Genomic DNA, 52,131 nt, shown 5'->3' with positions numbered 1-52,131 from the left:
AATAAAAGCTTGCCTTAATCAACACACCCCTAAACAAGGAAATAAGTGTCGCTCCTCCTATCTGAATATGCAAATTTATACTAGCGCCTACTGATTTATTTATTTATTTACAAGCAGGTTAATAATCACATGACACATTTATATACTCTCCGTAATTGAGTTCACCTGCTTGGGGTGAAGCTGCCTTATCAGTTTACTGATTTTGTAAGCAAACAGTTTAGTTTTGCTGTTCTGATAGGGAAGTGGGTCCACGCCTGTTTTTAATTCCCATACCTTTCCTGAGAAGTTGCTGATGGAGTTCTCTGTGAAAGAGCTTCCCCAGTCCTTAGTACAGTTCCACTCAGAACAGTGAAACCCATCAAAGGGAACTGAACCCATAAAATAAGCATAATGATATAGTAAGGATCCCTCTAGGGACGCGAGTGGTGCTGTGGGTTAAACCACAGAGCCTAGGACTTGACAATCAGAAGGTCGGCGGTTCGACTCCCCACAATGGGGTGAGCTCCCGTTGCTCAGTCCCTGCTCCTGCCAACCTAGCAGTTCAAAAGCACGTCAAAGTGCAAGGAGATAAATAGGTATCGCTCCAACGGGAAGGTAAACGGCATTTCCATGTACTGCTCTGGTTCACCAGAAGCGGCTTAGTCATGCTGGCCACATGACCCGCAAGCTGTACGCCAGCTCCCTCGGCCAATAAAGCGAGATGAGCGCCGCAACCCCAAAGTTGGTCATGACTGGACCTAATGGTCAGGGGCCCTTTTATCTTTACCTTAACCCTCCTATAATTTGCCAAAACTATACATTCCCTTACTCCTAATCAAAGCCACCCTCCCCCTCTTCTTACACCTTACCAAACTCCATAGATCTCACCCACCCTGGTACCTTTTTCCTCACCTTTGCTGTTGCTGCAATGATCCAGCAACTCTGAAAGCCCAGATTGCTGTTACACTGTGGTCCATCTGTTGGCAGCCATAGAAATTGCAGCATGACGACACTCTTACATAGTTATTCTATGTACGGCGTTTCCATGCACTCTAGCACTCGTCACGGTGTCCCGTCATGCCAGAAGCAGTTCAGTCATGCTGGCCACATGACCCAGAAAGCTGTCTGTGAACAAACACCAGCTCCCTTGGTCTGAAAGCGAGATGAGCACCGCACCCCATAGTCTCCTTTGACTGAACTTAACTCTCCAGGGCTCCTTTACCTTTACTTTACTCTATGTAAGGTAGGAGATTTGTTTAGGTAAATTCACCAGCATGTTATTTATAGTAACACTATTAATTAAGCTTCATGCCAAAGGGATCCTTTGGCTTCTGGGTCATGTGCAAGCATGACTAAGCTGCTTCTGGTGAACCAGAGCAGTGCACGGAAACGCCGTTTACCTATTTATCTACTTGCACTTTGATGTCCTTTCGAACTGCTAGGTTGGCAGGAGCTGGGACCGAGCAATGGGAGCTCACCCCGTCGCAGGGATTCGAACCACCGAGCTTCTGTTCGGCAAGCTCTAGGCTCTGTGGTTTATCCCACAGAGCCACCTCCGTCCCTATAGAAGGGTTAGCAATTTGTAAAGGGAGGAGGTGGGTGGCTTTTTGCAAGGAGTGAGCAGAGGGGTGGGTGTTTAATTCTCCCCAAGGAGTTTAACATGTTGTCCATGGTTCTCCCCCTCCCCATTTTATTCTCACAACAAACCATTGAAGTAGGTTAGGATTTGACTGGCCCAAGGTCAGCCAGCGAGCTTCATGGCTGAGTAAAGATGTCAACCAGGGTCTCTCAGGCCCTAGTCCAACTCTCTGGCTGCTAATCTTTTGCAAGTCAACAGGATTTAGGTTCTCTAAATAAAACCTTCATCTGAACACAGGAGCAAAGTTAGTCTCCAGAAAGGCATGTATGGTGGATAAAAACATCTCAAAATACAGACGCGCTTTCACAAGATTGAATATCGGCTTTTCTTGAGGGTCGATTTCAAAAAATTCCACTGGAAAAACTTTTCCACTGAAAAGTTATGTCCATGTGGAGATGGCAGTATTGAGTCAGTGGCTCATGTGCTTCTGGCTTGCACTCTTTATAAAGATTTGAGGAGTGAGGTCATTTTGTTGTTGTTTTTTAGTCGTTTAGTCCTGTCCAACTCTTCGTGACCCCATGGACCAGAGCACGCCAGGCACTTTTGTCTTCCACTGCGTCCCGCAGTTTGGGCAAACTCATGCTGGTAGCTTCGAGAACACTATCCAATCATCTCGTCCTCTGTCGTCCCCTTCTCCTTGTGCCCTCCATCTTTCCCAACATCAGGGTCTTTTCCAGGGACTCTTCTCTTCTGATGAGGTGGCCAAAGTATTGGAGCCTCAGCTTCAGGATCTGTTCTTCCAGTGAGCACTCAGGGCTGATTTCCTTAAGAATGGATCGGTTTGATCTTCTTGCAGTCCATGGGACTCTCAAGAGTCTCCTCCAGCACCATAATTCAAAAGCATCAATTATTCAGCGATCAGCCTTCTTTGTGGTCCAGCTCTCACTTCCATACATCACTACTGGGAAAACCATAGCTTTAACTATACAGACCTTTGTGGGCAAGGTGATGTCATTACCCCTCTGTTATTGTCCATCCCGGGTCGCTCAACCATTGCTACTGTGTCCTTTCTTCTAGCACAGTGGTTCTCAAGCTGTGGGTCCCCAGATGTTGTTGGACTACAACTCCCATCATGCCTAAGCTCTGGTCTTGCTAGCTAGGGATGATGGGAGTTGTAGTTCAACAACATCTGGGGATCTACAGCTTGAGAAAGGCTGTGAGCAGATCAAGATGACCAGGTGACAGGAAAAATTGCAAGGTTTTTAGCAGGGGCAATTAGAATAAGATCTGTTATTTGATTATTGTTGTAAACCTCCCAATGTATTTTGTATAGTTAAGTTTTTAACTCTATCTTCAGTACATTTCATTTCATTTCATTTCATTTCATTATGATGGCTAGAGGCTAATGCAAATAAAGATTTTTCTGAGCTGGATAAAAACATGAAAGCCTTGATAATTGTATCTTAGCATCCTAACAAAAACATACATAGCAGCCTTCTGTTAAGTCGTGCTGTTGACTCCTTACACGACCAGTTATTCTAATTCCAACTGGCAGCAGAACTACAAGATCTCAGGGAAAGCTTTTTCCTTGTCATATTACCCAAGAACCACTTAACTGGAGATGAGGGATGGGGAAATCTTCAGTTTTGGCATCTCAGTTTCCCCTTACCCCAGTCTTCAATGAAGTATTCCGTTTCACCCGTCAGTTTGCGAAAAGGCATTTTCGAAAGTCCTCATGAAATGTATTCTACTAAGTGCATTGATTGCAAGCATTTTTCTCAAATACAAAGCATTTTGTATGTTGTTTTCATGAGCACATGCATTTTTATGCACACTCTACCCTAATATATGCATTTTCGCTCCCATTACCTGGCCAGAGAACTGCACTGCAAAATTCAAAGAAATACGGATTTCAAACACTGGCTGCATTTTGTTTTGCATATTGGTTCAGGAAGTGTGTTCTGGTAGGTTTGCCTTTAAATGTGAACTGAACTGAATTTCTTCCCCATCAGTATTTGGGCAGAAATCCTAACCCCATTTACTTGGGAGTAAGTCCTTTTTTTAATAATATTTTTTATTAATTTTCAATTTTTTTGACAATATTATAACATTGTATCACCTTTTACAAATTTTTAGCTCTGCCGAGCTTTTGACTTCCCTCCGTTCCGCCATCTGGTTTTTATAAAACACATCTTAGAACCACACATTTATATTGTCTAACTTCTACATTTAACTTGAATGATTTAAAACTTAAAGCACAACCAGAAAGTTTCTTCTTTTAAACATTGTGAACTTTACCGCAGTCCGACTAGTGTCTTTATATGTTTACAATGATTATCTATATATTCAATAAATTTACTCCATTCTCCCTGGAACACTTAGTCACTCTGTTTTCGGATTTCCCCCGTCAGCTTTGTCAATTCTGCATAGTCCATCATCTTCGTCTGCCATTCCTCTACTGTCGGTAATTCTTGCCATTTCCATTTTGGGGCTAATAAAGTTCTAGCTGCCGTAGTAGCATACATAAACAGTTTCTGGTCAGCTTATGATATTTCCACTTGGGAGTAAGTCCTGTTGAATTCAATAGAGGGTCAATACTAGAGGAAAACCTCAGCCTCCAGGATGACCTTTGCATGAAAAGGCACATGCAATTGATTGCAAAGATCCAAATTGCTCCTTTTGATATGCTTGCTAAGTATTGGCAAAGCTAAGGCAGGTTGGCCCCTCCTCAAATACAACAATCCCATTCAGGAAGCTGTATGTGTAAATAAATGTGACTCAATCATTCTACACCATGAGAAGGTTGATAACCTGAATTTGTCTCAAAATGGGAGATTTTCAAAGGATATTTGAAATATAAATATAGTGGTTTAAACTCTGTTGCAGCATTTGAGGAACTTCAGTAATAGTTGCAAGTTAGCCATAAGAGTTAAGATATATTAAGAAAAAGTTAAATGATGATAAAAAGTGTGTATTGGCAATAAGTAATAAGAAATTGAAATAAGGAATACACGGGAGGTCAGGTCTATAATGTTAAGACCAACTTGTGTTTTATTGTTTGTTAAGAAAATTTTGTGTTTATTGTTATTCCTGTGTGTAATTCTGTATCTGTGTTTTCTCTTTTTTTCTTTTTCTTTCTATATCATTAAAAGAGAGAGAGAGAGAGAGAAAGAAAGAAAGAAAGAAAGAAAGAGAGAGAGAGAGAGAGAGAGAGAGAGAGAGAGAGAGAGAGAGAAGGATGATAACCTGCTCCACTCCAGCCCAAGGTGTTTATTAAGGCATGCCAAGATGTAAGTGGGCTGTTATTGTAGGGTAAAGGGCATTGCAATCCTATGATGTAGTGATGTACTCTAATTCCCCGCAGCAAATATACAAACCACAGGCTTATATAAAACAGCTCAATAGAGGTAAGGCGGAAACAGGTCCTTCATTTACAGCAGTCTTACGAATGAAGCTCAACTTTGATTTCTTTTTACTGTGGGAAAATTCCCTGCTGTATTAATAGCTTTCCCTTTTATAGATCCCTCATGCTTAACAAATTGAAAGGCACACTATTAATAGCGATTGCCATGGAAATGGAGGCACCTCTGGGACACAGCGTGAGTTGCACTTGGCGGCAGACAGAAGAAGTACCACACAAATGTTTGTGCAACAGAGTTTGGGCACAAACTTTGTGAATGTTTCTCATGTGATGACTACAATTATCATGCGATAGCCTGCTTTGATCATTAAAAAAACCCTCTAAGAAATGATGGCTCTTGATATACAATAGCTACTTTAGATTTTTCATTATAGTATTTTGATCTGATGTATCCAGTGAGACAAAGGTTTTGTGAATGCATCATTATGCTTAGCTTAAATGAAACTATTCTAATGGTTGCTATTATCTCTGTCTATCTATGTATCTATGTATCTATTTTTTATTAAATTTTCTATTTTACAATTTAAAGTACTCATTTTTATATCCTTAAAATAACAGTGACTTACCCTTCTTCTCTTTCCATGGTTCATTTTACATACTATAGATCCCTGCATGTTTTACTGCTGCAATTTGAATGTGGGTTTGATTGGCTATACTTTATTGTAGGAGCATCTCCACCTCCATCGTTCAGCCCAGGCACTGAGGTCCAGCTCCGAGGGCTTTCTGGTGGTTCCCTCACTGTGAGAAATGAGATTATAGAGAACTAGACAGAGGGCCTTCTAGGTAGTGGCACCTTCCCTGTGGAACACCCTCCCTTCCCTTCAGGTGTCAAAGAAATAAACAGCTATCTGACTTTTAGAAGACATCAGAAGGCAGCCCTGGTTAGGGAAGCTTGTAATATTTGATGAATTACTGTATTTTAATATTTTGCTGGAAGCCACCCAGATGGGCGGGGAATAAATTATTGTTGTTGTTGTTGTTATTATTTTATTTTACATAGTTAGTCCCTCTGAACTATCTTGTGGGAGGAAGGTTGGGCTCTAAATGTAACAAAACACATCACTAACTAACTAATCAAGACAAGGGCCCGTGGGAGAAGAGAGCACCGTCCTCTAAAACCAGATTTAACGAGAAGGGCTTGTTCTTTGGATCATAACATAAGTTTTTATGTTATTTCAATATCTAACTCAATTAGTTGACATTTAGAAGAAGAAGAAACCTTCTATAATTGTTATAATTCTGCCTTTAAATCTGTAGAACAACCAGATCAGTTCAAGCAAAAAAGCAGATTTATTATGCATTATGTATCCTGGATGCCTTCCTTCTGTTTCATAGTTGATTGAAAATGCAATGTTAATGCCTGTGGCAAACCAATGGATTTTTTTTTTTTAACAAGCATTACTGCCGTGTAACAAATATACATCTGAAGGGCTAGAGTTGATGCAGGAATAAAAGGCCCATGCAAACTTCACTGGCAAAGCATGCATTTTAAATAAAGCCTCAGTGAAGAGTAACAGAGACAGTCTCCATTCTCATTCTGAGTAATGTCTGCCTTTATTCAGCAGAACAGCCCACGAGGAAAGTAACAGACAAAGACATACCAGATGAAAAACATCACACTAACAAAATCCTTGTATGCAGGGCAAAAAATCTTATAATTGCCGACTGATGATATTTGCCTCTGAAAGTATGTGGGGAAAACAGTGGGAATGGGTATGGGGTTTTTTGTTTTGTTTTTAAAAAGGAAAAAAAAAGTGTGAAAGAGAAAATATACAAAATAATGAGTGGGTGATGATGCTGTGCTTTGAAAGTTTTATTCAAATCAAAATATCAGTGCTGTGGTTTGGGTTGTGGAGCCTCATCGGTTTCCCCGACTCAGCTCTGAAATGCTTAATCCAGTATCAAACAGCAAACACCGCTTGGCGCTGATCCTCCTAAACCCAGACTAAGACCTTTGCCAACATTTCTTGATGAGGAGTGAAATTTGCCCGCACGTTCAAGATGGAATATGGCCCACGCTTATGATGTCAGAATGAGTCTTCCACTTTGGGTTCAGGCAGACTGAAGAAGTTAGTCAACCTATGCATCTTTTCATGTTTATTTTTTAACCAATATGATAAAAATGGGCACCTTACTACCAAAACATCATGCTGGTATTAATTAAAAGCCTATTGAACTCAATTGAAAGACATCAATGGGCCTCAATTAACTAATGTGTTTGTTTATGTAGAGATTACAATCCTACTCAACACATGTCTTTGCACTAGTTACAGTGCATAAATAGCTGCAGTTTAAAATCACAATGCACATGGACTTCAGTCCAAGCCCACTGATTATATATATATATATATATATATACACATACATACATACATATACATATATATATATATACTTTATTGTCACTTGTACAACTTGTATACAGTGAGATTACATGAGCACCCCCCACTCAGCTCTCTTAGTCTTAATTCCCCTAATTTACTGACGCACACCCACCACACCCGAAGGTCCCTTGCCCTTTTGCTACCTTTTCATTCAGCAGCCTAACAGCCCATGGATAGAAGCTGTTCTTTGCCCTGTTGGTGCGACTAATCATGCTTCTATATCTTCTGCCTGAGGGCAGGAGATCAAGAAAGTGCCGGCCAGGGTGTGAATCATCCCTGAGAATTTTCCTCACTCTCCTGAGGCAACGTTCTTCTGCTATTTCATCCAGCGGATTCATGGGACAGCCCATAATATCTTGTGCTGTATTCACCACTCTCTGTAGGCACTTCCTATCAGTTGATGTCAAACCAGCGTACCACACCGTGATGCAGTATGAAGGACACTTTCTATTGTTGACCGGTAGAAGATCATCAAATGTTGATTGACATTGTTCTTCCACAATACTCCTAGGAGATGGTGTCTCTGTTAGGCTTTCTTAACCACCTGGGTTGTATTTATTTTCCAAGTAAGGTCTTCACTGAGATAAACACCTAGGAATTTAAAGGAAGAGACTCTCTCCACACACCCCTCCCCGATGTACAGTGGGGCTAGTTCTCCTCTCTTCCTCCAAAAGTCCAACACCATCTCCTTTGTCTTGCTGATATTAAGGTGCAAGTTGTTCCCTAGGCACCATGTAGATATTTTTTGGACCTCCCCTCTATATGCTGATTCATATGCAGCTGTTATTAAACCTATTATGGTGGTGTCATCTGCAAACTTAATAATTGCAGTAGACGGGTCAGAAGATACACAATTGTAGGTATACAATGTATACTATATAGGCCATTACATGCAATAGCATGTGTCAACTTGTGTGAAGTTGAGCTTAAGAGCCTGATACATACTTTCTTTCAGAGCATGAGATAGCTTCTAAAGAAGGAGCAGAAGAGCAGTAGGAGAAGGAAGATAATGAGAGAGAAACATAACTATACAATAATATGCACCAGATGTACATTTAACAACAGGAGAAGAGCCTGCTGGTTCAGGCTACTGGCCCATCTAGTACAACATCCTATTTTCACAGTGGCCAACCAGCTCATGGGTAGCCTGCAAGCAGGAGTGGAGCCCAAGAGCAATCTCCCCTCCTATAGTTCCCAGCCACTGGTATTCAGAAGTCTGCAGCCATAGTGGCCTAGAAAAGCCAGAACAGACATATCAACTTCTCCAACCTAACCTTGAAAAGAGGCCCACAAGGCAGCACCATGGAGAGCTCCAACAAAGCAAGTTGTTCTGACAGTGTCCACTACCCTCTAACTCTCGGGGTGTTCAACTGCCAAGTCTCCTCCTTTCCTCTGCCCATATTGCCCCTTTCAGTGATAGAGGAGCTGGTGGCCTCTTCTCACACACTGCTGCTGCTGCCCTCCACAGTGAGACAAAGAGAGATTATTCCCACCTACCTCTGGGTGACTGTGTACACAACATACGCTGCAGCTGTGGAGAGGGAGGAGGTTGAATTTGCCAGCCAGCAAATGAAGTGAACTATGTGTCTACCCTACTGTTGCTGCTTGCCTGAAAAGGAGACAGTGGCCATTGTGACCTCATGATGATGACACCTGCCTGAAGGAGTGTCATGGCAACCTGTTTCATGTAATATCTTGCCTGATGAAGCATCATGAAGAACTTGAAAGCTTGCCACATTTTTGTGACGTTTTGATTGGTCCTAGGTATTGCCCAACTAGCCGATGGACAACAAACATGGATTCTGTGATGTGTTATGGTGGCTAAGAGACTTATAGAATAGATAAGTCCTGCTAGAATAGAAGGACAAACTTTCTCCATGTTTCAGCCAGCGGTTTGAAGAGCTCACTTCCTGCTTTACATTTGAATGCATGGCATATAACCATCCATTTCATTTAGAAACCTATTTTGACTGCTTAATTTAATGTATATGTTTCAAACAGAGTTAATGGGGTATTTTTAGTTTCAATGTCAGCTGGCAATAGATTGTTTCAATCACTGTTGTTTGTTTGTTTAGTTATTTTCTGTTACAAATGCAAATAAAAAACTGAAAGGGAGGAAGTATTGCCCAACTAAGAGTTGCAGTTATTCTTATAACAGGGAACAATCTAAATTCAAAATTAAGATGAAATTTAAACATTTAGAACAAAAATCTAAACTAATGGTAAATAAGAGCTGAAATACCAAATGTAAATTTTGCAAAAACTAACAGCTGTAAATATTATTAATGTGAAATGCATAAATTATCAAGGATCAGTTCAAGCTGATCTGGATCAGTGAGATGATTTCTGTACTGAAAATAAATAGTTTACTTCTTAAAGTGAGTTGCTTCTTGAGCCAAAAGAGGGTTAAGTTTTCATTTGCTGTCTACAGCAAGAATATAGATTTTCAATAAAAACCATTCTATTAAACATCAGATCTGTAAGATACAGAATATTCTGCTTTTGCTCAAATTTAATATATTTTATGAGATCTATGGAAGGAAAACTCAGTTTCCTTTTATATGGAAGAAATGATGGATCGCTGTGATAAAATGCATCAGGCAAGGAAAAATGTAGATAAAGGGCTATAGCTCAGTGGTAGAACATTTGATTTGTATGCAGAAAAACCCAGGTTCCATCCTCAGGTAACACTTTGAATGTTCCTTGGCTGAAAGTGGGCCTTCCCAAGGCTGCAGGTTGCTACCACATAGCTCATCATTGTGTGGCAGAGCCAATCTGACACTCCCTCCATGCTGGCCTTGCCCCATCACCTCTCCCTCTCAGTAGGCAACAGAGATGTTCAGGACTGGGAAGTCAGGAGAGCACAGCATCCCCACACCTGTGTAGCACCATTGGTCACTACTGAATGTAGACAATATTGAGCTAGGTAGACTAATGTCCTAATAGTAGAAGGCAACTTCCTAAGTTCTTATGAAAATCTGCCACAGCATTTCGTCATACTATTTTCTCATGGTTTGATCCTCCAGGCCCCATTGAAATCACTCAATATCTTCCAACTTTGACTTGGAAGCACTTCAGCAAGGATAGTGATATGTGACATGGCATCAAAGCGCAGAAGCCAGCTTCTGAGGTGAGTAAATTTGTTCCCTAAATATCATTTTGTGCCTCATGTTGCTGAATATATTGAAAATGTAAACAGATGTTGGGGAACTCGTCTAGCTTCTTTGGCTTTGGAAAGAGCAAATGGAATTATTTCTATATATTTTTTCATGCAGTTCATGTTTTTTGTTTTTTGGATGAAGTTAAAGTGAACCAAATTAATTTTGCCACAATGCTTTAGGCTCTCTTATGTGATGCCACCAACTGAGAGCAGATTGAAACATTAAGGGTGAAGGTGAAGGATTTTAAAGAACTAGTACGATGGTGGAAAGGAGTTTCCCTCCCTCTTCTTGGGAGTTGAGTTTTCTAAACTCAGGCCACCCATAAAACAAGCCATATGATTTTGTTATCATTGGAAGCTGACTGTCAGAAGCACAGCTAATATGTTCTGTGGTATCTGGATGCCTCTACATTGCACGATAAGAGTATTACGCAGCAACAAAAAACTTTGACACACTATCCGTAAGAACTAGTTCAGATTTAGGATCCCACAGAACACTCCCTTCCTTACCCACCCTCTGTGGCACTCAGATAAGGGCTACTCAAGGCTTTCAAAATAGGGTTTGAGATTCTGTATAAGTTTAACCTAAACTTCAAAAAATGTGATCCAACAAGTGCTGTAAATCCATTTTTTGCTGTAAATCCCATTCCACCACCAAAATCATTGGGATTAAAAATGCTTAAATTGGACTGAATTTCACCACTACGTAAAAATATCAGAGACACAAGTGGCACTGTGGTCTAAACCACTGAGCCTCTTTGGGCTATACCTGCTATACCTGGTATAGAATGTAAGCAGCCCAATTACTTGTGGGACAACTTTCTGACAGCAAATAACACCTGCACTGGCCAGCCTAGGATCAAGGTTTGCAACGTGGGTGGCACTGTGGTCTAAACCACTGAGCCTCTTGGGCTTGCCAGTCAGAAGTTTGGCATTGCTCTGTCTCAGTTCCTGCCTACCTAGCAGTTCGAAAGCACACCAGTGCAAGTAGATAAATAGGTATCACTGTGGCAGGAAGGTAAATGGCATTTCTGTGAGCTCTGGCTTCCATCATGGTGTTCCGTTGCGCCAGAAGCGGTTTAGCCATGTTGGCCACATGACCTGGAAAACTGTCTGTGGACGAACGCCGGCTCCCTCGGCCTGAAATCGAGATGAGTGCCTCAACCCCATAGTCGCCTTTGACTGGACTTAACGGTCCAGGGGTTATTTACCTTTACCTTTATCGGGGGATGATGACTAGGAAGTTTCTCCCTTTCCTTCTGTTACATCCCGATAATCTTGGACATAGTTCCCGCTCTGGCAGAAAAACCTTTATCTGGCCTGTCCTACTTCAGAACCAAAGTAGTGCACCCCAAAGTTCTTCCTTTTAAGTGAATGGATGCCTTCATTCCTTTGGGGAAAAGTAAAACCCTGTAGTTGGGAACAACATAGTGCCAGATGAAGTCCAATCTTGTCCTCTGCTCCTAACTCTGGGTGGGACAGTCTTTGCTTATAGAGGAGGAGTTGCACCCATACAACATCTTTGCAGTTCACAAATCCTCTTTCTACACACATTACTGCCACCACAATAAACCTTTGCCTTATACAGTGGTACCTCGGGTTAAGAACTTAATTCGTTCTGGAGGTCCATTCTTAACCTGAAACTGTTCTTAACCTGAGGTACCGTTTTAGCTAATGGGGCTTCCTGCTGCTGTTACGCTGCCGCCACGCAATTTCTATTCTCATCCTGAAGCAAAGTTCTTAACCCAAGGTACTGTTTCTAGGTTAGAGGAGTCTGTAACCTGAAGCATCTGTAACCTGAGGCGTCTGTAACCCAAGGTACTGCTGTAATTTAAGAATAATCCAATCGTCTTCTTTTTCACTAAACATTGGGAAGGAGGAGACATTGAGGTGACATGGTAGCTGCAGTATCTTCAAATATCTAAAGGGCTGTCATGTGGAATATGTTTTCTGCTGCTCTGGAGGGTAGGACCTGTACCAATGAATTCAAGTCACAAGAAAGGAGATTCGGACTAAACTTCAGGAAGAAGCTTCTGACAGTAAGAGCTGTTCAGCAGTGGAATGGACTCACTCGGGAGGTTATGGACTTTCCTTCAAATGGATGGATGGCCATCTGCCATGGATGCTTTAGCTGATATTCCTGCATTGCAGGGAGTCGAGGCAGATGACCCTCATGGTCCCTTCCAACTCTACAGTCATGTGGTTCTATAATTGGGGGAGCCAGTTGGCTGAGTGTACACCTGTCCAGCGACATGGAGTGGGTTGTCAGCACCCGGGGCAAGGCAAGTAATTTGTGCCCCTAACCCCTAACCTGCCGCCGCTGCCAGCTTCTTCTTGCTGCTGCCTGGGCTGGTCGGGTGTGGTTCTCTCCCGCGCTCAGCGCTGAGCTGGGCGGCCGCTGCACTGTCCCTCCCCCAGATAGTCCCTCCCTCGCTCTCTCTCCGCTCTGCACCACAACGCACGCCTGGCACCCTCCCCCTCCACAGTGGGCGGCGACCCGGCAGCTCGGATCGGATTCGCACAGCCAGAACTGCAGTGAGAGAGAGTGAGTGAGCCAGGTAGGGGCAGAGAGCTGCGAGTGCGAGCGCCCCCCCCCAAATGTTGCGCCTGGTGCGGCTGGCCCCCCCCTGCATCCCCACGCTACGCCACTGCACCTGTCAGTTGGGGCCTGATAGCTGCTCTCTTGACACTGGCCTTGCTGCCGCTTTCCCAAATGGGGATACAGCAGGGTGGCAGCGAGGGTGGGGCTGTGCAGACACACCAACGGAGCTAATCTTTACCATCACCCTGCCTCTTCCAGGTAAACTGCTGCAACACTTTTACTTAGGCAGACATCAGTAGTGGATCACATGATGGGGTGGACCCACAGAGCCATCCCATCGCATGAGCCACTACTGATGCCTGTGTCATGAATTAGCAACTGTTGCTCATATCTTGGGGGGGTTATCCTCGTGTCTTCCCTTCATGGCCTAGGACCCTTGTACCTACGGGACTGCCTCTCCCGGTATGCCCCACTGAGAGCCTCAAGGTCCATAAATAGCAACACCCTAGTGGTCCCTGGCCCTAACTAAGTTAGCTTAGCCTCAACAAGAGCCAGGGCCTTTTCAACACTGGCTCTGGCCTGGTGGAGCGCTCTGTCTCATGAGACCAGGGCCCTGCAGGATCTGATTTCTTTCTGCAGGACCTGTAAGACAGAGTTGTTCCACCTGGCCTTTGGCTTGGAGCCAATTTGATTACCTCAGACTCTTTCTTTTTTTTTCTTTTCCTTTCTCCTCCTGCGATGAGGCTGCATTTTAATATTTTAATGTTTCAATATTTTAATGTATTTTAATTTTGTTTTTTAAGTTGTATTCATTCAACTTGTTTTGATTATTGCTTGTTAGCCACCCTGAGCCCGGCCTTGGCTGGGGAGAGTGGGGTATAAATAAAAAATATTATTATTATTATTCCCTTGTTCTGGAAATGTGTGTAAAGAAGCAGCAGGGAAATAACTGCAGAAGAGCTTTTTTCTCCTGCACAAAAGTGGATTTGGACATCAGAATGAGATGTCTCTAGGAAAGTCTGGGAAGATTCTTCGCCATCCGTGATTAATCTATGCTACACCAGTCTGCATGATGACCCCTTTTAGATGTTCCCATTGGCTGATTCCCAGAGTTCCAGACATGCCACAAAGTTTTGGCTGGCCAGGAGATTCCAAGCATCGCCAGACTTCTTGATTTTAGCTACGTTCAAGATGAAAGTTGGATTTCCCCTCTCCCCTTTAAAAGTTGGTGGCATAACCCAATGAATATATTGCATTTTCAGCTGCATGTTTTGAAAACTAAAAGGACAAGAAAACAGTGTGGGAAAAATCAGGCTACAGGATGACAAGAGGGGAGAAAAACAAACACCCTCTATAGTTCCCATAGCTGAACAGAGCATGTTGTTAGGGTAACTCATAGGCCAGTGCCTCTGAGGGATCCAATCACTGTTTGGCACAATTAGATTCTGATTCATGCTTTCTTAACTCATACACGTGCCAACGAGGGATGAGAACATTCCATGGGAACTTTATGACCAGTCTCCTCCTTATCAGCTTTGAACCAGCTGCCAGACTTGAAGGTTGTTCGATAGATAATTGAATTCTCCACATCACACATTAATTTCTAGATCCCGTCTTTTCCATCCATGGGCTAAGATTCAAGGCCCAATGCAGAGTAGCATTTTCCTATCCACGCCCGCCCTTCCTGTCTCTGAACTTCCTTCCTTAAGATTTACCCAGAGATCATTGTGCTAAGTGAATTCCCTGTCCTCAGCTTGTAAACCTCACCCCCTTGGAACTTGTTCACAAGCTTTGCTCTGACACTAGGGATTTTTTAAATCAATGCTTCCCTACATGCAAGGTCTGCAACAAAAAGTTGTGTTGTATTCCCAGTCTCTCTTTCTCTCTTACAGGAGTGCTCTCTAGAGGAGAGTTATGGTCCTACTCAGGTAGCCTCAGGAGGAAGGAAGGGGGAAAGGCTATCACCAACAACATATCACCAGGTGATTGACAGGAGGGTTGTCCCATCCACCTGTCAAAGTTGGCCCATGGAGGTGGGAGGAGGTGGCAACCAAGCAGGATCAAACTCCTTGCCCATCAGATCATGGGTTGGGAGTCCAGTTCTGCTGTTGGCAGGGAACAGCTGCATAATCAGTTGTGTCCTTACGTAGCCCCACACCTGATGCCATATAAGACATGCAAGGTGGGTGCAGCCCCAGATTAGACATCTTTGTAAAACACTCTCCCCTAATATATTTTGCATGCTATTTTCATAAATATATGCATAATATTTAGTATGTATTTTTTCACTAATATTGGGATTTTTTATGCATACTAGACCCCAGTGTAGGTAGAACTCATCTTACACGCATAAAGCTACAATCACATAAGCGAATAAGTGTAACATGCAAGTTACTTTTATATGTGTTTACTTTTACAGTGGTACCTCGGGTTACATATGCTTCAGGTTACAGACGCTTCAGGTTACAGACTCCGCTAACCTAGAAATACTGCTTCAGGTTAAGAACTTTGCTTCAGCATGAGAACAGAAATCGTGCTCTGGCGGCGCGGCAGCAGCGGGAGGCCCCATTAGCTAAAGTGGTGCTTCAAGTTAAGAACAGTTTCAGGTTAAGTACGGACCTCCGGAATGAATTAAGTACTTAACCTGAGGTACCACTGTACATAGTACTTGGTGTCAATATTATTATCTTTAGAGAGGAGCAAAAATCAGTGGAAATCCACCCATGTGCTTCCACTAAAAGTGGGTTGTGGATTAGGCTGAAAATGTGTTAGTGCTGAAGCTGCCTTTTACTGAGTCATCATTGCTTACCCAGTCCATTGGTGGTTCTTCAAGGTCACAAACATGAGATCTTCTGCAGCTCATTGAAATTCTTGTAACTGGACATGCCAAGGATAGAACCTGAAACCTTATTCATACAAAGGCCCATACGAACTTATCCAGATCATATGATCATCATCTGAGGCCCTTCATCGTGTGCCTCCTCCATTAAAAAAAGTATACTTACAAAAAAGGAGAAGGGGAGATGATGTGGAATGCTCTCTAGAGTTAAATACAGTGATCCATCCAGTCCTACATGCTGTCTCCAGTAATGACAAGAGAATCAGATGTTTCAGAAGATAGGCAGCTAGAGGATGCTTCATTCCCACACTGATCAAAGCTCATACCCGCTTTGCCACACTAGTTATACCAAGGTTGGAAGCCACACAGAACATAGGCACCATTTTTCATAGCAAGTTATTTGTGTGATATGGCTTCCACCTGTTCATGGCGAGTTTTAACCACACCAAAGAAACTCTCTGAAAAAGTTGAGTGGTTATTTGTGGCCACACTCTGGGTTGTATTCATAGAATCATGGCACCAACCTTTACTCAGAGAAGACCCACTTAAAGTAAAGCCAATATCTCTTGAATTAGTTGAATACAGCCCCATGTGCCTGGAACAGCCACCAACTCTACCTAATGAAAAACCCACATACCTTTCTGTCTGATGGACCCTTGGTGACTGCCATTCTTGTTTTCACTTGGAGGCAGCTAGAATAATGCAATGTACTTCATCACTTTACCAACAAAGGTCCACATAGTTAAAGCCATGGTTTTCCCAGTAGTGATGTATGGAAGTGAGAGCTGGACCATAAAGAAGGCTGATCGCCGAAGAATTGCTGCTTTTGAATTATGGTGCTGGAGGAGACTCTTGAGAGTCCCATGGACTGCAAGAAGATCAAACCTATCCATTCTGAAGGAAATCAGCCCTGAGTGCTCACTGGAAGGACAGGTCGTGAAGCTAAGGCTCCAATACTTTGGCCACCTCATGAGAAGAGAAGACTCCCTGGAAAAGACCCTGATGTTGGGAAAGATGGAGGGCAGAAGGAGAAGGGGGCGACAGAGGATGAGATGGTTGGACAGTGTTCTTGAACCTACAAACATGAGTCTGACCAAACTGCGGGAGGCAGTGGAAGACAGGAGTGCCTGGCGTGCTCTGGTCCATGGGGTCACGAAGAATCGGACACGACTAAATGACTAAACAACAACAACTTCATGTAAAACTTCATGTAAACTGCTTGGAATTGCCAGCCACTGCAGAATGTATTGTACAGTCACTATGCAGGTGATTTTAGAAGAGCAATACACAAGAAGACCTTGCTATGTGCACATTGATCTAAGCTAGAATCCTAATGCCTATGCACAAGCCTGGTAGATATTGCCTGCTAAGCAGTCTATGGGGGTATAATATCTCTACTTGTAGTTGGTCAAAACGACTGTGCTGCAGTTTGACACTGAAAATGCCAGGTATTTCACTCTTAATACAGCTACTGGTTTGTGCCAACTCTCTTTTCAAATACTGACAAAGGAAGGTTATGTCTAAGTATGCAAATCCTCCTAAATGTACAATGAGAAACAGCAAACCGATACAGATATCTTGCAGTCTACGGAGCTGACCTGATGATATGATGTCAATCCAGCAGATCAGCGGTGGAAATGGAAATTGACTTTAGTTTTCCAGACACTCCATTACTGTCCATTCCTTATAAAGCCAGCAAGAACACGGGTGATGCTGTGGTCTAAACCACAGAGCCTAGGGCCTGACAATCAGAAGGTTGGCGGTTTGAATCCCCACGACGGGGTGAGCTCCCATTGCTCAGTCCCAGCTCCTGCCCACCTAGCAGTTTGAAAGCACATCAAAATGCAAGTAAATAAATAGGTACCGCTCTGGCGGGAAGGTAAACAGCATTTCTGTGTGCTGCTCTGGTTCGGCAGAAGTGGCTTAGTCCTGCTGGCCACATGACCCGGAAGCTGTCTGTGGGCAAACGCTGGCTCCCTTGGCCTATAGAGCAAGATGAGTGCGCAAACCCAGAGTCTTCTGTGACTGGACCTAATGGTCAGGGGTACCTTTACCTTTACCTTTCACCTTATAAAGCCACAGTACTCTTCTGTAGGGCTCTCATGCTAACAGTCTCTATAATGTCTGGTATAAGCAAATCTCTGGAACATCAGAAGCCTTTGATATGAAAGACATGCTAACATATCTCCCTTAATTTCCTTATTGTTTTCAATATTGTGTGTTCTAAGAAATGGAGAGGATTTGAGTTTATTTAACTTGTACAAATAGATTATCCTGAGATATTTATTTAAACCTTTGGGGTTTATAATCAGCAATGTCCACCGCAATTTGGGCAATGTTGACTGTTGGCAACTCCCTATGGTTCTTTACTCCAAATCTCCATTAGGCCACAGAGGCACAAATCAAGTAATTTAATGAAACTTGCAGTTCTTGACTAAACTTTTTTGAGAAGTCTTTGCTTAAAACTTGTCTTGCATTGTGAATTTAGGAAATGGAAAAGCCCCCTAAACGTAATCACAGCTAGAGTAGCCTTCTTCAAGCCCAGTTGTTCTTGGACTCTAGTTCCCATCAGCCCCAAGCATCATGGCCAGTGGTTGGCAATGACAGGAGCTGGAGTGCAAAACCATCTGGACCGCACCAGATTGGGGGAAACTGAGCAAATCTGTTGGTTAGTTTGGAAGGAAACATAGATTTAATTCATCATTGAATCTCTGCAGATTAGTTTATCTCGCCTCCATGCAAGATTTCTGTGTGGCTAAAATGTAATTGTGAGCTCCTGAAAAGAAGCAAGTGACACTTAATTGAACATAAAGGTAAAGGTAAAGGGACCCCTGACCATTAGGTTCAGTCGTGACCGACTCTGGGGTTGCGGCGCTCATCTCGCTTTATTGGCCAAGGGAGCCGGCGTACAGCTTCTGGGTCATGTGGCCAGCATGATGAAGCCGCTTCTGGCGAACCAGAGCAGCGCACGGAAACGCCTTTTACCTTCCCACTGGAGCGGTACCTATTTATCTACTTGCACTTTGACGTGCTTTTGAACTGCTAGGTTGGCAATGGACATTGTGAGGTTTTGGCAGTATCACTGAGTTCCATCGAGTGGCTTGATATTTCTCCTAGCAGTCTATGGACCCAAGCAGGTAAGTCAAGGAATGACAACACTGTGTTGCAGAAAAAGGGCTAGGATTGGTAATAGGTTGGCAATTGGTTATAGGCTGGCAATAGGTTCAGGACAAATCAGGGCAGGGTTCACGCAATGTATAATTGCATTATGTGTTTTCTCCCCAATGAAATTGTGATGAACAGTGGTGTAGATGGCCTTATTTTTATTCAATTGCACTGCCCTTTTAATCTCACGTTTCTTCTTCCATGAAATTCAAGATGCTATACATGTGATTCCCCGCTGGTCACTCATATAGGCACTGACCAGACCCAGACCAGCTTCAGCAAGCATGGTGGCCTTCTAACCAGAGAAATTCATGGATGAGAAAAGGTCTGTCAATGACTATCAGCAGAGCCAGCCCAATATATTCTGACATCTGAGGCAAACTGCAAAATGGTGCCTCCCTCCCCACCAGGGAAAAAGGTGTGAGTGAAGATCTACATTGAGAATGGGGGTGGGGGATCTACACCGGGATCTGCTGCTCCTATGGATCCTGCCTCCTGAGGTGATCACTTCAACTGGCCTCATGGGTGGACCACCCCTGGCTATCAGGGATGCCTATCTATTTGTGGTCTTAGTCACTTTACACCAGACGTTATCAGCAAATTGGATTCTTTTCAGTGTAAGTATGGATCAAGATAATGATTTTTATCTCCTACTGCAGATGTTACATTTGCATAGTAAGCTTTGTACAATGATATTATCACCAAGTAACTCTCTGTTCTTATCTTGGAGCTTTGCCTATAAATGGCACAGTCATGCTGGGCCTCTTACATTTCAGATAGATCATTAGGCCCCACCATTTCCAATCCCCACTCCAGACCTTTGACATGTATGTTGTTGTCTAGTCATTCAGTCGTGTCCGACTCTTCGTGACCCCATGGACCAGAGCACGCCAGCCACTCCTGTCTTCCACTGCCTCCTGCAGTTTGGTCAAACTCATGCTGGTAGCTTCGAGAACACTGTCCAACCATCTCATCCTCTGTCGTCCCCTTCTCCTTGTGCCCTCAATCCTTCCCAGCATCAGGGTCTTTTCCAGGGAGTCTTCTCTTCTCATGAGGTGGCCAAAGTATTGGAGCCTCAGCTTCAGGATCTGTCCTTCCAGTGAGCACTCAGGGCTGATTTCCTTCAGAATGGATAGGTTTGATTTTCTTGCAGTCCATGGGACTCTCAAGAGTCTCCTCCAGCACCATAATTCAAAAGCATCAATTCTTCGGCCGTCAGCCTTCTTTATGGTCCAGCTTTCACTTCCACACATCACTACTGGGAAAACCATAGCTTTATCTGCCAATTGAGGATTATGAAGCTGATGAAGTGGGTTTCAGTCTATGAAAGTTATGCCACAAAAAAGTTATTAGTCATTAGGAAGTCAAAGATTCTTTGACTTCTATTTTTGCAGCAGACTTAATGCAGTTACCTTTCTGGGATGTGTCAGGTGCTTTGAGCACTTTAGAAGAGAGTTAAAATTTAAGCACAGGACGTTGGGAAAGTGATTCGAAAGAGCTAATTGGAGAGAAGGGGATTTCCAAAGATGACGATGCTTCTGGAAAAAACTGTTCAGGACCAGCTTAAACAAATATGGCATCAAGCCTTGTTGATGGGAGCCAAGGAACACAGGGCCATTTCTGGGCTGTCAAATGTCATGACACAAAGATTCATGAGAAAATGCCTTCTAGCTCCCGGGAAATCTCCCTGTCAGAGCACACCCTCCTAGTTCGACACATCTGCTATACTTCGTGCAGGAATTTGTTGGGCACAAAACATAGATGGATTTCTTGGGAATGAGCAAGAGACTTCATATAAAAGCTTTTTGTTGGGGGGGGGGAAGGAAGCAAGAAGAACCATACTATTTTTATTTTTGCATATTTCTGAAGCATTCTAAAAAGGGTGATAGATAAACCACACATCATATCACATCCTCCTCAAAATGACTGAGAAATGTGGAGAAAGAGAATCTATTAGAACAGAGAGATGTGCTTTGTACAGGTGAAGTTTTAGCATTAGTTTAGCAGAAAACCAACATTTGTCAAGGATCTTTATGGTGGAAGAAGGTAGCAGAGCTTTCATTTTATGCAGTAGGCTGAAATGAGTCCTCGTCTTTCTAAAAGCCCATCCCTACGAGGGGTCAAATTACTGTAATATCAAATAATGTTTGCAGACATTTCAAGTGGTGCTGGCAGAGATAGGAATCAATTACAGAATGTTGAATTTTAATGTTGTTGATATGAGTTCATCTTAATGGGGGGGTATATCTCACAGAAGACCAGGAAACAGAAGGGGCAGACTGAGCAGTGCTGTAAAACTGTGAAGACAGGAACTACACAACCAGGTGGGAGGTGTCTCAAGAAGTCCAGGAGGAAAATGGGGTTACACCTCCACCCAAAACAGGAGGGGAATAAGTGCTGTTAGTGGGGAAGAGTGCCAAAAGGTAAGGAAGGCTGACTTTCACATACTGATTCAATTTAACCGGCCACTTTTCTCACTGCGGGCTTCCAGTGAACTTATGATTCAGCAACACATGCATATTTAGTCTGCGGGACACTGCCACAAATTATTAATGTGGCAAATAGTTTAAACATCTCTATCCAAAAGACGGTCAGGTTTCTAGTTGGAGCTTAAGATTGTTTGGCACTGAATGTGTAATTCTGCGACAGCTCAAAGCATGTTCACTGCTAACACAGCTCAGATATAGCCGCGGACAGATTTTGGCCTTTTGGTCTGTGGGGTAAAAATGGTTTTAAGGTCTGCAGAAGTAAATAGTAGACGCTAATATGGTGTTCATCCCAGATCTGTCATTGGAAAGGCTCCATCTTCTCACAATCTTAGAGTGCAAACATCTCTGTATATTTGACATCCTTGACATTAAAAGAGTGATCTGGTTTGTTTAATGGCTCCGAAAGCATCCCTGAGTCACTGAAGCTAATAGCCCCCATTTGAATTTGTAGTGCCTGCTCTGAGCAGCACCAAGTGAAAAGTTCCAGATCCAGCTATTTGAAAAACTCCTGGCACTGATGTTTAGATCTTGACCCCCTGACTATATTTTGGTTCACAGTTAGCAGCTAGGTTACCAAAGAGGGTGGCAGTGTTTAGGCATCTCTTCAGCTTCATTCTTCATTCAGGGTCTCCTTTGACAAGATACTCCAACAGGCCTGATGTTTCTCCAAACTGCATTCCTGCACTGAAGAAATATATAGAGGGAGAGCCTTGGCTTAAATGCTTTCTCTGGAGTAGCTTCTGGCAGGAGAGGTCGGTGAGAAGGGCTGTCAACAGGTATCTAACCTCCAAGTAGTGCAAGTTTTACCCCTTACTGGGAGATAGGGGATGAGCCGACAGGCAGCTTAGTGCTGCATGGATGCTTGGACAGGAGTGCCAGATTGACCCCATCAATGCCTGCAACAAGTGGGATGTAATCCATTGGAGCAGTCAAATACAACATTCCTTATTTCCCTAGAGTGGGCATAGGCAGGAGGATGTTAATCCAGTCAGTATAACTTCCTGTTCCACTGGTCTGGAGCATCCTCCCCCTGCATGTGACCAGGGAGATGGGCGCGATCCTGGCTGACTCCATAAAAGAGCCGAGTCACGCAGCCATCTTCTCTCTTGATGCCATGCTGCTCTCCTGCTGCCATTTTGTTCTCTTGATGCTGTTCTCTTAACGTATTTTGCTGTCTGCTTGCTCTCAGCCAGCAGCACATGGGCTCAGTTCCCATAAGGGATGAACTCACAGTATGTTCTGTAACTACTAGCTAAAGCTTGCCTTCAGGGATCATACTGTGAACTGAATGTGAATAAACTTCTTGTTACTTTTAAGGAAAGACTCTTGTGTCTTTATTCTTTTAAGAGGGATAAAAGGGGACACCAGGAATAATCTATTCTAATCAAGCCAGACTGGATTGCTTAACTAAAGAGATTCAAATGAATCTGCAAACTAGCTTCCTGCTGAATTGAGGGGAATCTGCTCTGCTACATGACCCAGTAGCGTGAATAAAGGAAGGATAATATTTAATTAATATATCAGGTGGTACTGTGAGTTAAACCACAGAGCCTAGGACTTGTTGATCAGAAGGTCAGCGGTTCGAATCCCCACGACAGGGTGAGCTCCCGTTGCTCGGTCCCTGATCCTGCCAACCTAGCAGTTTGAAAGCACGTCAAAGTGCAAGTAGATAAATAGGTACCACTCTGGTGGGAAGGTAAACGGCGTTTCTGTGCGCTGCTGTGGTTCGCCAGAAGCGGCTTAGTCATGCTGGCCACATGACCCGGAAGCTGTACGCCGGCTCCCTTGGCCAATAAAGCGAGATGAGCGCCGCAACCCCAGACTTGGCCACAACTGGACCTAATGGTCAGGGGTCCCTTTTCCTTTACCTACTATCCTTAACATTCACACACAACAAAGTGCCAACTTCCTCATTGCCTCGTCCCATCCCTTCTCCTTCCCTGTAAGTGGCCATGACTTTGCTGTCTGGAAGCCAGGTACCCACCACTGCCCGTATTCACTGACTGCTCTGGGTTTCTAGAAAGGATAATCTGCTGTCTTTGGTTTGAGCTTTAAGGGAGTCTGAAACTCTGCCTGGTTGGCATGGAATATAATCCAAGCTGTACCTGAAGAGCTCCATCCAGCTCACAGACTTGGAAGGCAGAGATAGGCGCTTTATCAGGGTAGATTTTGCAAAATGTTCTTCCTCAGTGTAGCTAAGGCGCTGAGCATGAAATTTTGGGGAAATGTGTAAACGTTTTGGGCATGACCCACTCCAGTTGTGGACTCCGTTCCTGAACACAGAGGGTTCCCATGGGCCCTGTTAGCACCCTGTTTCTCCTCCCCACACATAGGACAACAATTAAATCCCATTTTTATGATTTCGTTGAGAAAACATGGAATGGGGAATTGCTGAGCCCCGTTTGAACCCCTTACGTTCAGGGGCCGTGTCTGTGGCTTGAGTTGCTGATGTCCATTGATCTTAGCAATTTGACTCTTAAAATTTTTTTGCCTTAAAATTCTTTGGTAATCATTAATAAATATCCATGATAGTTTAAAAGCAACATTTTAGCCAACATGCGATGTAGTTTAGGATGAAATAAATTGTGTTTCATGACTGAGAAGGGATTTGAACCCAAGTCTCTCAGGCCTTAGCTTAGTCCAACACTACACTACAGTGGCTTTCATTTACATAGGTTTAGATAAGATCTGCGTGTCACCTCTGCCCTGCAAAGGAGATCTACAGGCGAGTCACATTTTGGATATGGAATGAAAGGTATAAATCAGTGTTTCAGACAAAAGGAAATTAGAACGTGCATCTGGGTGTTGATATTGTCCATCTGCACTGCATTGCTTTCAGCTGAATGCACATTTAACACAGCCCCATCCATATTCTGATGCAGCTAGTCTTACAGAAACAGCTTTATAAAGTGTAGCTCGAGTAGATTCAGAGCAATCGTATATTATATACAGCGTCTCGTGTGCTATTAGATAACACAAGCATCTGGGAAAGATGATATGTTTTACTGTTGCATAAGAGATATCACCATTGATATACACTTGAGATTGTGAGAAATGGGTGTGTTCTTTTGGAATATGCCTGCTGGAGAGTCTAACTGCTTTCCAGTGCAAGTGCCAAACAATCGGAGCCAAAATCACAGCCATTAAATATTGAAGTCATTGTAGTCATCCAAGAAAAAGGGTCACAAATTCTCTATTGTTCTGTCTGACTTTATAGAAAGAAACTTGGGAATGTCAAACACTGATTACAATTCAAAGAAGAAGAAAAAACAATAATAAAAATGATGCCAAATAACACTGTTTTAAAGTTCAGCTTAGTGCTCTTAAATTACAAAGCAGAACTCTTTCTTCTAATGTTTGGCATGCCCACATTCTAATTTTGACTTCTGAAAGGTGGCGATAGCATCTGATGAGTCACCATTGAAATGTGTGAGACCAAATGTCCCCCCCCCCCCATATAGCTGAAGCAATCAGCACTCTTGGTTTGTTGTGCATGGCTTGCTTTCGTTGGGCAATAGTGGCATAGTGTTACACTTCCTGAACCATGTGATTAGGGTATTCTATTGGGGAACTTGGACTGAACTCTACATTCCCTTCTCAGACCCAGGCACCCAACTCTCCTACTCCCGACATGAACTTCATTTCATTCACCTTTGGTCCTTGGTCCCACCCCTGAGCCTAGAATTCAGCATTTTTTTTAATCCGATCTAATACAATGTGTGCTGGGCTGGAGGTAGTCTACACTGTAAGAAATGACAGACACAGGCACCATTGGTGACAGACACCCATTGGGAGGAAAATAGGAATACAGGAAGTGGTTTTAAATCACGCCAGACTATGTGTTCATCTGTCAGGGACCGTGCTGAGGAGGGCTGCACTGAGGAGGAATGGTGGGAGCCTCCCCCTCTCCCTGCTCCAGATCCTGAATCTTCCCAGGAGCAGGAGGACAGTATAGATTTGGAACAGTAGTTTGCAGAGGGGCATAGTTCAGAAGGCAGAAGCTGGGAAATACTGGATGGGGGACAGCTAGGAGAAGAAACCATAGCTGTCAAGTGTCCCTTATTTGAAGGGACAGTCCCTTATTCCAGCGCCATGTCCCACTGCTGTCCCTTATTGATGGATGTCCCTTAAATGTCCCTTAAATTTCAAAGGATGCAGCTCCTCTCCCACCCTCCCTGCCGGCCAGGGAGGAGGGAGGCTCCACCTGTGTTGCTTGGCTGTGTTGCTCACCCAATAAGAAGTCTAAGAACGACTGGGGGGGGTGGAGCTTGCATGCCTTGTGTGTGGCTAGTTAATGCAAGCTGAGGGGGGTTTCGAATGCTGGGCGCCATTTTGTTGCACGTGCTGCTGCAAACTTTGCAGTGCAAAGCCAGGCCGGGGAGCCATCTTAAGTTGAGGCTGCATAGGCCTTGTGATTCAGATTCTTTTCAGTTGAACTTCTGGTTACAAGGTTGGTTGGACAGTGTTCTCGAAGCTACCAGCATGAGTTTGACCAGACTGCAGGAGGACAGGAAGACTGGAGTGCCTGGAACAGGTGAGGCTGCAGGTCCCTTATTTTGGCTGCTGGTCCCTTATTTTCAAATCTGTAAGTTGACAGCTATGGAAGAAACACTGGAAGATAGAGGGTTAACAGATTCACAGTCTCTGGACAGCATTCACTCCCCCCTTCTCCAAAGTCAAGGAGAGCTCAGAAAGTAGCAGAACAGAAAACACAAAGGGTACAAGCTCAGATTAGAAGACATAGAAGTGACGTAGATTAATAGGGACAGCAGGGGGTGGATTCCTTAATTGGGAGCACAGCGAATCCTAGTTGTGTTCTTTGTTCTCTCTGTGATTATTAAAGTGTAAATGGCAGTTAATAATTTGTTTCTGAAGCTAATTTAGATTACATTTATACGATGGAAAGACAATTCCATGGAGGTCTATAGAAAGCCATTGCCATATCTGGCCACAGAGACTGAGTCACACAAACCTTTACTGCACATGCAATCCAAGAAAAATTGTATCAGGAAAAGGAGTTTTGTTGATTGCCTTGTGTCCCGTAGGACAATTCTGCTTGCACCCACATGCTTTAAACCAGCTTACTAAAATTAAAATGCACCCCCAACGCATGTATCTTGGGATGTGTTGTTTTGTGTGGTTGATTGTTATATCCTGTTAGAAATCCTTAAACCCCAACCAAAGAGCAGGTCTCAGAGTTCTGATGGGGGAAGAATGTAAGAATGTTCAACTGGTTCCTGTTTGGAGGAAGGATGTGCCTTCAGTAATAGAGATGAATATGTGAGCAGTCTAAATAAGGGATCCAAACTCTCTTAGGAAAGGGGGGCGGGAATCTTGTTTTTATTTCTGGAAGGGAAAGAGATACATTTCACAAAAAGCCTGTTTTCTTTTTGTAAGTCAGCTTCCCTTTAGCTCTCACATGTGGAAAGCATGAAAGGAGAAAGACAGCCTTCTGGCAGGCCTAGAAGTGTAGAGGTGTTTGGAAAACTTCAACTATCCCAAAATGCTTAAATCAGCCAAAGCGAAAGGCAGAGCCTGGAATCTAGTCATTCTTGCTGTGGTGTGTATATGTGTTGCTACAGCTTCCTTTTGAAAGTTAAAATAAAAGATCAGCTCCCCCATAGGACTTTTTTTTTTTTGAGCACATCATCAAGGAAGCGATGATTTTGGCACACAGCAGTTGCTGCCTCTCCTCTCCAGACATCAAATAGCCCCACCACATTGCGCTGGGTGAAGAAACAGGAAGGAGCAAGAACACACAGCTTGCGCTCCTTGTCTCCAATGAGTCAGGAGAGCCGCCTCTGCCGAGGATGGAAATCCTCCACTTTTCCTGTGGTGCAGGAAATACCTGTAAACATCTCGGGGTATATTCAGCTCCAAAGGACAGTAAACAAGACTTTGTCATCCACTCCCATCTACCAGAGCCTTGTAAGGCGAAAGCAACAATGTGACCTTGAATTCAACCTGAAGGAAAATAACAGTGAAGGAACTGACTCATATGTATCCCCCCCCCCCAAATCCAAGTAGGGTCAGTCAGGAAGAAGGAAGGAAGGAAGGACATCTTGAGCCTACACAAGTCAAGAACATGTTAGAACCAGGAACCAAATTGATTCAGTGGGCCACCCAGCTCAATATCCTGTTAATAACAGTAGCCAGTCCAGGATGCTTCCAAGGAAATGTGTAAGAAAATAGTCCAGATACGAAAGAAGCTGTGCATATTGCTTCTAGCTTTTGAAGGTCAGAGAGCAAGGGGTGTCCTGTTTATAAAGTTTCTGAGGATGTCCAGCTTGGTCCTGAATGGGTTGACTGAGAGCTGATGACTATGCACCTATGGCAGTTGAAACATGAGGTGGCAAAGAGAGGAGGATGGAAAGGATACTGTGAATTTATGAGACCATTTTCATGACAGGAATACTGGAGGCTTCCTCCTAATGATTCTGACTGTCAGACTGAACTTGAGACCTTCTGCATGCAAAGTACATGCTCTACCACAGAACTATGACCAGCAGCTCCTTATGAGATAGGCTTCTGCCATCCCACAGTGCTTTGCAAATGTTCAAGCATGGTACCAGAATGCTGAAGACAGGGTGGGAGACAGCCTTTCATCCAGCAGGGCTAATGGCTAATGTAGCGTAGAAGCCTAGTATGAACGGTGGACCTAAAATTGTGAAATACAAATTCATTTAACAGTCGAGAGAACGTTGCCCACAGAAAGTGTGGCAATAAAAATGTAGCCTTTACGCTGTAGAATTTTATGACCTCATAAAACTACAGTTTGAATATGATTCTTAGATCATAACATTCAACCATTGTCTAGAATTCTGTAGCCTTTTCAGAGTATAGAATGGCACAGAACAAAGCAAACTAAAATCTAACTGGGGGGCATTTCACGAACATGAAGAAGATGTGCAAATGAGCTAATATTGAGCAGTGCAAAATTACTTTTTCTTTCTTTTAAAAACATGATTTTTAATTAGAGTATCTTAGATAAGATGGAAGGCAAAATGGCCACACATACTACGTGTTGACAATTTCCCCAGCCATTCAAAGCATCCTCATGGTTGCATTTACACATTAATTAAAGGGGACTGGATATGTGAGTGAGATAACTAGTCTACAAAGCTATTGAGTGTGTGCTGCATATTGCTTCAAGTGTATGATAAACTACTGGGGACTCAAAGTGTGGAAGAATATGTACAAGGACCTAGGTTTTTTGTAGAATCAAGGTGGTGGCTGCAGCTCTTCTGATTTCCTTTATACTATGTTTCTCATTCTCGTGAATGGACATTAATGAATATTTCCATTATTTAAAACAAATAGCACCTGATATAATTGGGTGTGAATGTGAAGATGCCGTTTCTGAAACCCAGCACCTCTTCTTGTATATGAATAGCGTGTAGAACCGTTGCAGATTATAAATAATGCTTTTGGCTGTGGCAGCATGCTGGATATCTGAGAAGATTCAGAAGCACACCTTGGTGGATGCCCCAAATTCTGGAGTAAATACAAGGAAGCACTCCTTTTCCAAGCTCATCTGAGCACCCACAGAGACAGTAAAAACAGGCGTATGGTGAGTGGAGAGCTGATCATTGTAGGAGGAGGATCACCTGCCAAGCAGAGGCAGCGGGAGAAGAAGAATCTCTTGCTGCTTTGTCACTGTTAAGATGACTGGTGTTCTACTTCTGTTGTATATTAAGAAGCAGTGTCTGTTCTTATTGGAAACCTGAGAACACGGATGGCGGTATCCCACTACACATTGCAATCTCTTCTCCGCGATAATTCAATTTGAATCTCTATCCATTTCACTGCTTTATAACATTGTCAAGCTGCTCTTACTGCTAAAACATTTCTCCTGGTGTTCAGCTGAAATCTACCCTCCTATAACTTCAGCTAATTAGATCTACTCTGGCAGCAGAGAACATGTCTTGACCCTGTTCCCTGTGACAACACTTCAGGTCTTTGGAAAGTGGCATCATTCCCACCCACCTCCCAGTTTTATCCAAGCTAAACGTTCCTGGTCCCTGCCATTTTTTCCTCATAGGATTTGTTTTCTACTGCCCTGACCATCTTCATCCATCTCCTTAGAACCCAGTCTAATTTGCTGATAATATACCAATCCATCTAGCACTCCAGTGGTGTAGAATAAAGCAATATCTATCTATCATCTATCTATCTATCTATCTATCTATCTATCTATCTATCTATCTATCTATCATCTATCTATCATCTATCTATCTATCTATCTATCATCTATCTATCTATCTATATCATCTATCATCTATCTATCTATCTATCTATCTATCATCTATCTATCATCTATCATCTCTATCTATCTATCTATCTATCTATCATCTATCTATCTATCTATCTATCTATCTATCTATCTATCTATCATCTCTATCTATCATCTATCTATCTATCTATCTATCTATCTATCATCTATCTATCTATCTATCTATCTATCTATCTATCTATCTATCTATCATCTCTGGCAGCACATGATTTCCGTTCTCATCCTGGGGCAAAGTTCTCAACTCGAGGTAACTCTTCCAGGTTAGCAGAAGAGTTTGTAACCTGAAGCGTTTGTAACCTGAGGCATTTGTAACTCGAGGTACCACTCTCTCTCTCTCTCTCTCTCTCTCTCTCTCTGTGTGTGTGTGTGTGTGTATTTCTTGTGATTTGGAACCTGTGGTTCTGTTAATGAGACCTAAAACCACATTAGCCTTTTTCACAGCTGCATCACACTGCTGACTCATGTCACTGCTGACTCATGTCCAGTTTGCAGTTGTCCTGGATATAGGAAAAGCAAAAGCCAAGATTTTGCATTGACTTCTATAATATAATCAACTAAAAATCCTATATTATTATTAAAGACAACTGCACATAAACACTTTTCTCAGGTCAGATTTATAAAACCACCTATATGTGAACTTTGCCTACTCTCCAACACTTTAAAGCTAAAATCCAAGACACTATCTTCCCAGATGCCATCTTCCCATTTTTTTTAAAAGCATGGCAGCCATTTTGGTTGCTGTGATCTCACACATTTTTGCACTGTGGTACCCCCCCCCTCCTAAAAAAAAAAACTTTTTCAGGTGCATTGTCCAAAAACACACATTTTAGGGCACCAAGCAAAATCACAGTCCTGAAAGAATCACTCTCTTTGTGTGTGTGTGTGTGGGGGGGGGGGTAATCACACTGAGAAATCATGTGGTACCATGGCAACCAAATGGCTGTTCTCTTGTGGTAAAAAATGGGATGTCCTGGTGTTCCTGGGACACATAGGGTGTGAGCTTGATCTTGTGACAAGAATTGACATATAAAATGGAAGAATGGTATAAAAGAGGTTTGGGATATAGTTATTAATAATAAATAAACAAGTGCTATTAAGGTAAGAGGGGGAATATGCAGGAGAAATGATTCTGAGGTGATACGGAAGGTCTTTGTAGAATTTCTACTGTTAAAATGGAAAGGGGTCAAACCATTGCAAGAGGTGTTGAGATTTTGGGAGAGGTTGGATAGTTACAATGAAATGGTCTCAGGGGTGGGTGCACATTTTTATTTATTTATTATTTTTTTGTTAAAATAATAGTAATAATAGTAATAATAGTAATAATAGTAATAATAGTAATAAACTTGTGAAGGAGGGGGAAAGAATTGAAATAGATGCATTGTTGTTGTCATCAGTATTTTGATTTTTTTACCTGGCCTTCACCATACAGGGAACCAGGCAGAGGGCCTTCTCAGTAGTGGCCCGCCTCCTGTGGAATGCCCTCCCATCAGATATCAAGGGAATTAACAACAATCTATTGTTGTATCTATATCTATATCTGTATCTATATCTATATCGATAGATAGGTAGATAGATAGATGATAGATAGGTCGCTGGGTTGGTCACAGCAATTAAAAAATACAATATTAAAGCAGTTTAAAACTAGTACAGTCAAGAGAATAGAATGGGCCCTAAAAATATCTCTCTCAGGTGTCAGAGGCCAGGGCTGCCACCCCTTGAACGTCTGAGGGCAGTGGAACTACCAAGATGGTACCATCTGCCACCAGAGAGGAGCTATAGGGGAAAGGCTCACTTTCAGATGTTTCAGGCCTATGTCATATAGGGCTTTAAACAAGAAGTGTTGGATCTCACCACAGTGTGACCAGAAAAAGGAAAAAGAATCCAACAGGAGTCACAGATCTGCTGATCTACTGAAAAAAGGAGGCTTCAGTTCTCTTGTCAGCTGACCCAAGGGAGGGATATAAAGGAGTGGAAATCAAGAGAAGCATCTTTAGATGAGGGTGCAGAGGGAAGAAGTTGAGTATGCTGACCTAGGATTTGGCTTCTGATCTGAAGCATTTTTAAAAAAACGTAAGTGGCTTAATAAAAACACCCTGTAACCACAGAGTCAGGAAGAAGCTCCTTTGAGAGCTCTTTCGTGCTTTCCAAGGGTTGGGAAATGCAATGTACCTCCTGTTTATACTTGCCACCAGGCAGTTGATCCTGATACCTTTGAAGCTGGTTCAAGGAAAGGAGGATTTGGTGCTGAGAAAGTGACCCTGTGATCTCTCATGTGATCTAAAGGGAGCTGGTCTTCAACCAGTTAGTCAGGACTCACAACTGGACACTGTTCCAACCTAAGGTGGACCACAAATGTGGCACCATCAGCGCTGTTGTTGTTGTTGTTGTTGTTGTTGTTGTTGTTGTTGTTGCTCTTCTTCTTCTTCTTCTTCTTCTTCTTCTTCTTCTTCTTCTTCTTCTTCTTCTTCTTCTTCTCCTCCTCCTCCTCCTCCTCCTCCTCCTCCTCCTCATTTGCTTGCTTGGCTTTCTTTTTCACAGGGCACCTGACCATCCTAAAGAAAGAAAGAGAAAAATGGCGAATGCATTATTTTAATATTAAAAAGTTGTTATTTTCCAGATCATCAGACTAGTTGATTTGAAGTATTAAAACATATAAACATGGAGGGAGGGAACAATCACACAGCCTATGTTTGTTTCTTTTTTAAAAATAGTAACTACTTTCCATTAAGACTTTTCAATTGCAAAACAGCAGTACATTAACCAACATTTCCTACTCTCTTTTCAGAGCCAACAACCAATTTTCACTTACCAACTGTCTTTTCAGAGTTGCCAAAGATTGCAAATTCACCCAGAGCTTTACAAAATATTGAGAATTGCTATGACTTTCTCCAACAGCAAAGAACAAACTGTTACTGTATGTTTATCTATTCATTTCATTTAAAAAGAAGTGGGTCCCATGTTGCAATCTGGGATGAAAGGTTGGTGCTGGATCTAAAAGATGGCATATACAGTGGTACCTCAGGTTACATACACTTCAAGTTACATACACTTCAGGTTACAGACTCCGCTAACCCAGAAATAGTGCTTCAGGTTAAGAACTTTGCTTCAGGATAAAAACAGAAATTGTGCTCCGGCGGCACAGCAGCAGCAGCAGGCCCCATTAGCTAAAGTAGTGCTTCAGGTTAAGAACAGTTTCAGGTTAAGAATGGATCTCTGGAACGGATTAAGTACTTAACCCAAGGTACCACTGTACAAGTCTGGCTTCCCTATGCACTGAAACCCTGACCCAAAGCTCTTGCAATTTAAAATTGCCTAGTGAATTAAGGGACTAACACAAGTATTAAAAAATATCAGAATATCTGAAAATGGCAGGTACTCTGACAGCTACTGCAGTACAATCAGTAAGTACAATCAGTACAGTTTATTAATCTTTGCTATTGTAGGCACAGGAGCTTTGAAGGATTTTTATTATTATTTTGCTCCTTTTTGTTTTGAAGTTTCATACCCTGTCTTTAAATTGAATTATCCTCAAGGTGGCTTAGTTTGCAATAATGGATACAACCAAGAAGTAGTGAATTGAATAGAACGGAAGGTGAGAGGTGTTGGGGGAGAGGTGTTTGCTGAATTCTGGGCTTGCACAGGGCACAGGTGAAATCTGAAAAACCAAAGTCCACCCTCTGGCCAAGGCTGGGGAATCTATACCTCTCTTGTTCTCATGGTGGCCTGTTGGAAGTCTGTAAGCAGAACATGAACAACAAAACACTCTTGTGATTCTTAGCAACTGCCAATTTCCCATAAAAATAACTCAAAAACGGCAAAAAGAGCTCAACAACTTTTGTATTTTCACTGTATGGAGTATGGCAACACTAACTCATAGACCTGTCCCCTCTGACAGGTGAAGGTTGTATGATTGCAATTGCAAGGGAACCAGTTGCCTCTGCCTAGGCCTAGGGGGAGAAGGGGCTCCTATAGGTGGAAAGGGGGCTTAATTTCATATTTTCTATTTGCCCCTTTGGCAAGATGTTTCTCTATATGAGTTAAATTGTTTTACAAATCCCATGATTTAAAGACCAAACACAGATACTTTAGGAAAAGAAAAACTGGAGACTGGCAGTGTTGGGTGGAAGATAGACTCAACTAAAGCTTTGTAATAAATAAACCAATAACGTCCTTAATCAGAGACACATGGCGAGAAAATGGATGACATCAGCAAGGCTGGAACTGCCGCTAGCAGGAAAATAAGGTACTGTAATACCATCTGAATGGTTTGAGATCTATTTCTGGTGATTCAGCATCAAAGCCACTACATTATGTAGCAAATATTGAGATTCAGGCTGCAATTCTATACTAACTTGCTTGGGAGTAAGCCCTATTTAGTGCTGTGCTTTTAGTTCTGAGTAGACATGTATAGGCTTGCACCGTCAGTTGTTTGCTTGATAGAACCTTCTTGAATGTACAGTGGTACCTCGGGTTACATACGCTTCAGGTAACATACGCTTCAGATTACAGACTCTGCTAACCCAGAAATAGTGCTTCAGGTTAAGAACTTTGCTTCAGAATGAGAACAGAAATCGTGCTCCGGCGGCGCAGGAGGCCCCATTAGCTAAAGTGGTGCTTCAGGTTAAGAACAGTTTCAGGGTAAGAACAGACCTCCGAAACAAATTAAGTACTTAACCCGAGGTACTACTGTATGTGGTAGAGGGCATAAGCTGTCAATCAACTGAGAGTCTGAGCTACTATGGATTTGTCACAGTTTAGGAAAATAAGGGATAGATCTCTGCAGATATTCCCATTCTCAAGAAGAAACTGAAATAAAAACTGTCCAAGTCAGACATTGATTATGCATCTGTTTTATGATGTTGTGCAAGAGCTTACAACAGACCAGGCTATCTGTAAAGAGGTCTGGGGCCTATCTGACTTCCCTATCCCATAAAATTGACTAGATAAATGCATCCATGCAAGCAACAAATCAACGACTCATATTTTTAATATGTAATTGGCTGATTGTGTTATGCCAAAAGAACAACAAGTCATAAAACAAGCTCAATATATTTACATGCCCATCAGATACAGTCTCCCTTTCCATCTCTGTTACTTCCCATCAGACTACATATCCAGAGCATTTTAATTATAGATATCCACAAGAAAGGCAGATTTTCCTGACCAACTCAGCACATAAAACTTTCATCTAATCCATTTTTTATGTCCCAGAAGAAGAAAAGAAGATGGGCAATCAGAGTCTAACAAATAAATATGAAATGAATTTTGATGTTTCCCCTGAAATTCTACATATCAAATTAATCATTTTACAAATCCAATGACTTTCCTTCTTCTCCTTCCATGGTTCATATTACATATCATAGTTTCCTGCATATTTTACTATAACCATTCAAATCAATATTTTCCACTTTTACGTCAATCAGCTATTTACTTCTCCTCTTTTTATGATATGTATTTGAATTGTGTATTTATGTTTATGGTGGCAAAATTAGTGTCTGTACATTTACATTCCCTCAGAACTGTTCCCCCAGAACTGTCTACGGAGTGTCATAAAATTCCCCACACTGATTCCGACTGGTTATAACAAAGAAAATTAATCTTGAAGAGCTAGCTTTTGCTAGCTGTTGTTGCCTGGCATGAATGTGTTGCTAAGAAAATCATGAAGGGTATCAATTTTATAAGATTGCACAGCTTTGCAAATCCTGCATTATTTTTTTAAAGAGACTCCCTACATGGTGATCTAAGATGTGGGATACCTATGTAAACTCTACTCCTACGTGTGGTCCTGAAAGGAAAGCTAATATTTTGCGGTATTAATTGGTCCCCACTGAGATGCCATCATTTGATCCCTCTATGGAAAGTACTACTACTACTTAGGTCAAAACCACAGACCTACTTTAGCAGCCAAGCAAGAATGTCTGTGGTTTTGCTTTAGGAACATGATGAAGCTTGCAACAGCCTTCAAACAGGTGAATAATCTGGCTAAGTCATTGGGTCTACATGTGGCTAGGGGAACAAACCTACTGTGGTTCAGTGCTGAATCAGGACCCAAATTCCTCTCGTATTTCTGCTTACAGACGGAATGACAGAATGAGGGTAATTACTTAATTGCTCCTCCCCCTTAATATTCCCCAGGCACCCTACAAACTGCCCACACAATTCTCAACAGTGTGGGTCTGTATGACCCATTCTTCATTCATCTGCTTTCACTGACGAACCTGCATTTAGATTCCCAGCAATTTTAAATTCATTGGGACCTTGTTTGAGTACCTAAAAGAACAGCACCTTTGTGGTTCCAAAGAGAAAGTTCACATTTTGTCATCCTTTGACAAATCTTCCAGTTGGTGTGGCTCCTCTTCCTAAGGCTTATAAGTCTCATGGTATCACTGCAAATTTAAATATTAGATTCAGCATTTAGAGTCCCTTATAGCTTTTTATCATTGTGAAAACAAGTTTTAAAATCTACAGGCTGTGCCTATACATTGTCCGCATGTATAGGAGGGAATTGCATAGCAAGCCATCCCTTATGGCTTTTCACTGTCTGCTCAGACAACAACATCCTCCATCCCAAACCTCTACAGGCACCTCCAGACTAATAGTATTTTGCGGGAGGGATTCAAGTGCATATCACAATTCAAGTAGATTAATTGTGTCATTCTGGTACAACAACTCCACTTTAAAAAAAGCAAGCAGACTTCTTGCAGTTAGGAAAACGAAAGCATTGAAAAGTGTGGCATGAACAAATGACTAACATTAAGATGTGAAAACACCCGACAAGCAAATCATGATGAATGTTTGTTGTCATATAGCTGCCCCACAAACAAATCAGAACAAATGCATAATGCAACCATAGACTATTTACACGAGCAAATGAGGATGAATGCTCAATAAATAAGTCATCTGGATGAACCGTCTGTCTGCCCCATGTCTATGGCTGATTTTGGTCAACATAATAAAAGAGGAAGCCCTTCCAGACTGAATAGATATTGTGATGCAACATTTATGAGCCTTAGTAATTAAGACTTGAGGTTAGCCAGAGACATGCTGAGATAAGCCATAGAAGAGCTCTCTTTAGAAATGCATGTATGGTTCTAGAATTAAATCAGCAGCTGACTCCAGAACATTTTAACATAGAAAAAGACAAGGCCTTAGCACTGTCTCCTCACGCAGAAACATCTTCTACCCAGGGCTTTGCTTTCATCCAGAACTCACTGGAACTCAGTTCTGGCACCTTCAGGCAGGTGCCATTGCCATTCTAAGAGAACAAGGGAGCTGTTCATGGTGACTTCTGGCACCTCTTTTTCTAGAAAAATAGCACTGCCTCTACCAATGCTTCTTCTTTTTTTGATGGACATCATTTTAAGGAAGAGTTCTGTGTAACGCCAAAGATTATCTACCACATTTTGAAAACTGGTTGGTCTTTGCAGAGAGATTCCCCCCCCACCCACTAACTAAAGTTTAAATGTGTGCCCAGACACTCACTGCTGCGTTAAGGCTGAAGTATGAAGAGTGCAGTCCTAACTATGGGGTGTGTGTTCTGGCTGGGATGGGTAGGGGCTTGCTTTTGTGTCGACTTTTTTCTTTACCGCGTGGACATTTACTTTTAAAAATACCCCTTCATTACTTGTAGTGGGATGGAGAGAGAAGCTATATTATATTCTATCTCCAGGCTGTAGATAGGAACCCTCTGGGATCCCTCTAAAAATGAGTGGGTCTTGGATTCAGTAGATCCAGGACAACCTCTGCAATGGCTCTCTGAAGACGGTTCGGAAATTTCAGCTAGTGCAGAATTCAGTGGCCAGGTTGCTCACTTGAGCGACTGCGCTGGCTACCAAACGGCTGAGGACTGCAATACCTCAAGAACTGCCTCTTTCCATATGAACCTCCCTGGACCTTGAGATCACCTTCTGAGGTCCTCCTTCATGTGCCTCCTCCTCGAGAGGTCCAGAGGGTGGCAACATGAGAACAGGCCTTCTTTGTGGTAGCTCCCCGTCTGTGGAATGCTTTCCCCAGGGAAGTTCGCCTGGCGCCTTCATTACACACTTTTAGGCGCCAGGCAAATACGTTCCTTTTTAACCAGGCCTTTGGTTGATCTGACTGACATCCTATACCTTTTTAAAAATGTGGCTCTTTTTTTGGGGGGGGGGAGTGTTATTGGGTTGTTGTTTTTATTTTGATTATATATATTGTGGTTTTTATGTTGATCTTTTCTGTGAACCGCCCTGAGGCCTCCGGGTATAGGGCGGTATACAAATTCAATTATTATTAATAATAATGCCTCATTTTGGGGGAATAATGGTGATTATTGCCTCCAAAGAGCCAGCAGTAGTAGCGCTATGCCTGGGGAGATACGGAGGTAGCAGGGTCTTATGTTGCAGATGTGCCGCTTCATGGAAGCAGCTCTTCTGTACCAGCGGTAAGGCACCTCCATGTCTTTCAAATGCCCTCCAGTCATCAGATCTGGGGATTAGTTAAGTAAAACAAAAATAAGTAACATGTTCTCTGCATATATTTTAAATATGGCACGACTTCTCCAAACGTTATATACAGTACATTGGTACCTCGTGTTACATACGCTTCAGGTTACAGACTCCGCTAACCCAGAAATACTACCTCGGGTTAAGAACTTTGCTTCAGGATGAGAACAGAAACTGTGCTCTGGGGGCGTGGCAGCAGCAGGAGGCCCCATTAGCAAAAGTGGTGCTTCAGGTTAGGAACAGTTTCAGGTTAAGAACGGACCTCCGGAACGAATTAAGTACTTAACCTGAGGCACCACTGTATTCCCTTTCTATGTATGCCCTATATTGTGTGTCTGATGTAGAGCATATAGGGAGAGGGGATGGAATTAACTGTCAAGAAACTTACCCTCAAAATATATATATATATATCTAGCATCTATATGTTGAATTCTGTTTGGTAAATAGGGACTATTGTTTTGAGAGGAATGTAACCAGCATTCATTATGTTTTGACTCAACATGCTTCATGGGGAGTACAGGAAGTGGCGCAGACTGAAATATTCCCCTATGTTATCTGACCTGTAAAAACTTGGCTGCAGTCCAAAGCTGCAGTTTTTAATCACACAACACTCAGATTGACTAGGGGTTTGGACCCTAACATCACCTTTCGATTCAGTAGATGTTCCATGTGAATTATGGCAGTGAATAAACACAGATCATTTATCTGTACGTCTGCCTGGAAAGTAAGAAGATCTCTGATATGTTAAGATCCTTTTATTAGTCAACCTCTGCCTATAAGAGTTTTAAAAAGGTGTTTCCCATCTGACCTCTATGTTTTGGAGGAATGGGGTGTAACCAAGAGGGGCAATTTTATGCAGTTAACATCATATAGAGCAACATTCCTCAGCCTAGTGACTTGCAGATGTTGTAAGACTCCAACTCCCATCAGCCCCAGCCAGCATGTCCAACAGTCAAGGATGATGGGAGCAGTAGTCTGGCAACATCTGGAGGGCATCAGGCTGTAGACAGAGAGAGAGAGCTCATATGAAGTCATTGCTCATGGTAGGAATAGATGGAAGGTTTTATCAGAGCTAGTTCTGTTTCCTTCTTTGCATCTCAAAAACACAGAAATGGAAGGGATAAATGGCATGTCTGTCATTTTGATTAGATGCATGAGACAGGCCTGAATGTTCTACATATCCTGTTCACATCTGACACCATTCAGATATGATGAAAACTTGTGTCTGCTGTCAATTAGTCGTCCGCTCCCCACCCCACAAATTCCCTGTTCAGAAGTGAGAGATGTAAGTAGTGGAGAAATACCAGTCACTACATCCATGGCCAATACTCCTGTATTTAGAGCATTTATAGCCTGCTTTCCAAATTATGTTAAATTCCCAGGGCGGGGAACAACAGAACAACATATAAAAATACAAGGAAAAAATACAAACTCATAAAACTGTAAGAGCTCAAAAGTTGTCAAATAAAATAGCAAACCACTAAAAGGCACAAAGACACTATGTAAACTGATATGGATGAAACAGAAGATTAAGACTGTTCCATTTAAAAACTAGGGGTGTGCATTGGATGAGGATTAATTCTAAACTAAAGTGGGCTGCCTTGGGAGGACTTAGAGCTTGTCAGAGTTGAAATGCGATCTGTATGAGGCAGCTTGAGTGAAAGGGGTACCTCTGAAGTGCTTCTTGAACCCCCAGTGATCCAGATCATTTTTTTAAAAAAACCTGGAAATATGTCTGATAAAATCAAAGGCACTAATCCTTATCTCGGACCATAAAAATAATCCCAGGTTAAGTATAGGATTGGAGTCTTAATGCTGTATGAGTGCTGAACAGAAGCTTCCAGAGAAGAAACAATATCTACGCTGCAATCCTCTGTTTATCCCACAGTAAGCTCTATTGCTCAATGGGCCTTCCTTTTGAGTAGAATTGTATGGAATTCCACTGTTATAGCCATAAATGTTCAGTTGCAGCTTATGGAGTTAAACAGTGGAACAAACAGAGGGTTTAGAGAAAGGATATATAGCCCAAAACCTAAATTTGTGTTTCAAATTTATTCATTTGGAGTTACATCACAAAGATTTTCATTTGAGTTTCTAAGCAGCTGTGCTTAGGACTGTGGGACAATCTTATCCTTGTTTACTGAGAAGTGAGGCTGCAATATGTTTACTTTAGAGTAACTCTCACTGAACTCATTTAGCCTTACCTTTTGAGTTAACCTGCATAGGATTATGAAGTTAGTCCCATTGAATTCCCTGGATCTGCAGCCTTAGACTCACAACTGCCCTGATTTTCATTTGAGATTTGTGTTCAAAGGTGATTTCATGGATAGAGGTCCTATGCTTTATGAAGTACAGTCCTGGTCCTTTGCATAGCTGCCGTGCAATTTCTGTTCTCATCCTGAGGTAAAGTTCTTAACCTGAGGTACTGCTTCTGGGTTATCAGAGTCTGTAACCTGAAGTGTTCGTAACCCAAGGTGTTTGTAACCTGAGGTACCACTGTAGTTTTTAAGACCCTGTGTCCAATTCTATATAGGGACACATATATAGGATATAGGGACGCGGGTGGCGCTGTGGGTTAAACCACAGAGCCTCGGACTTGCCGATCTAAAGGTCAGCGGTTCGAATCCCCACCACGGGGTTAGCTGCTGTTGCTCGGTCCCCGCTCCTGCCAACCTAGCAGTTCAAAAGCACGTCAAAGTGCAAGTAGATAAATAGTTACTGCTCTGGCGGGAAGGTAAATGCCGTTTCCGTGCACTGCTCTGGTTCGCCAGAAGCGGCTTAGTCATGCTGGCCACATGACCCGGAAGCTGTACGCCGGCTCCCTCGGCCAATAAAGCAAGATGAGCGCCGCAACCCCAGAGTCGGCCACGACTGGACCTAATGCTCAAGGGTCCCTTTCCCTTTCCCTTTACCGTCCAATTCTAGATGTCACCAGTTAAAAGGATCTCGGGTAGGTGGAACCAGTAAAAGGTCCTGAAATCCTGGAAAGAGCTACTTCTGGGCAGAGCACACCATAATCAATCAATAACCCGACTCAGATGTATAAGGTGTCTATATGTTTTTGCTGTGCGAACTTACCCTATCACTTTCAATGCAAATAAAAACAGGTCAGTTTTGCATGTTTGGCTTTGCATAGCAGAAATGAGTGGGAGAGTTCCCCTCATCTTGAAAGCAGCTCTGTTCTTGCAAGCTTTCTTGGAGAGCATTTGGGGGAAAGCCTATGTTTCCCCTGAAAGTTCTCGTTCCTGGCTTGTCAATGTTACTGGCTGCATTCTGACGGTGTTGCGTCTCTGTGCACTGCAGATAGGGAATGGTATTTTCTTTGGCTCCACATGCATGGCTGAAGTGACAAGGAATACAAGTTGATGTGATGCAGCAGGATGTTATAAATTGCATTGAAGAAATTCATACAATTTTGCAGCAGTCAATGAGAGGTCTGCTCACCTTCCCTGGTGGGTGGCATTGCAGCCATGCATCCAGGACCTCTCAGTGATCTGTCTGGCACTGAGGGATGCTGCCCTCATCATGCTTACTCCTGGCCACGTCATGCGCCCAGCTGTCCAATCAGCATGGCCAGGGCATCAGGCATTGGCTAAGCTTTTGTTTAAGGGAGAGGAGGTTGTAGCTGCTGCTTGCCCCTCCTCAATAAGACTTTCCTGTTAAAGCGATCTGGGGTTGTGGATCTTGTCCAAAGCCTGGATGTGGGCTAGGGCCATGCCATGACCCCAACGGGGACCCCACAGGGTGCTCCAACTTGACATATGTCATAGGGCTCCCCCTATTGGTGGTTTACCCTTAGTTAGACTCCCTGAAGACAGGCAGGAGTTGGAATATAGCCTGGTTTTCACCCCATGCCTAAGCCAAACACATCTGTAACCAATAAAGTTGTGGCCTAATTTATCCCATAAACCTACATATTCGTCTCCATGTGTTTATTATCTATGGGAACTGCGGGGCCCAGGGCCTTGGCATGCAATTTCATCAAGCTTTTGGGGTTAATGCTAAAGTGCTTCTGCCCATGAGCCTTTCTATTCTGCTGGCTTTGGGCACCTGGCCTTTTGAATGCTGACTGAGGCAGTTCAGGATCTTGTTTAGCATTTCAGGCTAGACAAGCCATTCCGTAGGAAATGACAAGCCAGACGAATTCAAAACCAGGAAACTCAGAAAATCCCGGTGCCATTGCTTGTCAGAATTCTTAGTGGCTCGGATCCTGTTCATGTGGTGCTCTTGCTATGATCTCTTTCAGGCATGGGCAAACTTGGCCCTCCAGATGCTTTGGGACTACAACTCCCATCATCTCTAGCTAACAGGACCAGTGGTCAAGGGTGATGGGAGTTGTAGTTCCAAAACATCTGGAGGGCCGAGTTTGCCCATGCCTGATCTCTTTCCTTCCGGTTCCATTGTGAAGATTTCTATGTTGCACCAAGCAACCATTTCTGGTGCAACTTCAGCAAACTTCAACTGACTGCCTGGTAATACAAGTCCCAACCTATTCTCATCTCATCCTTCAGGAGGATTTGCCTATTAATTTTAGCCCCTGCTTTGGTGATATAACGTGGGAAGTCCTTTCAGTGGGATTCCTCCAGAGTAAGCGTCATGCAGGTGCCTGCCTTGATCACACCTTTAGCTCATGTACGAATTCTCTAAGCCTACCAAGTCCAATATGTGAAAATGATATTACTGTTTAACCCACATAATTAATGATTCCTGGATCGGAAATGCCAAGGTTGGCACAAATGATAGGATTAGCTCAGTTGTCAAATGTCCAAATGCACCTGGTTTGTCTTTTAAAACACTGGAAGGAGCAAACTTGCTGCACTTGTCCTTTTACCTTCTACCGTCAGGTAGGGGATTTCCATTTCTGTTAAATCCTTTCTTTGGCACAGCCAGCATTGCTCATGCTAGGAATTATTTTCTTTGTCTTTTATCCAGTGTGGGTCTTGCTTTCCTCAGTGCCGTATGAGTCATTCCACCTTCCTTTCTCAGGAAAGTGGAACTCCCTTTTCTGGTGTCAGCGAAAAGAAAAACAAAACAAAACTGGCAAGCCACATGCTACCAGGGTCCCCCCCCCCCCCATTTTCTTCAAGAGGAATTTGGAACAATCTTCCTGAAATTTGTAAAGAATTCAATGAGTTCTTGAAGGGTGGGCTTGAGATCTTACAATACTTTTGAAGTATTGGGCCACTGGCATGATTCAGGAGACTCTTCTTATTATTTTCCTACTCTGAAGCAAATCCTAACTAGATGCAGCACTGTCACTGATTCTCAGAATCATCTGTTTTAGGATATGAATTTGTTCAGCTTGTAATGCTCATATATATTGAGAAATGAATATTATTTCCCCCTGAAGAACTTACCTTAGGGTTGCCATATTTCAAAAAGGGAAAATCCAGAAACAAAAGTTGTTGAGGATTTTTGGTTTTGTTATGTTTGCAAAGTTGTCAAGCTTTTGAGTTCTTGAGCTATCTTTCATGAAATTTGAAATTTGTCAAAATCTACACTACTGACATGGGCTGCCATATGCCTGGATTTCCCCAGTCATTTCAGTGACACTGTTTGCGAGGGCTGAATGTCGGTTATGTCTGGGAGAATCTGGATGCATGGGAACCCTATCTTACCTGGTCCAGAATTTGCAGTCAACTGCAGGCTGGCTAGCTAGGCTGCAATACAGGCTCATGCACACTGCTGTAGCTTCAACCACTTGCCTCTTGCCATCTGGTCTCCCTTTCCTAATCCATCCCTTGGCAGGGGGCACATGCATTTAAGATGCCATGCCAACGTTGCCTGCTGTTCTTCTGTTCACCTGTAGCTTGCCGGTTTGCTCCTCAAAGTGTGCTCACATGTGCCAGACTCAGCAAGCTGCCATTCTGGGATGCTGCCAGTAGCAGATGGTACAGAGAGGCTGTGTCACTTAGCTGACCTCTCTCTGGTTGAGTCGCTGCTGCATACCAAGATGAAGAGAGGTAGGGGTAAGGCATCAGGGATGTCAGTGCAGTGCAAATGCATCAGCAGGAGCATGGGACTGGCTTTGCCATCTTGTTTGGAGATTATTTTCAAACACTGATAATCAAAGTTGTTGGGTTTTTTTAATAGGAGACTGGGGTCATCCAACAAAGTTGAATGGCAGAAAATTTAGGCTAGACAAAAAGAAATACTTCTTCGCACAGCAACAGAATAATTTGGGCAGAATAAGGAAATTTTGTCCATGGTATGATTATTTCCCACCGAGTCATTTCAACACTTTGGCACCCTATTTGCAAAATTTAACAATTCCAAAATACAGATGCGCTTTCACTCTCGCAGGATTGAATATATGGCCTTCGGCTGTACTTGAGGGTCGATTTCTGCAGGAAAAATGGTTATGTCCATGTGGAGATGGCGGTATTGTGTCAGTGGCTCATCTGCTTCTGGCTTGCATTCTTTATAAAGATTTGAGGAGTGAGGTTATTACCCCTCTACTATTGTCCATGCCGGGTCACTCAGCCATTGCTACAGTGGCCTTTCTTCTAGCAGATCAAGATGATCAGGTGACAGCAAAAACTGCAAGGTTTTTAGCGGGGGCAATTAGAATAAGATCTATTATTTGATTATTGATGTAAACCTCCCAAATGTACAGTGGTACCTCAGGTTACATACGCTTTAGGTTACATACATTTCAGGTTGCAGACTCCGCTAACCCAGAAATAGTGCTTCAGGTGTTTTTTTTTTAAAGAATTTTATTAAGTTTTTCAATAGTTATATAAAAGCAAAGTAAAACAATAATAAAACACAGACAAAAGAAAAACAAAACAAAAAAGAACAGGTATAATTTCATTCCCTTTTTTTCTTATACCTTACTTTCCCGACTTCCCCATACCTCCCCTCTCTGTATTCCAGTTTCCATTATATTAATTCAGCAAATCCTTCCCCTTAATTTCGTTTAAATTTTTAACCCTTCTTTTCTTATTGCTTATCCAATTCGGCTGGATAGTGCTTCAGGTTAAGAACTTTGCTTCAGGATGAGAACAGAAATCAGGCTCCGGCAGCGCGGCGGCAGCAGGAGGCCCCATTAGCTAAAGTGGTGCTTCAGGTTAAGAACAGTTTCCCGTTAAGAACGGACCTCCAGAACGGATTAAGTACTTAACCCGAGGTACCACTGTATTTTGTATAGTTAAGTTTTTACCTCTATCATCAGTATATCTTATTTTATTTTATTGCTATGGCTAGTGACTGATTAAGACTCTTCTCATCTGATCTTCTTCATAGCATATACAGAGTTTGGTACCTCAAGATGCTGGCTGCCTCCCTGGAAATTTGATTCAAAAGCAATGCATTGGATAGTTTGTCTGCATCTCCAGCTATGTTCAACCTGTGTATTTGTAAATAAACTAAATATTACAATTTCCAGAGAGATAGCCAGGTTGCCCAGGCAGGCACAATCTGAGGCCCTGCAAGAGCGGTGAAATAACTGAGACAAGACACAGGTGTTGGGTAAAACCAAGCCAAAACTATATTAACTAGAGCAGAAAGTTGGGTTGTCATGGCAGTAGGGCAAGGATCCAGTTCCTCATTCCACTCAGCCCTTGCTGTTGGAATGACACTCTGTCATGATTGGGACGTGCCCAAACTCCTTCCATGGGAATCCCCCAGAGTTGAGCCCTGGCATGGTGCAAGTCAACTATCCAGGGTCTCACTGGGTGACCATGTTGAAAGATTCCAGCTGAGCAGAGGCCCTAAGCTGTGCTTCTTCCTTTTCCCACCATTCCTGGAGGTAGTGCAATACCAGATCAATGCATAGTAAGGCCCCTTAGCATCCAAATATCAACCCATATCAGTTCACACCCTTGCAAGAGAAGTGGAAGTAAAGCAGAAGAATAGCTATAAGATGGTTTAAGGAAGTACAGATTAGCTGTCAAGGATCACCTCTCCTATCAGTTGTGACAGTAACCTCATAGTGGCAGGCAAGCTGGGAGAAGCCCCTCAAGTGCTTGCTGTCATTAGAACTGATTGCGTGAACTCAGCCTTACCCTAAGGCTGGTCTATCAGCAATTGCAGTTTAAAGAAAAGGTGAGGTTGGGGCAGAGTGGATTTTTGTTGAAAAGTCAGTGTTTATTTTTTCAGATCCATATGGATTTGAGCATCATCAGCTGTATTTTCCACATTTTCCAATATCTTTCAGAGGGTTTTCTGCCCTCCTCCCTACATCCCAGATTTTTTCTTCTCCAGTCTTTCCCCCCTCCCCACAAATATCATTGTAACATTGTCTAGATGGTCTTCTCTGTAATCTTTACAACTAGGGTTGAGACTGCCAGGAATTCTTGGAACCATGTTTCTTCAAAGGTTCTTTGTTCCTAATTTCTGACTCATCAATTCTTGGCCTGTCGAATACAATGAGATCAGGATCAGGATCCCAGTGAGGTAGCGTCTTAGATGTGTGAGTCAGACTGTGCCACTCTAACACTCATGTGAATAAAATGCCAACCTTCCGAACATCTGTGCCCTGTCTCAATAATTTTTCAATTGCAGACATCAAGAAAAAAACATGCAATAAAAGCTGAAACATCTTTTCATTTGTCTGATGAAGAGGGGTGACAGCCATAGGAAACCCGCAGGGACATTTTTCTACTCCTCCACATATTTTGGGGTTAGAAGTGTTATTGAAATGGAAAGAACAAAGGCAGTTGGTGGTGACAGCCAGCAGACCAGGAGCCTCAGGGGTAAAATGATTAAGGTAGAGAAGCTAAAAACTGGTAAGTGGATTAGACACAGACTTGGTTCAAATCCTAATTTAGCAGTACATTTCCTACTTAACTGGCCATCAAACACAAGGTGTTAAGAGAACACGTAAAATAACAACATATAAACATGAGTCAGAACGTTGGTCTGCATAGCTCAACATTTTCAACTCTGGGGTTGGGGAACCTGATACCCTCCAGTTGTTGTTTGACTTCATCATCACTGACCCTGGTCTACTGCAACTGGCAGCCAGGTCTCAGGTAGAAGTCCCACCGGAGATCCTCTGCAACTGGAGCTACCAGGGACCCACTGAATGAAAAACTGAAGCTGTACCACAGTTTGGAGAACTTTAAGCTGCCCTCTGTTGAGCCAGGCCATTGGAAGTCCCTGGAAAGCTGCCCATGAAGGAATATGGCCCTTGAGCTTAGATAAGATCCCTGCCTCCTATCTATGGCCATACCACCTGGCTGTATCAGAGATGGACAGGTGTGACGATAAGGGCCCCCTCCACTGCCCTAGCTGGGGCCAAGCACCACACTCTTGAAGGAAGGTAAAAAAAAAATGTTCAAGGACTCCTGGATGATTAAGTCCAGTCAAAGGTGACTATGGAGTTGAGGACCTCTGGACGATTAAGTCCAGTCAAAGGTGACTATGGAGTTGAGGCACTCATCTCGCTTTCAAGCTGATGGAGTCAGCGTTTGTCCACAGACAGCTTTCTGGGTCATGTGGGCAGCATGACTGAACTGCATCTAGTGAACGGAACACTGTGACAGAAACCAGAGCACATGGAAATGCCATTTACCTTCCCGCCACAGCAGTACCTATTTATCTACTTGCACTGGCGTGCTTTCCAACTACTAGGTTTGGCAGGAGCTGGGACAGAGCAACGGGAGCTCACTCCACTGTGGGGATTCGAACCGCTGACCTGATTGGGAAGCCCAAGAGGCTCAGTGGTTTAGACCACAGTGCTAAATATGCTTTGGGTGTGCTTTAAGCCTATAATGTGTATGCAACCTAAGAACTGGAACTTGACTGCCTGATCCTGCGCCTATTTCTCAGAAATAAGTCTCACTGGGCTTCCTGGGATTTGCTCCATGTAACCCTGCATAAATTTGCCTCCTTCCCTCATTATTCCTTTTTTTTTTTTTACTTTAACATCAGCCATGTTGTTGTAAGGCATTATTTTTGTAAACTTGATTTGAGCACATTGGCAGAGGAGTGTAAATCTAGTAAATAAATACTCGCCCACCCCTTCATTCCTGCTTCATGTGCTTCTCTTTGAAGAAGGAGAGCACAAAACCAGACTGGTTGCTCTTAATCACAAGTGACTTATGAAATGACAGCATTTAGCTAATCTGGTTTAACCGCTAAAGCCTTCCCACAGGAGAATAATGAGTGACTAGACCACCTTCCAGAGCTGTCTTTAATATCCATTCTGAATTCATTAAAGTCTTGTGATCTGAGGAGGACCTTTCGCTGTCCTTAATTTCACTGAGGTTGACTCCACATCCTGGCCTGACAGGACAACAAATGTGTGGGTTATATAACAGAGTCTCCATACATCTGCTGGAAATGGAGGGCCTTTCGGTATACAAGCTGTCCTGCAGGCGAGGGAAATCCTAGTTTGTGACCCTGAGCTTTCTGCTTTGAGTTTACCCAAAGAAAATTCCTCCTTTGTTTCAGATGTGAGACTGCAAGAAAGTGGTTCCCCAGGGAGCGAGTTTTTACATGAGTTCCTTCAGCTTGGAACAAGTTCCCATAAAATATTTTTTGAATGAATAAACCATCTCGCTTCCGACATTAAAATTCCTATACCTAAGGTAAATGAGGTTCTCTTTCGCTTTTTTAAAGAACAAAAATAAAAGGGCTATGCAATGTGACAATTAACCAAAGTCACAGAGGACCTTGTAAAGAATTATAGAAAAAATATACTGAGAGGATCTTGCCATTCTCCCCCTACCTTAGGCAACTTAATTGGGAAATATCGAAAGAAAACCACAAAGTATTTTTTTTTAAATGAAAACATAAATAAATAAATATGAGGGGCGAGAGTGAGGGCAAATGTACACACACGGCTGTATTTCTTTCCCACAGGAAATCACTTCCATTTGAAGAGCATTATTAGGGGCAAAGGGAGACATTATTAGTGTGGAGGCAATTAATGTTCATGATTAGCTTAATCAATTTACATGCCACTTTCCCACAGTGTCCAAAGTGGCTTACTACAAACACCCAAAACACAAAATTTGGGGTGGGGTGGGAGCAGCTTACAAAACATACCAAGACTTTAAAATTAGAATAAAAGACAAGAATAATAAATGCAAAAGGGTGCAATTACAGGGACCATAGCTTCATGCTTTGCATGCAGAAGGTTAAAGGATCTTAATTAGCAGGACTGAGTATTATCTCTGTGAGCCATGGGGGAGATGGTTGGGGTACACAGTACCAGCCGCGGACAGCAGGATAGATTGGAAGCACTTGTCTGATCTCCTGACAACTGAGTTGTTGCTGCTTATTGGGAAGGAGAGCACTATGGGGAAGGCACCAGGAAGGTCAGTGCAGTGCAAACACTGCCATGTTGACGCCACCAGTGTGGTGGCACCGCACCAACCTCTCTGCTGCATAGCTCTTCCCATCTTCCTCCTGGTAAACAGAAGTGACTCCCTGGTCAGGAGGTCAATTAAAAGACACAGCCCCACAGTGCTGTTCACTACTGGAAAGCACTAAGGTAAATGCTTTAGGTCAGTGGTGTCAAAGAGGGCCAGATTTGATGAAGTGAAAGGTCATGAGGGCCGACCAAATTTGTTAACCTTTTTTTTTTAGGATTGAATTTGTGAGATTTTTTATGGTTTTACCTCAAAGAGTTGTTGAACTATTTTTAGGGTTGAACTAGCAGGCCAGATTAGGCCCCCAAAACGGACTTTGGACGTGGCTACTTTAGGTATAAAGTATCCATGTCCTGTAGTTGGGGAGAAAAATTAGAAAGCAAAGGGGAAATGCCAACTGATTTGTCTGAGAATAAGAAGGATGCATTGACAAAGTGAAGGGCATTAAGCATTTAAAAAGGTAAAAGGTAAAGGACTCCTGGACAGTTAAGTCTAGTCAAAGGTGACTATGGGGTTGTAGCGTTTATCTCACTTTCAGGCTGAGGGAGCCGGCGTTTGTCTACAGACAGCTTTCTGGGTCATGTGGCCAACAAGACTAAACCGCTTCTGGCACGATGGAACACCATGACAGAAACCAAAGTGCACGGAAACACCGTTTACCTTCCCACCGCAGTGGTACCTATTTAGCTACTTGCACTGGCATGCTTTCAAACTACTAGTTTTGACAGAGCAACAGGAGCTCACTCCGTCGTGTGGAATCCTTTAGTCTATCTTCCCTGAATGGGGGGGTGTGCAGCAGTGACGCACGTCCCCTTCCTCTTTGTTGCTGCAATACCAGGGTTCCCCGTTAAAGGGGTTTTTGAGGAGAGGCTTTCACCTTACGCCTAGAGGTCGTCATTGCTCTCCCCTGTGACGGCGGCATAACGGGGGCGGCTATCTCTGCTAGAACATATGTTCTCCAGAGCCGGCCCATACCCCCCACACACTGGATAACCCTGATGTTCCCTATGTCCCCGGCTGGGGACTGGGGAGGGATAACGCCCAATGCCTAAGCCAAGGTCTACCCACATCTGAAATATAATAAAGTTGTGGCCAATTTAATCCCATAGCACGTTGTCTTGAGTCGTTATTCCACATGACGGGGGGTGGGTGGCGCCCGGGATCTGGGGGACTCTGTCTCTTCACGCAATTATCAGAGAATGCCCTGTTGAATTAATGGGCAAACACCTTATGACATTTCAAGAAGTTTAACTGACTTTATTGTACACCGCCATGATTCCCCTCCCCCCATATGAGTTGGCAGGTTACAAACATTGTTACAAAATAAATAAATAAATAAATGCATCAAATGAAGTAGCTCCGTTAGTGCAAGGACTTCTGGCTGTGCAGTGCAACTTTCTCCTCTCCCCATGTGCCCACTCCTCCCCCCCCCACCCCCCAAAAAAAATCTGTTCTGGGAGTCCTTCCAGCTCTCCGGAGCAGATCTGGACATGGCACGGGGAAAGGAGAGGGAGGGGGACTTCTGTCGCGCAAATGGAAATCCTTGTGAAAACAGAAGTTTTTAATTGGATGCCACCCTATGGGAGGAATTCAATATTGTGCGCCGCTGACTGTCAGCACAAGCATTTCGGCTTGCCAGATGGAACGATTCCCCCTTCTCCTCCCCAATCCAATGATTTGAGGGGTCTCCAGACACACATACACACCCTGAGCCAACTTTGTAGGGCACCCAGGGGCAGGAGAGGTGGGAAAGCCCCATTGCAGAAGCAGAAGTCCTTGCACAGGGACTCAGTTAAATCTCCTGCAAAACAAACAAACAAACCGCCTTGGGGGTCAAAAATGAAGTGTGTGCGCCTGTCTTAAATAAAAGCAGGCTCTTCTTTAAAATATTCTTTACATCAAAAGATGCCACCCTGTTAAAGTCCTTTCTTTGTATCATGAGAGAGCCGGTGGTTTTCATTTCCCACCTCTGGTCTTTCTGTGCTGTTGCGCTGGGTGACCCTTACCGTCTCAAGGCCAAGTGACCTTTCTGCATGATTTCTCTTCCGCTTGCCTTTCTTCCCAACTCCAAATTGAAATGGCCTAGTCCTCTTTGCAATCTACCTTTCCCTTTTACGAATCTTTGCCTTCTGGCATTCCCCTGTCTCTGACTAAGCTGCAGCTGGTGATGGTAAAGGGTGGAGATGGTAGGGTTTTTTATGATACCTTATCGGTGGGCCGATACCGTTGTCTCAAAAGCAACTTCTTAATGGCAGCGAGATCTTTGCAAGTTTCTCATGTTACCAGTAATTTGCTTTAGTTGTTAGGCAAATGTGGCATAAGTGCCTGCCAAACATTTTTTTCCAAAGCCACATCAGAGCCTACAGAAAATGCTTTATGGCTGCCAGTCTCTAAGCTGCTTAATCCATACAGCATGATATACTCTAGTCTGGGCGGCAGGAAAATCACTACTCCACTATGGGATTGGTTGAGTTTTTGTGCT

At 43.0% G+C, this 52,131-nt stretch overlaps 1 protein-coding gene and 1 long non-coding RNA gene across 2 annotated transcripts; one reads left to right on the top strand and one right to left on the bottom strand.

The window, feature by feature from the left end:
* Positions 1-8,511: 8,511 nt before the first annotated feature.
* Positions 8,512-32,750, top strand: LOC310840770. Its single transcript, XR_014562114.1, has 3 exons — positions 8,512-9,127; positions 10,390-10,493; positions 32,637-32,750. It is a non-coding gene; the product is annotated as an uncharacterized lncRNA (long non-coding RNA).
* LOC310840668 (uncharacterized protein) lies at positions 31,683-51,771 on the bottom strand. The gene is made up of 3 exons (XM_083730959.1): positions 51,656-51,771; positions 38,204-38,311; positions 31,683-32,403 (listed from the first exon to the last, which is right to left on the bottom strand). Exons 1-3 carry the CDS (start codon positions 51,682-51,684, stop codon positions 32,154-32,156), a joined length of 387 nt encoding a protein of 128 aa, XP_083587085.1. The 5' UTR covers positions 51,685-51,771; the 3' UTR covers positions 31,683-32,153.
* Between the last annotated feature and the right edge of the window lie 360 nt (positions 51,772-52,131).

Source organism: Podarcis gaigeae, assembly GCF_964106915.1.
Source record: "Podarcis gaigeae genome assembly, chromosome: 3".
NCBI lineage: Eukaryota > Metazoa > Chordata > Lepidosauria > Squamata > Lacertidae > Podarcis > Podarcis gaigeae.
Note: the sequence above shows the minus strand (reverse complement) of the source record. Positions and strands in the feature narration are given on the sequence as shown.

Bases quoted from the DNA above. Each gene is read 5' to 3' on its own strand.
- LOC310840668 (XM_083730959.1), bottom strand. From the start codon at position 51,684: ATGCAGAAAGGTCACTTGGCCTTGAGACG. The intron at 38,312-51,655 runs GTAAGGGTCACC...ACTAATCCCCAG, and splicing joins GGTCACTTGGCCTTGAGACG to ATCTGATGACTGGAGGGCAT. The intron at 32,404-38,203 runs GTATCTCCCCAG...TTCTTTCTTTAG, and splicing joins CATAAGACCCTGCTACCTCC to GATGGTCAGGTGCCCTGTGA.